This window comes from Prionailurus viverrinus, chromosome C1 (genome assembly GCF_022837055.1).
Source record: "Prionailurus viverrinus isolate Anna chromosome C1, UM_Priviv_1.0, whole genome shotgun sequence".
Taxonomy (NCBI): Eukaryota; Metazoa; Chordata; class Mammalia; order Carnivora; family Felidae; genus Prionailurus; species Prionailurus viverrinus.
This window is the reverse complement of record NC_062568.1, coordinates 186,980,306-187,030,835: the sequence shown is the minus strand read 5'-3', so window position 1 is coordinate 187,030,835 and position 50,530 is coordinate 186,980,306. Positions and strand designations below refer to the sequence as shown.

The following is a 50,530-nucleotide window of genomic DNA, read 5'->3' as shown; positions in this document are numbered from 1 at the left end:
GGATTTAGATCTAAAATGTATAGGGGTGCCTAGGTGGCTCAGTCGATTAAGTATCTGACACTTAATTTTGGCTCAGGTCATGATCTCAAGGTTTGTGAGTTTGAGCCCTGCATTGAGCTCTGTGCTGACAGCACAGAGCCTGCTTGGGATTCTCTCTCTCACTTTCTCCTTGTCCTTCCCTTGCACATGTGCACATGCACCCTTTCTCTCTCTCAAAATAAACAGACTTAAAAAAAAGATCTAGGGGTGCCTGCATGGCTCAGTCGGTTAAGCATCTGACTTTGGCTCAGGTCATGATCTCACAGTTCGGTTTGTGGGTTTGAGCCCCATGTCGGGCTCTGTGCTGACAGCTCAGAGCCTGAAGCTTGCTTCGGATTCTATATCACTCTATTTCTCTGCCCCTCCCTTCTCATGCTCTGTCTCTGTCTCTCAGAGATGAATAAACATTAAAAAAAATTTTTTTAAGACTTAAAATGTATAAAGGACTCTTACAACTCAATAAGAAGAAAGATAAATAACTCAGTTAAAAAAAGAATATTTGAATCAACATTTCTCCAAAGAAGTTATACAAATGGCCCATAAGCACATAAACAGATACTCAATGCCATTATTCCTTAGGGAAACACAAACCAAATACACAATGAGATACTACTTCCTACCCACAAAGATAGGTATAATTTTTTAAATGTGAAAATAACAAATATTGGCAAGAATGTGGAGAATTAGAGCCCTCACTTATTTCTGATGGGAATATAAAATAGTGTAGCCACTGTGGAAAACATTGCCTCAAAAAGTCAAACATACAGTTATCATATAACCCAGCAATTCTACTCCTAGGTACATACCCAGAAGAACTGAAAATTTATATATTTACATAAAACTTATACATATCCATATAAAAACTTGTAACGGGTGTTCATAGCAGCATTATTATAGCCAAAAAATGAAAACAATCCAAATGTCCATCAACTGATGAATAAATCAACAAAATATGGTGCATACATACAATGGAATATTATTCAGCATTAAAAGCAATGAAGTATTTTCAATGCCAAGATAAGAAACAATTTTTTATAAAGAGAAGAAAAATTTCCAATCCAAAATTCAGAAATATTTCCAACTTTGCCACAATCAATATACATGAACTATACAAATTTATACCAGTTCATAATTTATGAAATAGAAGATGAGTGTTCACAAAGTAGATGGTGGTTTGTGGAAGAGACTATGACCAAATTAAGTACAAGGAAAGTTACAAACCAGACCCCCACTTTTTAAAGAAGTTTACTCAGTCCTAGAAAACTACAAGCTAGCAAATGTACCGAGAGCTGACTGGTGCTAACACCATGGTTGAGACAGTGTCTTTTTAAGGGTCTTTTTAAAGCCTGTTGCCATGGCAGATTCTAGTCACTTGTTACTCTCAAAGTCAAAAACACAACACAACTCCTGACCATTTCCCCAGGTCATGCTTATTAGGTTTGTCTTATGTACATTTATACATATTTTTAAGTGCTAAGTAAAAGTCTTGTCAAATTTTCCAGTGCAACCATGTTTAAAATGTTGGGTTCTCGGATGCCTGACATGAAGGTCAGCCCGACCCAGGGCTTCTCAGCCAAGTGGGACAACTACAATAACAGGTGGAAGAAATGGGAGCCCAGCGTTCATGCACCTGAGCCTTGCCTCATTCTGCCACCTCTGTGAAGCTCAGCATATCTTCTGGAAACTGTTATGTTGCAGTACCAATGCTAATAAGCGAGCAGTTTACGTGAAAAAAAAAAAAGTTGAACTTTCCTATTGAGCTGCCAAAAAAGTTAACAATTTTCAAGTGTAACTGTGCAAAATCTACTGCAGAGAAAGGTTCTTTGAAATACAGATTTGCCTTAAAAGCAATGAAGTATTGATACATGGATAAACCTTGAAACACTATGGTAAGTGAAAGAGACTAGATTCAAAAGAGCACATATTGTATGATTCCATTTATATGCAATGTCCAGAACAGGAAAATCCATAGACAGAAAGTAAATTAGTGGTTGCCAGGGACTGGGAAGAGGAAGGAAGGGGGAGTGATTCCTAACGGGTATAGGGTTTCTTTTTGGGTGATGAAAATGTGCTGGAATTAAATAGCGGTGATGATTGCACAACCTTGTGAATACACTAAAAACCACTGAATTTTACACTTTAAAATGGCAAATTGTATAGTATGTGAATTTTATCCCAATAAAAAAAATGCAAAAGGCTGCCAATGGAGGAGGAGCAGGTGGGCAGAAATTCCATTTGGATGCCAGGTGGTGTCTCTTGGCAAGCTATCTGGTTCAGTAGTGTCCAATGCAGGTTCCTCTCCTCAGCCAAGTGGCTCCACTTCAGCTCCCACTTGAGATCTTTGTTTGAATAAGGGGTTCCCCAGCTAAAGAAGAATGAAAGCCCTCGATCAATTGCCAAGAAGCTCCTCCCCAACTTCTAAGCTCCAGACTTGTGGAGTGTTCTGTGAGGAGAGGCCAGGGAGTCAAAACATCAAAAGAGAGCAGCGGCCCAGACAAGGGTTGGAGTGTCACAAGCAGTGCTGTGGGCTGGAGCCCTGCCTTCTGACAGTGTCCACTAGCAAGGCTCCCTCTGGCTCGATCTGGTCTCAGGGGAGCATTGACACATTCGAGAGGTTTAGTTTCATTCATAAACCTCGAGTGAGCATGTTCTGGCTCTCACCCTGGGATGGGTGAGCCAAGTCCCTGTCCTCTGGTGGCCCAGGTACAAGATGTGTAAAGATGCTCAGTCCCTGACAGTTTTGCTCCCCTCTCTTGGACTGAGCTGAGACCTTGGATTCTCTGTCTCTCAAAGGACAGGGAGACAGTGGCAGGGAGCAGCTTTTAGCTGAGCAGGGAGTAGGTGGGTTGGGAAGGAAGGGAAGAAAACAGTAGTGACTATTGGGGACTTACTCTGTGCCAGACACACAAGAACATGCACATATATGATTTAACTTCCTCCTTACTGACTCCTTTAGCAGTAGGTGAAGGGACTGTCCCAGGTACTTGGAGCTAGTATGTTGTTGCACTGAGATTTGAACCCAGGATCATCAGATTTGAAAATATGTGCTCTGAAGAAGCTGGAAGTTCACCCAGAGGTTTCATTGGGGCCCAGAGGCCCCTCCATTGGACTATGTCTAGCTCCTGCTGTTTATACATTACTTGATCATTCATTCATTCATTCATTCATCCCATAAATTTCCCTGAGTAGGCACTTGGTGCCAGATAATGTGTTAAGTAACAGAGACACAAACCTGAATACCCAAATAAGGCTTAAGCCCTGCCTTCAAGGATTTATAATAATGGTAGCTAATCCTGGACTGAACATAAAACCAGCAGCTAAATTAATTATACCACCAAGGGAGGCCCTATGGTGGTTAGGCCAAATGGCAAGTTTCTTCATTTGTTTTGTTTTTAAAATCTTTATTTATTTATTTACTTATTTGAGAGAGAGAGAGAGAGGGAGAGAGAGAGAGACAGAGAGAGAGAGAGAGAGACAGAGAGAGAGAGAGAGAGAGAGAGAGAGAGAATCCAAACCCCGACTCAGGACTTGATCCTTTGAACCGTGAGACCATGACCTGAGCTGAATCAAGAGTTGGACACTTAACCGACTGAGGCACCCAGGTGCCCAGCAAGTGGTTTTAATATGAGAATGAAAATTCAAGGTTTGGGGCAGTGGGGGCAAATTCTCTACCCACCCCCCACCCTATCCTATAGATGTGTGGGGTGTGGGAGAATGAGTAACCACCATCAGAAAGAGCTGAGGGGGAAGTGGTATTTTGGGGCCTGGCTTATTCTGAGCCACAGCAGGAAGTGGAGGGAGGGCTTGCTGAACAGGCCAAGGCTCAGGGGAGTTACTGACTACAGACTTTTGGTGTGGGAGGGCTCAGTCAGAAGGGTCCTGGGAAAGGGAGCAGTGGGTGCGAGAGTGAGTTTGGAAATGAGAATGTAGATGATCAGAGTGGTCAAGAATGACAGACTGAGACACAGGGACTGAGGTTTTGCAGCTCCAACCGAAACTGAAGGGTCAATACATTTCACACTCTGGTTTCCAAGGCTATTTTTGGTACAGGAAACAAGCTATATTGTCTTTGCTCGGGGTATCAAATAGAACATGGGGGAAATTTGTTAGGAAATGCAAGAGGGAAAGTCAGACCCAACTCAGGCTGGAAGCCACCAGCACTGTTTAAACTATGGGAGGAATTTAGCCTGGAATGGGGAAAAAGGAAGGTGGCTACTAGCTTTAATTCAAAGACTGACCTCCAGTTGGTTTTTCTTATCCTCTTAACTGTAAACCACTCTGCTTATTTAGTGAACACTTCCTCGTCTTTAAACTTGCCCTCTTCTATTACTGTTTCCAGTTAATATCTGGTTTAGCAGAGAAGTAGCATGGGGCTGTGGAAAGAACTTGGAATACGTACGTTATCAGTTACTGTAAAATCTAGTCACTCAATTAAAAGTTCCACTTCCAATGCCAGTCAGGGATGGAAGCAGCTAGAACTAGAACACAGAATTTAGAATTCCAATTTTTCCATCCTCCACTGCCGCATCATATGATGCAGACACTGACTTCCTTATCTTCCCTGAGCTTCAGTTCCCTCATCTGTACAAATACCTTCCTTAAAAATACCTACCTTATAGGTGGTTGTGAAGATTAAATGATGCATAAAGTCCACAATACAGTGCCTGGCCATGGTGTGCCCCTAACATTTTTAATCATTACATGTGATAGTTACCTGGTTGTTTGGCTGCACATGGTAGGTGCTCAAATGAATATCTCATTTTACATGTTATGAGCTGACCCGTGTTCCCCTCAAAATTCATATGTTGAAATCCTTACCCGTACTATCTCAGAATGTGACTGTATTTGGAGATAAGGTCTTTAAAGGGGGGTAATTAAGTTAAAACGAAGTCTGTAAATTGGGCCCTAATCCAGCCCGACTGGTGTCCTTACAGGAAGAGGGCATTTTGACATAGACATATACAGAGGGAAGACCATGTGAAGAAAACTGAGAAGATGGTCATCTACAAGCAAAAAGGAGAGATCTCAGAAGAAACCAATCCTTGATCTTGGACGTCCAGCCTCCAGAACTGGGAGAAAATTAACTTAAGTGTTTAAGCCACTCAGTCTGTGGTACTTTGTGATGGCAGCCCTAGTAAGCTAATACAGCACATACACATTGTATCTTTTTAACGGGTGAGCCGACTGCTCCCTTGTTTTGCTGGCTAGAAACTGCTTCTCGGCCTGTAAGTGCTGTGCTCTCCATCCAACTCAAAGTTCCAGCTAAAAGCCCCAAAGGCGCTGGTCCTGCTGGGCTGGCCATGTTGCCCTGGACTGGGTGTTGCTCCCTTGGCTCTTGGCTGCTACGAGGAGACTTGCTGACCAGAGGTGCTTGGGGTGGGGGGCCAGCAAGAGAATGCACCATGCATCATGGTCCATTCCCGGGTGCTTTCGGGCTGCATGGGGAGGGCAACTTGGGAGTGTGATTAAGATGAAGCAATGGAGGAAAAGTACTGCATCTGTGCTACCCTGGTGTTCTCTGTCCCAGGACAGTGGAGAAAGAGGAGACAGAGGAGAAAGAAGGGGTCCGAGGTGAGAGGAAAGAGAGGTGCCTGACGTGAATCATAGGACACTTACTACCCCCAGAAGTAAAGAACTGTGTCTGCTTATCAGTGGGCTCTGGAATCCCGGTCTTTTGCAGGGCACTGTTTGCCGGGTGGCTCTGGGACCACGGTGCGAAGCCAGGTCCAGGGCCTGGCCGCCCTGGACGACAGGGCAGTGCGGGCGGGCATGCGCGCATCCGACACGTCCTCGGGGCACTGCCCCCTCCGGGCGCGCGCCCGCCCCCGCCCCGCCCCCCCCGCCGGGCTCGGTGGACCCGGCGCCCGGGGCCGCGCACGCCCCCTCCGCGAGCCGGGACCCTGGGCCGCGCGCGCCCCGCGCCCCCTCCCCGCCCGGCGGGCGCGCGCGCTGGCTCCCGCTCCCGCTCCCGCTGGCAGCGGCGGCGGCGGCGGGGATTGTTTTTGTTGTCGCTGAGGCCGGAAGAGCCGCGGGAGCCGGGTCCCTGTCCCCGGGCCGGGCGCCGCCGCCGCCCCCTGCCCAGCGCCCGCGCCTCCGCGGCGCCCCCCCCAGCGCCAATATTCCGGAGATCAAGCGTTACGCGGCGGCGGCGGCGGCGGCGGCGGCGGCGGCGGCGGGGCCCGGAGCGGGAGGCGCCGGGGACCGGGGCGAGGCGGCCCCCGCCGCCGCCATGGAGGCGCTGGGACCTGGTGAGGAGTGCGCTCGGGCCGGGGCCGGGTCGCGGCCCCGGGACTGGTGGGCGGGCGCGCGGGAGGGCCCGTCGCTCCGCGTGTCTCCCATCGGCCCTTGCTTACCTGGGTTCGGGCCGTCAGGCTTGGGGGAAGGGGATCCGTGCCCCACAGCACAAGGCAGAGGGAGCTGACCCGGGCCTCGGGGGGCGGAGACCGCGCCCCAGCCTGGAGAGACAACCCAGGTCTCGAGGTCTAAGGGAGGCAGGCCCAGGATGGAGACCCGGGTTCCCAGGGGGAGGGGAGACCTAACCCAACCTCAGGGGGGGCGGTCTGCGCTCCAGGGTTGAGGCAGTCCAGTTTGGTCCTCAGAAGGAATGATCTGTGCCAGGTGCTCAGCTGAGGCCTGCCCCGGACTGGACCAGGAAGGACCCCCTTGAACTGCCAGGGGTATTCTTAGCATGGGGCCACACCCGTGTTTTTCTTTGCACTGGTAGACAGTCCAGAGCCCTCAGATAAGGAAGAAGAACTTCGCCCAAATACTTCTTATGACCCCCAAAGGCCAAGGGGCAAAGTACCCTCCCTTTCTCGAAGGCTCTGAAGTCTTGGGAAATATGGTCCTATGCCTCTCTTAGTCTGTGCGACAGTCCCAGAGTGATCAGGGCTAGTGCCTTAGTGACAGGTGAGTTACCAGCGAGCCCGTTCTAGCATAAGCTTTAATGCCCTGAGTTCTCTTCTCACTGGGTTATGGGTGGTTGTGGGGATCAAATAAGGGGAAAGTGCTTTGGAAACTGAAATTCCCCATCTTTATGAATGACCTCTGTTTATCTCCCCCAGTTGGCCCAAACCAAAGGAACCATTCCAGGTTATAACAGCTGCCCTGCAGACTGAGAACCTGGTGCTCCCACCTCAAACTGCACCAGGTTTCTAATGCCTCGGCTAAGTAGGGCAGGGTTTAGAGGCTGTGATAGAATTAACTTTAATATCAAACCCTGTCTACATAGTGGACTTCGTTGTAGGGCACTTCATTTTTTTAGTGGATAGAAAATTCACTTTGCCTTTTGAGTTTGGAAACTTTGCAGGTTTGTTTACTTAGAACTTGTTTACATAGCTGAATGATTAAACCCTACCTTAATTGGCTGCTTAAAGTATTTTTTAAAGGCCCACATAATCAAATTTCATATGCCTTTTAAAAATGATGAATTGGTTTGTGACATTAATATTATTTGATAAACCTCAATGTGAGCATTACTCTGGGTTCCTTCAGCTATGTCCCCCGGCTAAAGGCATGATCATGTCTTTAGGAATGTAACAGACTTCTGTTCAAATCCAATCTAGTAATTTAATAGTTGTATAACCTTGGGCAAATTACTTAATTCCTTTGAACTTTCATTTCCTCATCTATAAAATGAGGGCAATAATAATTATGTGCTGCAAGATTGTTGTGAGAATGAAATGTATGTGAGCAGTCTTATTATGGAGACTAGTGCATTGTAGGTATTCCACAAATGTTTCTTCTTCCCTCCCGGTTAGTAATTCATAATTGAAGCAACTGTTGCATTTTATGAGCTGATGCTGGAAGAGACTATGTAACTGTGTATACAAACTGAATTGCATGGAAAAGATCAACCTGGTAGTGTTAGGAGAGGCCTAGGGACTTTGTTTTTTTGGTTGGTTTTAGCTTTTGCAGATTTGAAGACTTAGTTTGCTCAGGATTGTGGAAAGTTCTCACTAATCACACTTTAAAGACACAAATGAATATATTAAAATGTCACATAGATCTTTCCTGTTGACTGGAATATTTTCTTGTCTGCTATCTAGCAAACTCCTTTTCTGGTGTCACAGTATCTTGGAAACCCAATTAATAATAAGCTGCTTGCTGAGCATAGAATTGGAGCAAAGGGAGTTGATAGTCTTGTGGGATATTTTATCCAGGCTGTCTTAGGACCAAGAGAGAGGCACTTCAGTTTTGTTCAAACACCCTGGTCTAGTGCTTTCTGCCCTCCTCACTTGAAAATCATTGAAGCATTCTTAGTCTTACTATGCTCTCCCCTCACCCCATTTTAGTTTCTGGCAATAATAACTTAGAAATGTATTCAGTTAGATTACCATTTATTTTGGCTATATTAATTATGTTTATTTTTACAGTGCTTTACAGTCTGGAAGGTGCTTTCATAGCTCTTAGCTCATTTGATCCTATGAGAGGTAGGTGAGGCAGGCATTAGCCCCATTTTACAGATGAGTAAAGAGATTCAGAGAGCGTAAGTGACTTCAAGGTCTCAAGGCTGAGAGGTGAAATGCAGACGAGTCTGGGTCATCTGACTTCTAGTCTATTGCCCTCTTCTTCATTTTTTAAAAATGTTTTTTTAATTTTTATTAATTTTTGAGAGAGAGAGAGAGAGAGAGAGAGAGTGTGTGACTGGGGGAGGGTTAGAGAGAGAGACACAGAATCCGAAGCGGGCTCCAGGCTCTGAGCTGTCAGCACAGAGCCTGATGCGGGGTTCAAACTCATGAACCACAAGATCATGACCTGAGCTAAGGTCCAACGCTTAACCAACTGAGCCACTCAGGTGCCCTGCCCTCTTCTTCATTTAAGGTTGACTTCCTGCAATCTGTGTTGAGTAATGTTTCCTTTTCAGAAATGTAATTTTCTGACTTTCTCACAAAATTTTGGAGATACCCCCATTATAAAGCCCAGGGACCTTTGAGCACTGACTGTAACAGTTATTCAAGTACAATCATAACAGCTAACATTTATCAAACACTTACTATTATCAGGTACTGTGGTAAGCCTTATGTATACATTATCTAATAGGATCTTCAAAATTGATTTATGAAATAGATTCTATTATTACCACACTTCCCATATTTTATAGATGAGGAAACTGAGGCACACAGTGACTAAGAAACTGGACCAAAGCCATGCAATTAGGGAGTGGTAAAACCAGGGTTGAAACCTACACAGTTTGGTTTTGCCATAGCCACTATGCTTTACTTTCTTTGTAAGCAATTTGCTAAATTCAAAGAAATCAGCTTTGGGAAAATTTTAGGTGATAGTTTTCTAAATAAATCTCCTAAACTTATTCAAAGAAATGACCACTCACCTCCTCGCTTTTCTCTGCTACCAAAGAAAAGGAACACACTATCTATCTTTCTCCATTAACCCCACTTCTTTCATTTCCTCTGCCTCTTTCCCTTTTGGTGTCAAGTATTTCAGAGAGATATAGATGCCACAGGATTGTGAAGTACATTGGGAAGAAAAGGCACTGGGCTGGGAGTTAGGAAACCTAAATTCTAGTCACAATTTAAAATCAAAGCTATGTGTGCTTGGGCAAGTCATTTGCTCCAAAATTCTGTTTCTCAATTTCTATCCTAAAGCTGGATTTATGATACAGTGATTGCTTAAATGTACCTTGGAATATGCAGGGCTGACTTGTCTATGTTTTAATTGGGTGAATTCAGTATGACTATCACCATTGATATTATTTATTATTTATCTCTTACCTTGTTTTTAAATGTCTTACCACACCTAGAGTATATCCCTTCTATGCCAGAAGTGGAACTCAACTCCAAGCAATAATATTTTTAGTATAAATTATGCACTTTTGCTTTAATGAAAAACAATAGTCAATTCCTGGGTTTTAGGAATGACTGGGTTTCTGTTTGGTTTCTACCTAGAGCTAGAGATGATTGGTACAGACATACCTTGGAGATATTAGGGGTTCAGTTGCAGACCACCACAATAAAGTGAATATCACAATAAAGCAAGTCAAGTGAATTTTTTGGTTTCCCAGTGCATATGAAAGTCATGTTTACACTATACTGTAGTCTAAGTGTGCAATAGCATTATGTCTAAAAAAGTACATGCTTTAATTAAATAATACTTTATTGTGGTGCGCCTGGGTGGCTTAGTTGGTTAAGCATCCGACTTCGGCGAGTCTGTGAGTTGGAGCCCCACGGCAGGCTCTGTGCTGACAGCTCAGAGCCTGGAGCGTACTTCTGATTCTGTGTCTCCCACTCTCTCTGCCCCTCCCCCACTCATGCTCTGTCTCTCTCACTCTCAAAAAATGAATAAATGTTAAAAAAAAATTTAAAGAATACTTTATTGCTAAGAAGTGCTAGCCATCATCTGAGCTTTCAGTGAGTCATTATCTTTTTGCTGGTGTGGGGTCTTGCCTTGACGTTGATGGCTGCTGAAAGATCAGGGGGATGTTGCTGAAGTTTGGGGTGGCTATGGCAACTTCTTAAAATAAGACAATGATGAAGTTTGCCATATCAATTGACTCTTCACAAATCGTTTCTCTGTAGCATGCAGTGATGTTTGATAGCATTTTACTTATAATAGAACTTCTTTCAAAATTGGAGTCAGTCTCTCAAACCCTGCCACTGCTTTATCAACTAAATTTTTTAATGTGTGATAGCTCTATATACTTTTATTTTTAATAATTTATTTTTTAATTTACATCCAAGTTAGTTAGCATATAGTGCAACAATGATTTCAGAAGTAGATTCCTTAATGCCCCTTACCCATTTAGCTCATTCCTCCTCCCACAACCCCTCAACTAAATTTATATAATCTAAATCCTTTCTCGTAATTTCAACAATCTTCACAGCATCTTCACCAGGAGTAGATTCCATCTCAAGAAATCACTTTCTTTGCTCATCTATTTTTTTTTTATTAAATTTTTTTTTTCAACGTTTATTTATTTTGGGGACAGAGAGAGACAGAGCATGAACGGGGGAAGGGCAGAGAGAGAGGGAGACACAGAATCGGAAACAGGCTCCAGGCTCTGAGCCATCAGCCCAGAGCCTGACGCGGGGCTCGAACTCCCGGACCGCGAGATCGTGACCTGGCTGAAGTCGGACGCTTAACCGACTGCGCCACCCAGGCGCCCCATCTTTGCTCATCTATTTTTTAAAAGTGTTTATTTATTATTTGAGAGAGAGAGAGAAGAGCAGGGGGATGGGGGGCAGAGAGGGAGAGAGACAGAATCCTAAGAAGGCCTTGCACTGTCAGCACAGAGCTGACATGGGGCTCAAACTCAAACTGCAAGATCATGACCTGAGCCAAAATCAAGAGTTGGATGCTTAACTGACCAAGCCACCTAAGCACCCCTCTTTGTTCATCTATAGAAGCAACTCCTTTCTCATCCATTCAAGTTTTATCATGATATTATAGCAGTTCAGCCACATCTCCACGTCTCATTCTAGTTCTCTTGCTATTTCTACTACATCTGCAGCTACTTCCTTCACTGGAGTCTTAACCTGCTCAGAGTCATCCATGAGGGTTAGAATCAACTTCTTTCAAACTCCTGTTAGTGTTGATTTTTTTGACTACTTCCCATGAATCATGGATGTTTTTCATGACATTGAGAATGGTGAATCCTTTCCAAAGAGTTTTCAATTTATTTTGCCCAGATCTATCAGAGGAATCACAATGACAACTATAGCTTTACAAAATGTGCCTCAAATAGTTAAGTCTTGAAAGTCAAAATGACTCCTTGATTTATGGGTTGCAGAATGGATGTTGTGTTAGGAGGCATGAAAGCCTGTTGTATACGGCTGTCAGAGCTCTTAGGTGACCAGGTGCATTGTCAATGAGCAGTAATCTTTTGGAAGGAATCTTTTTGTCTGAGTAGTAAATCTCAACAGTGGGCTTAAAATATTCAGTAAACCGGGGCGCCTGGGTGGCGCAGTCGGTTGGGCGTCTGACTTCAGCCAGGTCACGATCTCGCGGTCCGTGGGTTCGAGCCCCGCGTCAGGCTCTGGGCTGATGGCTCAGAGCCTGGAGCCTGTTTCCGATTCTGTGTCTCCCTCTCTCTCTGCCCCTCCCCCGTTCATGCTCTGTTTCTCTCTGTCCCAAAAATAAATAAAAGTTGAAAAAAAAAAAAAATTAAAAAAAAAAAAATATTCAGTAAACCATGTTGTAAACAGATGTGTCATCATCCAGGCTTTGTTTCACTTATAGAGCAGAGGCAGAGTAGATTCAGTGTAATTCTTAAGGACCCTAGGTTTTTCAGATTGATATATAAACATTGGCTTCAACTTAAAGTCACCAACTGCATTAGCCATTAACAAGAATCCGTCTGTCCTTTTGAAGTTTTGAAGCCAGGCATTGACTTATTCTCTCTAGCTGTGAAAGTCCTGGATGGCATCTTCTTCCAGTATAAGGCTGTTTCATCTACATAGAAAATCTGTAGCCACCTTCATTCATTATCTTAACTAGATCTTCTGGATAATTTGCTGCAGCTTCTACATCACCACTTGTTGCTTCACCTTGCATATTTATGTTATGGAGATGGCTTCTTTCCTTAAACCTCATGAACCAACCTCTCTCTTCTAGCTTCAAATTTCACTTCTGCAACTTCCTCCCCTCTCTCGGCCTTCACAGAATTGAAGAGAGTTAGGGCCTTGCTCAGGATTAGGCTTTGGCTTAAGGGAATTTTGTGTCTGTTTTGATGGATTGGTTTGCTTGTTTATTTATTTACTTAGAGAGTGAGGGAGCACAAGTTGGGAGGGGGAGAGAGAGAGAGAGAGAGAGAGAGAGAGAGAGAGAGAGAATCCCAAGCAGGCTCCACACTGTTAGCACGGATCCCCACATGGCACTCGATCTCATGAACTGTGAGATCACGACCTGAGTTGAAGTTGGACGGCTAACGGACTGAGCCACCCAGGCACCCTCATTCTGATCTTCTATCCAGACCACTAAGAGTTTCTTTGTATAAGCAATAAGGTTGTTTTGCTTTCTTAACACTCACATGTTCACTGGAGCAGCACTTTTAATTTCCTTCAAAAACTTTTCCATTGCATTCACAACTTGGCTGAGTCTTTGGCACAAGGGGCCTACTTTTGGCCTGTCTTGGCTTTCCACATGCCTTCCTCACTAACCTTAATCATTTCTAGCTTTTGATTGAAAGTGAGAGACGTGGGACTCTTCCTTTCACTTGAACACTTAGAGGCCATCATAGGGTTATTAACTGGCCTACTTTCAGTATGGTCGTGTTTCAGGGAATAGGGAAGCTCAAAGAGAGGAAGAGAGAAGGGAATGGCCAGTGAGTGGAGCAGTCAGAACACACAACATCTTTGTATTAACTTTGCTATCTCATATGGGTGCAGTTCGTGGCACCTCAAGACCATTACAACAGCAACTCAACAATCACTGATCACAGATCACCATAACAAATATAATAATAATGTAAAAGTTTCAAATGTGAGAATGACCAAAATGTGACACAGAGACATGAAGTAAACAAGCGCTGCGGCTGGAAAAATAGCGCCAGTAGCCTTGCTCACTGCAGGGTTCCCACAAACCTTCAATTTGTAAAAGACTCAGTATATGCAAAGCACAATAAAGTGCAACTAAATGAGCTATGCCTGTACTGTTCAACTCAACATTTATTGAATTCCTACAATGTGCTTTGGTCATTGAGTTAGATATTGAGGAGGTAGCAGTGAACTGAAGGTCCATTTCTTCTAAGAATTTACAGTCCAATGGCCGAGACAGTAATTTAACACCTTGTTTCTACATACTTGTGCTATGTACTCCCTTATAGAGAGGGTCTTGGATACACCAAGGATGCATCTTCCAGTCTGGAAGCCTTCCAGAAAGGCTTTCCAAAGGAAGTCACACCTAACCTGAGTTTTGAAGGAGTAGAATTTAGAAGAAGAATGAACCATGAATTTAATCTGTGAGAAGATTTTCAATACTTTAAAAATTAGTATACGGAGATCTGTCAACACACATTTCGTTAAAGGGTTTGCTTTGATTTTCCTAAGTGATGTTGAACCAGAATAGCTTCTTGCTTCAAAGTTTTCTCTCCTTTGAATTGCCTTTGTTCTTGGTGAAATGCCTTGGCAATAAGAACCTGTTGTAACTTTCCATTGTAATCACAGCCCACTGTACTCAACACCTATTTGTAGCAGAAAAGATGTTTATTTTTTAGGCCAGTGTCTACTTGACATTATCCTCAAAAAGAAGTAAGTTTTCTTTAGATAAATATTACCCAATCTGTGTTTCCTCAAATCCTTATCTCCTGAATAGTGATAGGTATTTGATTTTAAAAACAGAGAAAATTTAGGGGAAAAATAAGTTGGGTAAACGATTAACGTTATTTATTATAAAACTCATTAGAGAATTTAATACAATAATGCACATTGAAACTTTGAGAAGGGAGAGAATATGCAATTTCTTTAGCTTATGGAATCTTTTCTTTTTGTGGAATATTTTGTGAACCATCAATGGAATAATTTGGGTTGACTGCCCTGTCTAGACCAGAACTTCTCGCCCTCAGCACTATTGATATTTTGGGTAGATACTTCTGTTGTAGGGGCTGTCCTGTGCATTGTACGATGTTTAGCTGTATCCCTACCCTATGTCAGTAGCACCCCTTGAGTTGTGACAACCAAAAATGTCTGCAGGCATTTGTCAAATGTTTCCTGGGGGACAATATCTCTCCCACATTGAGAACCACTGGTCTAGACTGTAAGTTCTTTGAAGGCAGACACTCTTTTTCCTAAATCCACAGTGCAATTTGACATGTAATAAATGAATAAACTAGACATTATGATCAAGCAATGTCACATTGTCCAGATAGAATCTGGACATGAGGTTATAAGCTTTAGGTTATAAAGTCTAACATTATTGGTATTGTTTCACTATCTAAATTAGCAAGTAAATTAATAAATGTAGCTGCTGTTAATCTCCTGCCTGTACAAACTATAATAACGGAGGCTAGTTTGTGGAGGATTAATGGATGATCGCCAGCCTGAACATGGTGATGATCCCTAGAGTTTAGGGATGGTTTTATTTTAAAATGCATATAATTTGGGGGCACCTGGCTGGCTCAGTCCATAGAGCATGCAACTCTTGACCTCAGGGTTGTAAATTCAATCCCCACATTGGGTGTAGAGATTACAATGTAGAGCTACATTGGGTGTAGCTACAGACCTGATGCTCATAGGAAGTTTTATACAGTAGCCTACATCTGAGAGGAGACCATCATACTGTCTATATAATTTTGACGTTTCCCATAATCAAAATGATAGCAGTATGGCAAAATATTTAAAAATCTAGAAAACCTGAGGTTAAAATATATCACAAACTCTTTATATCAGAGTATGTTCAGTGAATAATAAGATCTCAATAGTTATATCTATTATTATTATCATCATCACGATTGTGAAGGGAGTATTGTCCTTTATGACCAAATAGCACATCAAATGCCTTTCAATCTCTTCAGGACCTCCATCCAGCCTGTTTCAGCCACCTCGTCGTCCTGGCCTTGGAACTGTTGGGAAACCAATTCGACTGTTAGCCAATCATTTTCAGGTTCAGATTCCTAAAATAGATGTGTATCACTATGATGTGGATATTAAACCAGAAAAACGGCCTCGTAGAGTCAACAGGTAAGGACTAGAAAGAGTAGATTTCTATACATTTAAATGTATATCATTTATTTATTATATATCATATTGTTTTCTAAATTCTTTCATCATGTAGGCTTTGTTTTTTCTCTAAGATGGTAAGTTTCTTGATAGCAGCTTTGTTGTCTCATACTTGGTTATCCTCTACAGATTCTAGCAGTGCTGGATACATTATTGTCCAACAGTAAATACTTACCAAATGAAGGAGAAAGTCACTCTCATTGTCCAATGGTAGCAGAAATTTAAATAATAAAATAAAAATAGGTGAAGCGTTAGTATGTACAGGAAACTAGAACTATCTGAAAATTCTGGGGCTTCTGGCTGGCACAGTTGGTGGAACATGCGACTCTTGATCTCGGGGCTCGAGATCAAGAGTCAAGACCAAGTTCGATCCTGAAATTGGATATAGAGTTTAATTAAAAATAAAATCTTAAAAAATAACTATCCCAAAATTAATTTTATTATGAAGTATTGGTATTGGACATGAGAAAAATTTAAGTGTAAAGACAGAAGAATCATCTTGGAGTATTGAAAAAAGTGAAGTTCAGAGAGAAGTTCTGTTTAATTCTAACATTACCCAAGTGGGGTCTGGATGAGATGATTTAAGCCTTTTTGGTGTGTATGGCAGGAATTTACCAAATGTGAAGACATAGTCCTGTAGTAGATATCTTTACAATGCTAAGAACACCCGATTTTCTTTTTTCTGTTTTCACGCCATCATATTCAACAATCCTTAATATTAAGATCCTTGCTTTCTAAGAATGCCTTTGGTGTCAAGTGCAATATTTTATGCTGCTGGATATTTTTCTTATTATAGATCAATAATATGGCTTTCTGGTACAGTTTAATCTCATGCAACCCCATAATTGTTTGGCTATTATATAACTGAAATCAACTGTAATAGTTACCATTAATGGCTACCATTAATCCATTCAACGAACATTTATTAAGTGCTTACTATGTACCAGGTATTGTTCTGTGCTCTGGAAATACAACATGAACAAAACAGGCAAAAATTTCTACCCTTGAGGAGCTTATATTCTAATAGGGGAGAAGACCAAAAATAAATGAATCAGCAAACAAAAATTATTATGTGTTAGTTGGTGATAAGTGCTATGAAGAAAAATTAAACAGGGAAAGAAAATAGAGAATGGGGTGGGGTGAGCAACTGAGATGTTTTTAATAATTTTTTGGAGGTAGTGTCAGCACGATGTGCTGATGGATTAAACATGGGATATGAGTGAAGAAATGAGTCATGACTGATCCCAGGGTTTTTGTCCTGTGCAAGTGGAAAAAATGGAGTTGCCACTTGTTGGAATGGGGAAAACTATGGGTTTTCCCTAACCCAGTCAACAGGGCTGGCAGATCAGGAGACCTGTTTGGGCATGTTAGGGCTGAGATGTCTATTAGACATCCTAGTGGAGATGTTGAGTAGGAACTCGAATAGATGAGGTCGGATTTAGGCTGGTGACAAACATTTGAAGGTCATCAGCATATTGGTGGTAAAGCCATGAGCTGGGTAAGATTATATGGGAAGTGAGCGTGGTTAGAGAAAAAACGACTGTAAGAGAAAAGACTCTAAGCACCCCAATATTTAAAAATTAGGGAGATGAGGAAGCCAGGAGACTGGCATGGAAAGGCCACTGGGATAGGTGAAAACCAGGACAGAACAAGGAGGCAAGGGAAGAAGATGTTTTAAGTTGGAAGACTTTATCATCTAATGTTTAAGGAACACTGAATTTAGCATTGTGGAGCTCACTGGGGACCTTGACAAGAGTAGTTTTGGTGGAGGAGAAGTGGAGAAGGTTTAGGAGAGACAGGGAAAGAACAATTAGAGACAACTTCTTTAAGGGATTTTGACACAAAGGGGAACAGAGAAATGGGATGTTCAAATGGGGAGGAAGTCAGGTCAAGGAAGTTTAATTTCTTTGAAGATGAGAGAAATGATAGCATATCTGTATGCTGAAGGAAATAATCCAGTAAAGAGGACAAATCTGATAATTCAGAAGAGAGGAAGATCCTCGGAGTCCTATCCATGAGCACACCAGAGTAGGTAGGCTTATTGTGTGACAAGCACTGTTGTAAATATTCTATGTATATTTATTTACTTAATACAACAAACTTTTGTGGTAGATATTGTGATTATCATAATTTTACAAATGAAAAGAAACAGATAGGTTTCTTGTAACTTGCCCAAGGTCATGCAGTTCTGCCACTTATTCACTCTGTGACCAGGGGCAGATCACTTGCCTATGCTGATTTTTTTTTCTTTAAAAAAATTTTTTTAAAAATGTTTATTTATTTTTGAGAGAGACAGAGTGTGGTTGGGGGAGGGGCAGAGAGAGAAGGAGACATAGAACCCAAAGCAAGCTCCAGGCTCCGAGCTGTCAGCACAGAGCCTGACACGGGGCTCGAACCCACAAACCGTGAGATCATGACCTGAGCTGAAGTTGGGCTCTTTACCGACTGAGCTACCCAGGTGCCCCAAGTATTTTTTTTCTATTTATTATGAAGTAGTATTTTTTTTTTCTGTTTACTATGAAGACAATAATCATTGGCCTACTTGTCTCACAAAATTGTTGCATAGATTAAGTGAGAGCAGAGGTGAAAATATCTCTTCACTATAAAACTATTTATGGTTATAATTTAAGAATGTAAGATGAGGGGGGTACCTGGGTGGCTCAGTCAGTTGAGCATCCGACTTTGGCTCAGGTTATGATCTCGCGGTCTGTGAGTTTGAGCCCCACGTTGGGCTCTGTGCTGACAGCTCAGAGCCTGGAGCCTGCTTCAGATTTTGTGTCTCCCTCTCTCTCTGCCCCTTACCCGCTCGTGCTCTGTCTTTCTCTCTCTGTCAAAAATAAACATTAAAAAAAATTTTATTAAAAAAGAATGTAAAATGAGGAATTACCCTGCTAATATGAAAATGTTCTTAAGTTAGCTTTTTTTAATTGGTAATATATGATACTGCATTTCTCCATTAATTTTTTTCAGTTGCGTGATTGAGTTTATAAATGTGTGTCTTTTCCCACAGATTTCATTTGTGGAATATTAATGCCTTAGCCAGTTGTAATATGTTTTGGCTTTTAAGATATAGTTCACACATGTAACATTCACTAGACATTGGTGAGATATAGAGCTATCATTGACTCTAGCATTCCAAAATCTCACACACTCATCTGTCCATCTCAAACCATATACTCTAGTTGCCAGGTAACTAAAGCCGGCATACAGAGTGGTCTAGCATATATATGTATATATATATATATATATATATATATATATATATATATATATACACACACACACATATATATACATACACACACACACACACACACACACACACACACACACACACACAAGAACCCTGAAGTAAAGCTAAGCATGCTTGATTGAGGCTTTCATTCTAAAAAGAAAGAAACTACATTGGTAATCTTTATGGAATAAGGATATTTTACATTTCCTTCTCCACACTGCTCAAGAGTACTTTGGCATAAAGCAAGACAGTATGCAGAATAATAAATTACCAGCATTTGGCAAAGGGATTGACTTATTCCTTGGAGTATATGCATCTTAGATTTATTGGTCCTCAGATTTCTGAATTTCTGCCTACTCTCTTTTCTGAAACCATTATACTTGAATGAGGATGTTTAGTTGCTAACAATTACGAATTACGAATATTCATGCCAAACTTAGATGCCAAAGATAGGTTATTCTCATAAGGCTATATTTATCATCAGAGAGGATTGTGAAAAATAAGAGTTTGAGAGGCTGCCATAAATTTTATGCTCTCTTTTTATTCCCTGCTTTCTTATCATCTCATAGCTGCCTTTGCTCACTTGTTGCCACCTTTCTTTAGTTGACCATTGCTAACTATTTTTTAATTACTGAAGTCAATTCTAACTTTAACTCTTACTTTTTCCAAGTAGTTTTGAACTCAATTTAGGTGATTAAAGTATAGCGGTAGTTTCCTTACTATTCACCATTTCTCAAAGCTAATTGCCACTCTCTCCATTACTGTTAAGAGAGGTAGTAGACACAATGGTACGGCACTTCAAGATGCAAATATTTGGTGATCGGCAGCCTGGCTATGATGGCAAAAGAAACATGTACACGGCACACCCACTGCCAATTGGACGGGATAGGGTAAGTGTTAACAGTCAGAAATGTATGATAGGCTTAGGTCATTTCCATAGAACAAGAATGTTTCCCTTTCTAATGGCAACTTATTTTTTTTTCCTTATTTTTAAAATTTTTATTTGTGTTGAGAGAGAGAGAGAGAGAGAGAGAGGAAGGGGCAGAGAGAGAGAGAATCCCAAGCAAGCTTCATGCTGTCAGCGCAGAGCCCTATGTGGCACTTGAACTCATGAACTGTGAGACTGTGACCTGAGCCGAAACCAAGAGTCAGACGCTTAACCAACTGAGCCACCCCCGTGCCCCATGGCAACTTAATTCTCAGTTGTTTCACATAGTGTTGATAGATTTGTTATTGTGTCCATATTCCCTTGTCCCTTAGTCAATCAATAATTGAAGATGAGATAAGCATTAGAATCTAGGTTGATTATGTCACCTCTACATACATTCCAAGGTTTTCACATTGCTAAAGTACTTGCTACCTGAATCTGAACAATGGAGTCTTTATAGAGTATAGAAAATTATCTAAACCCACTGATGAAAATATTTGTAATACCATAATAACTTTTTCTAAATTTATTTTAATTAGAAAAACAGTATATAAATATCTACTCATTATAAACTTACTTAGACAATCTAGAAATACTGTGATTTCCAGCCTCCTCACCTGCCTATACCCTTCATCCCATTTTCCTTTTTAGAGGAAACTATTCTAATAGTTTGGTATGTATCTTTTCAGATATTTTTATGTGCATTAGCTATTTATGCATATGTTTATGTGTAATCTTGTTTGTTTGCATATCATTCTATGATTCACTTTATCACTTAACAATATGTCTGGAAGGGGCACCTGGGTGGCTCAGTCACTTAAGTGTCCAACTCTTGATTTCAGCTCAGGTCATGATCTTACAGTCATGGGATTGAGCTCTTCACTGACATTGTCAAGCCTGCTTGGAATTCTCTTTCCCTCTCTCTCTGTTCCTCCCTGACTCACGCTCTCTCTAAACAAACAAACAAACAAACAAATAAATAAATATAAAAAAAACAATATGTCTGGGGGGATCTTTCCATTTTTTTTACATTTAGAGGTTTTATTATTTTTTTTAATTCAAATTCTTTTTATTGTGGTAAAGAGTACATAATGTAAAAATTACTATTTTATCCATTAAAATGTTTTTTTAATGTTTATTTACTTCTGAGAGAGAGACAGACAGACAGAGCATGCGTGGGAGAGGGGCAGAAAGAGAGGGAGACACAGAATCCAAAGCAGGCTCCAGGCTCTGAGCTGTCATCACAGAGCCTGACGTGGGGCTCAAACCCATGAACTATGAGATAATGACCTGAGCCAAAGTCAGACTGTCAACCAACTGAGCCACCCAGGCACCCCTTAACCATTTTTTTTTTTTTGAGAGAAAGAGAGAGAAAGAGAGTGGAGGAGAGGGGCAGAGGGAGAGAATTGAGAGAGAGAGAGAGAGAGAGAGAGAGAGAGAGAGAGAGAGAAAATCTTAAGCAGGCTCCACACTCAGCACAGAGCCCGATGTGGAGCTTTATCCCACAAATCTGGATCATGACCTGAGCCAAAATCAACAGTCGGATGCTTAACTGTTTGAGGCACCCAGGTGCCCCTAATTAACCATTTTTAGGTGTACAATGCAATGGCATTTAGCATATTCACATTGTTGTACAATCGTGACCACTATTGATCTCCGCAACTTTTTCATCCTCCTGTACTGGAAGTATGTACCCCTTAAACAGTAAGTTCCCCCTCTCCTCTTCCTCTAGTTCCTGCTATCCACTGTTCTACTTTCTGTCTCTACAAACTTGACTATTCTAGGTACCTCATATATATGGAATCATACAATCTTTGTCCCTTTGTGTCTGGCTTATCTCACTTAGCGTAATGTTTTCAAAGTTCATCCACGTTGTAGCATTCCCCTTATTTTCAAACTATTATTTGCATAATGGTCAATACTAAATTATTCCCCTATTGATGGAGACTTAGGTTGTTTACAATGTTTTGCAACTACAGAAAGTGTTAAAGTTAAATATCCTTATGCATATAGTATATTGAGTATTCCTGGGATCTTTTTTTCAGCCTTTGTAAATAGGTATATGTAAATGTGATTTTTTTTCCCCTTAGGTTGATATGGAAGTGACACTTCCAGGTGAGGGTAAAGACCAAACCTTTAAAGTGTCTGTCCAATGGGTATCAGTTGTGAGCCTTCAGTTGCTTTTAGAAGCTTTGGCTGGGCACTTGAACGAAGTCCCAGATGACTCAGTACAAGCACTTGATGTTATTACAAGGCACCTTCCCTCCATGAGGTTAGTATCTTCATTTGAGTTCTTTCCCAAAATGTCAGGGGGTTTTTTTGGTAGGTTGCATCAGAGCCACTGAAAGGTTTCTGCATAAGTCATAGTTCAAACTTGGTTTCAAGTTTGTTTATAAAGTTGAGAGAGAAATGAAAGACCTTGCACGCTTTTCATTGTGAAACATGCCAACTATTTTTTCAGGTACACTCCAGTGGGTCGTTCTTTTTTCTCACCTCCTGAAGGTTATTACCACCCTCTGGGAGGGGGCAGAGAGGTTTGGTTTGGCTTTCACCAGTCTGTGAGACCCGCTATGTGGAATATGATGCTCAATATTGATGGTATGATGGAATTCTCTTTTGATTCTTTGTTCTTTTGGCTGGTTGTTTTTTTGTTTTCGTTTTCGTTTTTTTGTTTTTTTGTTTTTTTGTTTAGTTTTGTTTTGTTTTTTTGTGGTGCTTTCCCTCTCCCTGAAGCTAAGTATCCTTCCTCTCTGTTTGTTAGTATCTGCAACTGCTTTCTACCGGGCTCAGCCTATCATTGAGTTCATGTGTGAGGTTTTAGACATTCAGAACATCAATGAACAGACCAAACCTCTAACAGATTCCCAGCGTGTCAAGTTTACCAAAGAAATCAGAGGTAGGTATTTGCATTGTGGTAGTCTCAGAAAGGCAGCTCCACACGGTGGAAAGAGCACAGTCTTGGAGTCAGACACATCTGGGTTTCTAGCCCAGCCCAACCAGTTCTATCAGTGGGACCTGTGGCTAGATACTTAATCACCATGAGTCTTAATTTATTCATCTCTAAGGTAAAGATAATAATATGTATCTTTATGGTTGATGTGAGAATTAAAGGCAATTAAATGTATAAAGCTTCTTGCCCAGTAGCTGGCACATATCAGACACTCTAAGCCTTACCCACTTAAAAGCTTCCGTTTTAATAAAATAACACAAGTTCATTTATTGTCCCTTTGGAATTTCTTTTCTTCTTGTTATTAGCTTTCTTCTCTCACTAGAACACAAGCTTCGTCAGGGCTATCTCTAGATCTGATAATAAGTACCAGAGTAGTTGATGCATAGTAGATATTTATTGAATTAATAAATAAATTTAAATAGATTGCACATCTTAAGTCATCTGGGTTCTAAGTTTTTCTTCTTAGCTGAGACTTTTTGCCTGTACATGATGAAATTGTTCCCATATCCTTGCAACTTTTGTCCTGTACAATGCCTTGCCTTTCCAAAGACAACATTTAAACCTGTTTTCATCACTTTGATTTTAACTAACACCTAATGTCTTGACTTTTTTTTTTTACTTCAGGTCTGAAAGTTGAGGTGACCCACTGTGGACAGATGAAACGAAAATACCGAGTTTGTAATGTGACTAGACGGCCAGCTAGTCATCAAACGTATGTTAACCACATCTAAAATGATACTGTTACATTTTTTGGTAACAGAGGAAGCTGCTATAATCATTTGAGAAATTGGCATCCCATATTGTAATCTTCAAAATCACTGTAATCCTCTTTTAAGCACCAAAGCTTTAAAAAATGTTTCAAGTATTTTTGATGGAGACATTTAGAAAACATATCTCTTGGCGTTTGATTCATTTCACCTCTTAAACACAGAGGATGCCAAACACAGATCAACTTTTATGTAACAATGCCGAGTCATGATTAAAAGCATCCTTTATTATACTGTTGTAATGCTCAATGCATGTCCCAAAGGGTTTGTCAAGGCCTCTATACATCATATAAGGCTGTCATGGGAAGATAATTGCTTTGTGTTTTGTTTGGATTTTTCTCTCTTTGTAGTTAGTGGCTACTTCTTCCAGCTGTCAGTATGTATGGCATGCCTCTTAACAGCTCACTCATTTCCATTTTCCAGACTTATTTTTCTTTTCTTTCTTTTTTTATACGTTTTTTAAATGTTTATTTATATTAGAGAGAGAGAGAGAGAGAGAGAGAGAGAGAGAGAACGCGCGCGAGAGCGAGCATGAGCAGGGGAGGGGCAGAGAGACGGATACAGACAGAATCCGAAGCAGGCTCCAGGCTCCGAGCTGTCGGCACAGAGCCTGATGTGAGATCTTTGGAGGCGCCCCTCCAATCTCATTTTTCTAATCACCCAACTTCTAATCCACTGGGAACTACGCATAATCAGAAAATATATATGAAAGTGCTTTTTTTTTAATTTACTATATCTGTAGGTTTTATTCTTGTAATCAAGATCTTTAAATTCATATCTGACATAAATAAATATTGGTTCCTCCAAGTAAAGAGCATGAACTTAAATATATAAACGACATTATTTTGTTTAGTCAGAAGACTTTTGTTTGTTTGTTTATATTCTACTCTGACTTATTTTTTTAAACAAATTTTTTAATGTTTGTTTATTTCTGAGAGAGAGAGCACACACGAGTAGGGGAGGGGCAGAGAAAGAGAGAGGGGGACAGAAGATCTGAAGTGGGCTTCGCTGACAGCAGACAGCCTGATGTGGAGCTCGCACCCACAAACCGTGAGATCACAACCTAAGCTGAAGTGAGACGTTCAACTGACTAAGCCATCCAGGTGCCGCTAGTCTTGACTTTATTTTAGATCCATGGTTCTCAACGCTTAAACTTTAGTGTACATTGGGGCACCTGGGTGGCTCAGTTGTTTGGGCATCCGGCTCTTGATTTCAGCTTGGGTCACAATTTCATGGTCTGTGAACTTGAGCCCCGCATTAGGGTCCGTGAGACAGCGTGGAGCCTGCTTGGGGTCCTCTCTTTCTCTGTCCCTCCCCTGCTTGTGCTAGCTCTCAAAATAAATTAAAAAATAATAGTAAATAAAAAACCTTTAACTTTAATGTACATCAAAATCACTGGGAGGGCTTTGTTCTAGATAATAGAAGTTTTGGAGTGATCTCTGGATAAATGTGGTATATTAATTCAGTGTGATTTGATTAAATTCTTCAGTAAAAACTCATATGCATCTGATGTGAATTTCTTAAGAGTTATAAAATAATATTTCAGGGGCGCCTGGGTGGCGCAGTCGGTTAAGCTTCCGACTTCAGCCAGGTCACGATCTCGCGGTCCGTGAGTTCGAGCCCCGCGTCAGGCTCTGGGCTGATGGCTCAGAGCCTGGAGCCTGTTTCCGATTTTGTGTCTCCCTCTCTCTCTGCCCCTCCCCCGTTCATGCTCTGTCTCTCTCTGTCCCAAAAATAAATAAACGTTGAAAAAAAAATTTTAAATAATATTTCATGTATCCTTCATATTATACCATTGACTTCATTCTCTAGGGGAAAAAAATGTTACCCAAACTTTATGAAGTCACTATTGAGGAGTGTAGCTTTTTTTAAAGAACTGTATCTTTTTCATTAATTACTTCACATAATCCTATAAGAATAATTATACTTGTAGGCTTATATGATCTTTGCATACAAATTAAAAGCACGTAGTTTTAACGTTTATTTATTTTTGAGACAGAGAGAGACAGAGCATGAACTGGTGAGGGTCAGAGAGACGGAGACACAGAATATGAAACAGACTCCAGGTTCTGAGCTGTCAGCACAGAGCCTGACACAGGGCTCGAACTCACAGACCGTGAGATCATGACCTGAGCCGAAGTCAGCCGCTCAACCGACTGAGCCACCCAGGCGCCCCAAAAGCACATGGTTTTAAATATCACATAGGTGATCCTCACTGCATTGTTACTTTGTAGGGCTGTAGCAGTTAAGAAAACAGATTAAAGTTATTACCAAATATTTGCACCAAGTATTTGAGATAATTTGCCCCCTAGAAAAGCCAAAGAAAGGGAACCTCTTAAATCGCACTCCCCAGTTTATATTATATATCCTGGCAAAGCCTCATTTTCATGTATTTAGTCTTGTTTCCCCCAGACCCACATATATCTGTCCTGGTTTGGGGATCTGGAAATTGGCCTCAATAACTATGTTACATTCATGTTACAAATAGTTCTCTTAAACAAATAAAACTTCTGTGTGGGGGGTGCCTGGGTGGCTCAGTCGGTTAAGCGTCTGACTCTCTTTTTTTTTTTTTTTTAATTTTTTTAAGTTTATTTATTTTTGAGAGAGAGAAACAGCACAAGCAGGAGAGGGATAGAGAGAGAGGGAGAGAGAGAATCCCAAGCAGGCTCCACACTGCCAGTACAGAGCCCAACGAGGGGCTGAAATCCACACACCGTGAGGTCATAACCTCAGCCAAAATCAAGAGTCAGATGCTCAACCGACGGAGTCATCCAGGCGCCCCAGCATCTGACTCTTGATCTCAGGGTCGTGAGTTCAAGCCCACTTTGGGCTCCACGCTGGGTGTGAAAGCTCAAAAAAAAAAAAAAAAAAAAGAAGAAGATTGACCTTTGTTTTTTAAGTGACTGATCAAGGTAGAAAATGTTTGTAGGCTTTTGTTTGCTTGCTTGTTTAAGAAAAAAAAATCTCGAAGAAATTTCTGAAAAGATATTCTCTCCTGTAGTTTTCCTTTACAGCTAGAAAATGGTCAAGCTATGGAATGTACAGTAGCCCAGTATTTTAAGCAGAAATATAGTCTGCAGCTGAAATATCCCCACCTCCCCTGCCTCCAAGTGGGACAAGAACAAAAACATACATACTTGCCACTTGAGGTAAGCTGAGCTGAATTTTCTTTTGCCATATCTGCCAATCTCTTGAATGAGTTAAAAAAAAAAAAAAAGAAATCACGTTCTAGGCTAGTGGCAGAATCTAGTATTAGTTTTTAAAATGTTTTGGGCACGGGAACCCTCTTGCACTGTTGGTAGGAATGCAAATTGGTGCAGCTGCTCTGGAAAGCAGTGTAGAGGTTCCTCAGAAAATTAAAAATAGACCTACCCTATGACCCAGCAATAGCACTGCTAGGAATTTATCCAAGGGATACAGGAGTACTGATGCATAGGGCCACTTGTACCCCAATGTTCATAGCAGCACTCTCAACAATAGCCAAATTATGGAAAGAGCCTAAATGTCCATCAACTGATGAATGGATAAAAAAATTGTGGTTTATATACATAATGGAGTACTACGTGGCAATGAGAAAGAATGAAATATGGCCCTTTGTAGCAACACGGATGGAATTGGAGAGTGTTATGCTAAGTGAAATAAGCCATACAGAGAAAGACAGATACCATATGTTTTCATTCTTATGTGGATCCTAAGAAACTTAACAGAAACCCATGGGGGAAGGGAAGGAAAAAAAAAAAAAAAGAGGTTAGAGTGGGAGAGAGCCAAAGCATAAGAGACTGTTAAAAACTGAGAACAAACTGAGGGTTGATGGGGGGTGGGAGGGAGGGGGGGGTGGGTGATGGGTATTGAGAAGGGCACCTTTTGGGATGAGCACTGGGTGTTGTATGGAAACCAATTTGACAATAAATTTCATATATTAAAAATAAATAAAATAAAATAAAATAAAATAAAATAAAATAAAATAAAATAAAATAAAATAAAATAAAATGTTTTGGGCAAATAGCTTCACCAGGTAACAGCATTTTCATGTTTTGAGGAATGGAAGATGTAAGATAGAGTTTAACTCTATCTAAGGCTCACGACATAGAAACCCATTACACAAAACGAATTTCTCTTTGCCTCTCGGTAGGTCTGCAATATTGTGGCAGGACAGCGATGTATAAAGAAGCTCACGGACAATCAGACTTCCACAATGATCAAAGCGACAGCAAGATCTGCACCTGACAGACAGGAGGAAATCAGTAGACTGGTCAGTAAGTCATGGTCTTCAAGATAAGCTAGCTTTAAGATGAGAAAAGAATATAAAACTCCTGGTGGGACACAGTTACTCTTTGGTTTTTATATACGCAGGCTTTCCTGTTCCTTAGGTGAAGAGTAACAGTATGGTGGGTGGACCGGATCCATACCTTAAAGAATTTGGCATTGTTGTCCACAATGAAATGACAGAGCTCACAGGCAGGGTACTTCCAGCACCAATGCTGCAGTATGGAGGCCGGGTAAGCTTTTTATTTTATTCAGCAAGCTTCTTCCAACAACCAGTCAAAAAGAGAATAACCCAGGGTTTCTCCACTACACCACACTGAATTTACCCATAGTTTTGTTCAGTATTGCTTTTTGTCTTTTGGCTAATACCAAATAGAATTTTGTTTATCCCCTCATCGACATTAAAATGGCCTTAGATTGTAATGTCTTTTCTCTTTTCTTTTGTTTCTTTTTTGTTTTGTTTTTTTTTAAAGAATAAAACGGTAGCCACACCCAACCAGGGTGTCTGGGACATGCGAGGAAAGCAGTTTTATGCTGGCATTGAAATTAAAGTTTGGGCAGTTGCTTGTTTTGCGCCTCAGAAACAATGTAGGGAAGATTTACTAAAGTGAGTATCTTCATATTTTCAGCTTAGTAATATCCCTTCCAGATATGAAAATACCATCTTTACATGAATGTGCTATGTGCACTGGCACTAAATCCCTGACTCCTATAGTGACACCATCTGGCTATAGGAAAAAGACCTTGTATTATAGTAAATTGCAAACTTGGGAATGACATTAAGAATCTGAGTCAGCTTTCTTACATTTAGAGCAGAAATTTGTGACTAACAAGGCCAAAGCAGTGACAGTTGGCAAACTCTTCTGAGTTCTTAGTGAAGCTTCCTGTGGTATTAATTGTATCTTTTCAGCTAAGATAAAAACTAGTCCATTTTTAATTATAATTTACTAGTGAGCTTGTTTTATTGCAGGGCCACTGACTAAGATCATTGGTTCATGTCTTACAGATGCAGCTATCTATAGAAAGGAAGTTAGTAAAAAGGGTGGAAACTCAAGGCAGGAAAAGGGAACTGGATGAAAGAAAGGAATCTTACAAATCTTGACAAATGCACAAAAGAAATGCGGAAAGCTTTATACATATATTAAAGTAACTTCACAAATTTAAAATTTAAAACTTCACAATGAATTTTATTTTTTTAAAGTGATGATTTCTTTTGATACTGTTATTGAATCAAATCTATTACAAGTTTGAATGTAATCCTAAATATACTGATTTGTGTTTCCATATTCTCAATTGAACACAAGTTTACCCAACTATTCTCGTGCCAGGCTTACCAAAATACACATTACCTGAAATTTTGACTTTGCTTTTCTTTAGTTCAGAATTATTGACCTGAATGTTTAAAAAAATCTTTGAACGGAAATGCTATTCTAGTCCCTGGGGCCCCGTTGAGGTATAATTATTTAAAAATTCAGAATGATAATCTGATAGCTTAATATTAATAACACAGATTCTTTGTGCATTATAATTGCAGTGATACAATTGCCAGCCCATTTTTGGCAACCGGTTATGGATTTTTTGTTTATTTGTTTGTCTTTAATTTTGGCTAAGAATGTGCAAAACTGAAAGAAGTGTCTTTGAGGAAAATAAATGCTAGGAATGTACTCTGAAATGAAAGCACTGTACTACTGGTTCTATTTTACCAGGAGTTTCACTGACCAGCTCCGTAAAATCTCTAAGGATGCAGGGATGCCCATCCAGGGCCAGCCATGTTTCTGCAAGTACGCACAGGGTGCGGACAGCGTGGAGCCCATGTTTAAACACCTGAAAATGACATATGTGGGCCTACAGCTCATAGTGGTTATCTTGCCTGGGAAGACACCAGTGTATGGTATGGACCCCTTTAATATTGAACGAGGGATGATTTCAAATAGTTGGTCAGGATAAGCTAGGTTATGCTGCAGTCACAAACAGCTCCAAACTCTCAGTGTCTCAGATCATCCAAGGTTTATTTTTTGCTTTTCCTGTGTGTCCATTGAGGTAGACTGTGGCCTCTGTTACATGTCATCATGTTATTTTTCACTCTGAGACCTGGGTTGGCATAGCAGTTGCTATTTGGAATGTTCTTGGCCCCTTGGCAAAGAGAAAAGAGCTCTGGAAGGCTCTTTACATCTGCAACTTCTGTTTTTGAGAGAGAGGGGGAGAGAGAGAGAGAGAGAGAAAGAGAGAGAGAGAGAGAGAGAGAGAGAATGAATGTGTAGCCAGGGCAGAAAGAGGGGGAGAGAAAGAATCCCAAGCAGGCTCCTCACTATTGACACAGGACCCGATGTGGGGCTCGATCTCATGAACTATGAGATCATGACCTGAGCCAAAACCAAGTTGGATGCTTAACTGACTGAGCCACCAGGTGCCCCAACATCCACAACTTCTTGACCACAACCAGCCACTGGCTCTTCCCAACCTTTTTGCGGGAAGCAAGAATGGGGGCCAGGAAGTACAGTGGGAATGAGTGTCAGGCATACAGTACCATTCCACCGTAGTCCTCAAAGCAGGAAGAACTGGAATGTTTGGTAAAAAGCACTTAAGAATATCAGAGTGGGGAAGAGTGGGAGAACCTACCACTGGCAGAAAAGAAGCTGTCTAGTTTGTATCTATTATCACAAGAATGATACAAAAGTTCCTTTGACTGTCATCTGAGTGAGGGATTTGGGAGCTACAGACCGGCTGTGTGAACTTTACAAAATGTCTTCAACTCCCTCTGTAGTTGTCTCTTCTGTTACCTCTGTGTTTAGAGGGGAAGAGGGGGAGGGTGGGAGAAAAATACTGAAAATTCAAAGAGCTGGCATGTCTACTGATAGGGAGGAGCTGGGAGATGGATTCCTTTGCCAGACCAGTCCTGTGGAAAAAGTAACCTCGGGGGACTGCGTTAGTAGTGGCAGGCAGCATCCAAGGGTAAAAGCGGTGGCCTAGCTTTAATGCTCACCGGAGGGAAGAACAGGGAAATTTCCCTGGGGGGTTAGCAGATGAAACAGCCGCATCTAGCACAGGGTACCGTATACAGTAGGCACTCTGTAAATGTTTATGTGTGGATTTTTCCCTCTATTCTTAGTAATTAGGAGAATATTTAAACATGGTTAAATTAATTAATGGATTTATTCTTGTAGCGGAGGTGAAACGTGTTGGAGATACCCTTCTGGGTATGGCCACACAGTGTGTCCAGGTAAAAAATGTGGTGAAGACCTCACCCCAAACCCTTTCCAACCTTTGCCTGAAGATAAATGCAAAGCTCGGAGGAATTAACAATGTGCTTGTACCTCATCAAAGGTAAGATTCTGAACTCTGTTTTTTTCCACTCTTGCATTATATAAGATCGAATGTAACATAATTCACAGTAAAGCACACAAATCTCAAACGTGCATCTCAATTACTTTTTCTTATATATGTATGAATGCACTCATGTAACCACTACTCAGGTGAAGACGTAGAAAATTTCCGGGGCCTCGTCAGGCTTCCTTGTGGCCCTTCCCAACAGAGAACCCCCAGAAGTTAACACTCTCACCATAGATTGGTTTTGCCTGTTTTTGAACTTCATGTAAATGGAACCATACTACATGTCATGTTTTATGCCCGTCTTCTTTTGCTCATCATTATGTGTCTGGAATTCATTCATGTTACTGTATTAAGTAGTCATTTGTTCTTTTTCGTTGTTGTGTATTATTTCATTATGTGAATATACCACAGAATTGTAATCTGTTCTGCCATTGACAGATATTCTTATACATTCATTATACATTTTTTTCTATATTTTTGGTAGAATTTAAGTACTCTTTCTCTTGAGTATATACCCAAGAGCAGAATTGTTAAGTTATTGAGAATACATATATGTAAAAAAAATTTTTTTTAACGTTTATTTATTTTTGAGACAGAGAGAGACAGAGCATGAACGGGGGAGGGGCAGAGAGAGAGGGAGACACAGAATCGGAAGCAGGCTCCAGGCTCTGAGCCAACAGCCCAGAGCCTGACGCAGGGCTCGAACTCACTGACTGCGAGATCGTGACCTGAGCTGAAGTTGGACGCTTAACCGACTGAGCCACCCAGGCGCCCCATAACGTTTATTTGTTTTTGAGACAGAGAGAGACAGAGCATGAACGGGGGAGGGTCAGAGAGAGAGAGACATAGAATCTGAAACAGGCTCCAGGCTCTGAGCTGTCAGCACAGAGCCCGACACGGGGCTCGAACTCACAGACCGCGAGATCATGACCTGAGCCGAAGTCGGCCGCTTAACTGACTGAGCCACCCAGGCGCCCCGAGAATACATGTATTTAGCATCGATAGATGCTGTCAAATAATTTTCCAGAGTGGTCGTACCAGTTTACGTTTCTGCTGAGAGTTCTGGTTGCTCCATATTCTCACCAACACTTGGTAGTATCAGTCCTTTTAACTTTAGCCATTTTGTTTGGGTGTAATAGTATCTCGTTATGGTTTTAATTTGCATCCCCCTAATGATTAATCCATTGAGCACAATTTCATATGTTTGTTGGCTATTTGGATATCCTCTTTTGTGATGGGTTTGTTCAGTTCTTTGCCCATTTCTTTATTAATCTTTTCATTAGTTTGTAGTTTCCCTATCTATTGAGATAATATCTGACTTGTTAACTCTGAAATGTTTCCATGTGGGGGCACCTGGATGGCTCAGTTGGTTAAGTGTCCAACTCTTGGTTTCAGCTCAGTTCATGATCTTGTGGCTCTGTGGATCTGAGCCCTACATCAGGCTTTGCACTGGCAGTGCGGAGCCTGCTTGGGATTCTCTCTCTCTCCATCTCTCTGTGCCTTTCCCTCACTTGTGCTGTCTCTATCTCTCTGAAAATAAATAAACTTAAAAAAAATATTTTCATGTGAAATTCTGTATGTGAAAGCAATTTGAAAAGATAAATTTAGGGCTGTGGTATTAGTCATTGCTATACTTAACAAGAACGTGAAATTGAGTTCCTTGCTGTTAGTACAATCATATTCCAATTCTTAATTTTCCCTTGAATGAAGCTTATAGGTAACAAAATCCTTCCTACAACGTTGGTAGATGAGGTCTGCAGGCCATATGGGAAGTTAAGCTAAAATCTGAAATCATTTAATTTCACCCCAAGCATTTGAGATGATATAGCATAGTAGCCTAGAGTGCATACTTTGGTGTCTGACTTCCTAAGGTTTGGATTCCAGCTTTACCACTTCCAAGTTATGTAAGCTTGGGTGAGCCCCTTATTCTCTTCTGTCTCATTTTTTAAATACAGAAAATTGAGATGATAATTGTACCACCCTCATGGAATTTTTCTGAGGACTAAATCAGTCAATACAGGTAAAGTGCTTAGCACAGTGACTGGTACATAGTGTATGTAAGCTGTTACTATGTTACACATATGTATGTGATAGATACATGCCGTTGTACTGCTCTGTGCCAGACCCATGTTGCATAACGATACATATAGAGAAATCTCCCACAGCCTCTGCCCTCATGGAGGTATCTATTCTTTAGTACCCGTTATAGGAGATTTTTAGATTTGGGATGTGTCCTATATTATACTTAAATAGTTAGAACTCAATTCCAAGTCCTACCTTAAAGAATTTACCAGAGAAGGATGCATTATATTTTTCTCCTTGGATTCCTTAGAAAAATCAGTGCCAAATAAATGAATTCATTCTTTCAACAAATATTTATTGAGTCCCAACCTTGAGCTAGGCAGTGTTCTAGGCACTAGGGATGCTTCAATGAACAAGACAAAACAAAACAAAATTCTTGCCCTTGTGGAACTTATATTCGTGTGTGTGTGTGTGTGTGTGTGTGTGTGTGTGTGTGTAGACAATAAATAAAATAATTTACTGGGGCGTCTGGCTGGCTCAGTCATTAGAGCATGTGACTCTTGATCTCAGGGTTATGAGTTCAAGCCCCACAATGGGTGTAGAGATTACCTAAAAATAAAATCTTAAAAAAAAATAATCAAGTAAAATATGTGGTGTAAGTGATGAATACTACAGATTAAAATAGGGAAGTAGATAGACTTGATTCTCTTCTCTAAGCCTCACATCTTAAAGAGCATTGAGGTCTCTCTTTCTCTCTCTCTCAAAATAAATAAACAAATAAATAAATTTTTTAAAAAACGGGGTGCCTGGGTGGCTCAGTCAGTTAAGCGTCTAACTCTTGGTTTCCGCTCAGGTCATGATCTCACAGTTTGTGTGTTTGAGCCCTACATCAGGCTCTGCTCTGATAGCTCAGAACTTGCTTGGGATTCTTTCTCTCTCCCTCTCTCTCTGCCCCTCCCCCACTTGCACTCACACACTCTCTCTCTCAAAATAAATAAATAAACAAAAAAAAAAAAATTAAAGAGCACTGGGGGATTTTATTCCAGTTCCGTGTACATTCTGCATTTCTATATCTGCTGTGGGAATACTAGGATCCAAGAGTACTTGTTCTGGTCTTCCCTTTACACAGAGATTTTATTAAATTCAGCTCAGGTCCTCTTTGTTAATTCTTCCCTTCCTGCTATTATAGAAGAACCATGTTGTCTTCTTAAGTCAATCCAGGTTCATTGCAGGAGAGGCACAAACACTCAGTGGCCCTTAGATTTCTCACCTAATGGGCACAGGTCTTCGTTCCCTTTTGTAAGATTATATCTGTGATTGTATCTGGTGAGCTTGCTAAACACAGACATTTTCATCTGTATGTTTCCTTCAATCTGAGCAGGCCCTCGGTGTTCCAGCAGCCTGTCATCTTCCTGGGAGCCGATGTCACGCACCCCCCAGCAGGGGATGGGAAGAAGCCTTCCATTGCTGCTGTCGTTGGCAGTATGGATGGGCACCCCAGCCGGTACTGTGCCACCGTTCGGGTGCAGACCTCCCGCCAGGAAATCTCCCAGGAGCTCCTCTATAGTCAGGAGGTAATTCAGGACCTTACTAACATGGTTCGAGAGCTGCTGATCCAGTTCTACAAATCCACACGCTTCAAACCCACTCGGATCATCTATTACCGTGGAGGGGTATCCGAGGGACAAATGAAACAGGTACTCTGATTACCCATAGTTGCCTTTTGGGGTTTCTAGGTATCTGATGGAGCTTCCTCCCATCTGCCACTCTGGGTAAATCAGATCTGAGAGATGCTAGGTGAGTTCTCAATTAAACCTCATTCTGTTTGTAACTCCTAGGTAGCTTGGCCAGAGCTAATAGCAATTCGGAAGGCATGTATTAGCTTGGAAGAAGATTATCGGCCAGGAATAACCTATATTGTGGTGCAGAAAAGACATCACACACGACTCTTCTGTGCAGATAAAACAGAAAGGGTAAGAAACCATGGTATAAGCTTCATTATCTGGCACAAGTGAATACGTTTTTAAATGGGCATATGTACTTTTTTTCCTAAAAGCAGAAGTGTAATAATAAGTTAATATATTAACTCCAGTTGAGCTTAGATGATCACTTCTGAATGATACAGGTTTTAAGACTGAGTATTTCTCCTGTATGACAGAAGTGCTGGCTTCTGGAGTTGTTTGGCAGAGGCCAAAAACGTACCAGACATGCTGTAGTGATACAGGCAACCTCCAAGGGGCTGGTTTATCTACTTGAATTTTTTTTTAATTTTTTAAATGTTTATTTATTTTTGAGAGAGAGACACACACAGAGTGTGAGCAGGGGAGGGGCAGAGAAAGAAGGAGACACAGACTCCGAAGCAGGCTCCAGGCTCCAAGCTGTCAGCACAGAGCCCGATGCGGGGCTCGAACCCACGAAGCGTGAGATCATGAGCTGAGCCGAAGTCAGATGCTTAACCAACTGAGCCACCCAGGCACCCCTCTCTGGACTTTATTATCATATTGCTACTTTTTGTTACCAATGCCTAAGGCATAGTTCTAGGATATAAAGTAGAATTTCTCTTCCAAATGATTTTACATCAGTGCATGGGATTCTTGAGATACACACTTTGAACACTTATAATGTTATACTTTCTAACCATGGGCAAGTTAACTTCTCTAAGCCATAATGGTCTCAACTGTAAAATGTAATAAGAATACCTATCTCACAGGGTTGTTATAAGGATTAAATTAATAAGTGAATATTAATTTGGGGTACAGTTCCCAGCACTTGATGAGAGGTATTTTGTGTACTCGATTTATAATGTTATTTAGGTGTAAACTAGCTAAATTATAGGTATTTAATATTGAGTGACTCTGCTTCTGTGCTATTTTCTATGACATTACTTCATCTTTTCCAAGCCTTCCCTGATCCACCCCAGAGAGACCAGTTCTTTCTGTTGCTTAATCTTGTAATCTTGTGGGTCACTCCCATTATTTTCTAGTACGCCCTTAGTTTTTGTCTCTAATCCAAGGCTGAGCTGTTTCTTTTCGTTTTCAGAATCATTGGAAAACAAGATTTTCTCCTTGGGCTCCAGTTCCACCAATCAGCTCATATTCCAAGTGTTGTCTTCTGAATTGTCCAAACCCTGACTCAGTAGTGCTTCTTAGATCCCTTCTAATACAAATTCTCCAAACTCTTGCCCAAACTCTGGTCACAGAATGCCCCACCACCCCCTCCTTAACTGCATCATCACCTCTCTGTCCCTCTGTCAGCTTGTTGTCCATGTAGCTCTAGGACCTGAATTATTTTCCTAAAACCCAAGCTATCTCATCATTTTGTTCTTTGCCATCCCATGTCATTCCTAACCTTCCAAAGATTGATAATCCTGGTCCTTAGTCTACCCTGCTGCCTTGACACTTACCAACATCTCCAGTTTTCTAAACATGCCTTTTGCCAATCTCCAGCTCTGGGTCAGTCCACTTACCCATTTCCTTTGCTTCAACTCAGGCCAGTAGAGAGATTGCTGAGGAAGAAAGTCATTTGTTTAATAAGAATGATATTACAGACTGATGATATCAAATCTCAGACAACCCTGGAGGCTGCAGTTTCTCTGTTCCTCCAGTTCCCCACAGCGTGTATTCCAAACCTTCACCCTCCTCGACAACCTGTCCCAATCTGCGATGCCTTCCCTGGCAACACTCTACCTTGCCAGCAATAGAACAACCCTCTATTTCCCCAGTAAACAAAATCTAGAAGGCGTAAATTTTCTCAACTTACTCTCCCCTACTTTCAAATGTACTGAAATGTGTTTTCTTTTCTCTATGCTCTCACATCTCAGAGGCTAAGCTCTCCACCTGGACTTTAGTTCCTAAAGAAACACTTCATTAATTACCGTGGTTTTTCAAAACTCCTGTTCCTTCTTCTCACCCTCTAAAGTTCCTCAGCTCTTCCTAGGTTCCCCTCACTAAACTTCCCTTTACTCTGCTTATCTTTCTTTTATTTCATGACCAAATTAGAGGAAAACTGACTTGACTTTCCATCTGTACCTTCTTACATATTACATCAATTCTCTGTAGCCTGACTTCAGTTTTAATGATTCTACTGAAGTTCTTTGCTCAGTGACTTGCTCATTTCGAATCTAGTGATATCTTATCAGGTTCTTACGCTGACCTCTTCGCCTCAGCAATAATATGACTTTCCAGATTCAGTGCCCTCCTCTATAATCAGGCTTTTTTTGACTCCTCTTCCTCTGTCCATTAAACACTGACGTTTCCAGGCATTTCATACTTTTCTTCCTCTTCTCTTCTGAATTTGAACTCTCTTTAGTCTCACCCACTTTTCTGCATGCATTGATTTTCTTAGAGATTCCTAAATTTGTATTCCCAGCCACAAACATTTCTATGCAGTTCCTGACCTTCATCTCCAATTGTCTACCAGACACATTTACTTAGATGCTCTGTAGACACTGTATCAGCAAGATAGGCTAGACTGTGGTAACAAAAAACTCCAAAGTCTTAGTGGCTTACAAAGATGTATTTCTTGCTTATATCACATACCCACTGTGGCTCTGCTGCGGCTGTGACCCTGATGTCCTCCTTTTGGAACCTAGGCTGACAGAGAAGAATCTATCTTGAACATTACCAGTCATTACAGCAGAGGGGGAGAAAGATAGCACAAGCCATATGCTGGCTCTTAAAGCTTCTGCCCAGAAGTTACACATTTCAGACCACATTTTACAGCCAAAGCAAGTTACATGGCCATTCCTGAGTTAATTGGGTGGGGATGTATAATCCTCCCCCAGGGAAGGGCATGGGAATTTTTGGCACTAGTGATACAATCTACCACAGGCATTTCAAGCAAAACACGTCTAAACCTTCTACTTATTGTTTTATCCTCATCCAAAGCCTATTCCTCCCCCAATTTTCCTTTTCTTCTGTGACTTGGCATCACTGTACATTGATTCAGCCAAGCTAGGAACTTCAGAGTTGTCTTTAAACTCTGCTTCTTTCCTCTCCCCCCATATCCACTTGGTCAAATGGTCTTCTGTGTTCTGCCCTGAAATCCCTTGTCTTAATTCTTCCTCTTGTGTGTTCCCTCTGGCCTAGGCAGAACCTTCCGTTTTGCAGGAGACTCCTAGTGGTCTCCCCATCTTCACAGATGCACCCTCAACCTGCCGTCAGAGCTATGTTTAAAAAATACAGATCTCAGGTTGCCTGGCTGACTCAGTTGGTAGAGCATGTGACTCTTGATCTTAGGGATGTGAGTTCAAGCCCCACATTGGGTGTAGAGCTTACTTAAAAAAATACGTATCATACCTTGCCAATCTACTATTCAGAAACCTTCATGTATCCCCCATTGCCTGCCAGATACTTCCCTTTGGTGTTCAATGCTTTCCTAAGGTAGCTCAAACATAACATTTTAGTTTCATCTTTCCACATTACCTTCATACACCATCCATTTCCCACATGATGCATTTGAATCCCTGGGATGACCACATCCATCCCACTCTTTTTATTTCCCCCACTATTTTTATTAAGGTATAATGTAGATACCGTAAAATCCACGTTTTTTTTAAAAAATTTTTAACGTTTATTTATTTTTGAGACAGAGACAGAGCATGAACAGGGGAGGGGCAGAGAGAGAGGGAGACACAGAATCAGAAGCAGGCTCCAGGCTCTGAGCCATCAGCCCAGAGCCTGACGTGGGGCTCGAACTCACAGACCGCGAGATCATGACCTGAGCTGAAGTCGGACGCTTAACCGACTGAGACACCCAGGCGCCCCATAATCCACGTTTTTGGTGTACTGTTTTGCAAGTTGTGGCAAATGCATATAGTTGTGTAACCACCATGTCTATGAAGACATGAACAATATATCACACACACACATTTTTCCAAGCCCTCTGCAGTCAACCCTTTCCCTCACCTACAGCCCCTAGCAACCACTGACAGACGTTCTGTCCTTATAGTTTTGTTTTTTTCCAGAATGAAATATAAGTAGGATACCATAGCCTGTGGTCTGGTTTCTTTTACTTAGCATAATACATTTGAGATTCATCCAAGTTTATCATGTACATTAGCAGTTTATTCCTTTTCATTGCTTAGTATTCCTCCTATGGCTGAACCACAGATTATCTCTTCCTGACTTTAGGGGATATTTGGAGTGTTTCCTGTTTTCATCCCATCCCCCTTTTCAACTCCTGCTCATCCTGTAAAGGATGGCTCAACTCTTTGCTCCCACCAGCATTTTCCAGTGCCTTCCATAATGCCCTTATCACACTGCAGTGCAGTTCATTGCAGATGGTGTTCATGAAGGGCAGGAATGCAAGTTCATTAGTTCTCTCCATGCCTCCATCTCTCATCCCCAACATCTGCTGCAGAGCCTTGCACATGGGTGCTCAAGCAGTAATTGTTGAGTTAAACATGCCTGGATCCCTTTTTCCCGAGGGCAGCATCTCCTTAGATTCTCATCTGTTGATTCCAAGAGAGTTGTTTCAAAAAAGATTCTAAGGTCAAATAAGTTTGGGAAATACTATGTCCACCACCTCCCTCATAAAGATTATACATTACTGAATAAAGGTTCTGAGAAATCCTACAACAGAAAAACCGTTTTAACTCGAGTTCAACCCAGTATTTCTCAAGTCTCTTTGACCATAAAATACCTAAATGCATCCTGCAGAACTAATATTCCTCAAGCACACACTTTGGGAAATAATGCCAGAACTAGTATAACTCCTTTACATTTCCTCTTGCCCAACTAGGTCCCCAAGTTCATATTTGAATTTGATAGAATGAGACTTTTCTCTACTCATAGATGTTCTTGTACACATTGGTATACAATTTAGCTGAAGGTAATGGTAGTTAGAATAGAGCCAAATAAACTCCCATCAAATTCATGCCTCAATGCAAAATAAACTTCCTCATATGGAACCCTGCTGTATATCACAAGAGGATGAAAACTGACCAAATACCAAGGTTTAATTCCTTTACTTGTAAATGCATTTCTGAAGTTCCCCCCTCTACTTTCCTAGAAATTTGATTTTAGAACTTTGGCTGTAATTGAACCTTACAATTTAGAATTTTAAAAGTGTTTCATAGCTAGTTTTATAACTTATTAGATTAAGACCTAAAGATGTTATGTTTTGTTCAAGGTATGTAGTTGCAAGACTAGCCTTGGAACTGAAACCCTGGTTTTCCTAATTCCCATTTCAGAGTACTCTTACCGATAATGCATGTGCCAGTGACTTCTTTTACTGATTCTGTCAAAGCATTACTTTTTTTAAAAATTTTTTTAGTGTTTATTATTTTGGAGAGAAAGACAGAACACAAGTCAGGGAGGGGCAGAGAGAGAGGGAGACACAGAAACAGAAGCAGGCTCCAGGCTCCAGGCTCTGAGCTGTCAGCCACAAAGCCCAACACAGGGCTCAAACCCACAAAGTGTGAGATCATGACCTGAGCTGAAGTCGGACGCTTAACTGACTGAACCACCCAGGTGCCCCAAAACCATTACTTTTGTTGAGCTTGGTGTACCAGTACAAAGATTTATTCATCTTAACTTTTTTTTTAAGTTTTCTTTTTAATTTAGTTAATGTTTATTTACATTGGAGAGAGACAGAGACAGAGCATAAATAGAGAAGGTGCAGAGAGAGAGGAAGATACAGAATAGGAAATAGGCTCCAGGCTCCAAGCTGTCAGCACTTAGCCCAACGTGGGTCTTGAACTCACGAATGGTGAGATCATGACCTGAGCCAAAGTCGGATGCTTGACTGACCGAGCCACCCAGGCACCCCGCTTCATCTTAACTTGTAATGAAAGTTGTGCATATTTTTTTTACTTCAAGTAAGAAATAAAGTTGCATTTTGGGGGAGGGGGGCACCTGGGTGGCTCAGTCACATCCAACTTTTGATTTTGGCTCACGTCATGATCTCATGGTTCGTGGGTTCAAGCCCCATTTCGGGCTCTATGCTGACAGTGCAGAGCCTGCCTGGGATTCTCTCTCTCCCTCTCTCTGCCCCTCCCCTGCTCATTCTCTCTCTCTCTCTCTCTCTTAAAATAAATAAACTTTTTTTTAAAAAGTTGATATTTTTTCACAGGAAGCTTATCCATTGCAAATGTCTTTACATCCCCTCTGTGAACAATGCCAATATGTCAATATGCCAATATATCATCTGCAAATAGATGACAATAATGCAACCCAAAGTCATAGGTAAAAGGATTCTTTTTCTGGATTCCCTTATAGAAACAATGGAGTATTTTTGTTTGAGAAAATACTTAAGGATAAAGTGGTTGGACTAAGGAGAGTTACAGAAAATTAATCATGTTGAATTACTGATTTTCAAAACTTCACTTAAGAACAGTTTGCTAACTTGTTACCAATTAACACATAAAAGGAAAGTATGGTCTGAGTTCAGTTTGGCATTTTGATGGCTAATTATACCTCCCCCCACCTCTTTTTGTTTGTTTGTTTGTTTGTTTGTTTGTTTGTTTGTTTGTTTTGGTAGGTGGGGAAAAGTGGCAATGTACCTGCAGGCACTACAGTGGATAGCACCATCACACATCCATCTGAGTTTGACTTTTACCTCTGTAGTCATGCAGGAATTCAGGTAATTTGGAAGCTGGTTCAGATCTTTGACTTGATAAGGAGATGTTTGCAAACTGAGCAACCAACTTGAGTAGACTTGTTATTCAACACTATGCATCAGTTTGTTAATGCTTGTATTCTAGAACTGTTATCTTTCCTTCTGGGTATCTGCTTGTAGTTGTGCTAGGAAGGAATACTTCTGAATTTAAGGAGTGGACTTCAATTCTTCTCTCCTCTCAGGTAATTAACCATGTCAGAAATGTATTAATCATACAAGTCTCTCTCCAGGGAACCAGCCGTCCTTCCCATTACCAGGTCTTATGGGATGACAACTGCTTCACCGCAGATGAGCTCCAGCTACTAACTTACCAGCTATGTCACACCTATGTGCGATGCACACGCTCTGTCTCCATTCCAGCTCCCGCATATTATGCCCGGCTTGTAGCATTCCGGGCAAGGTATCATCTGGTGGATAAGGATCATGACAGGCAAGTTTCTCAGGCACCATGAATTCTCTTTTTATCTGAGTCAGAAGCATGTTAAAAAAAAAAAAAAAAAAAAAAAAAAAAAGAGCTACTACAGAGGAGTAGAGCTACTTTTGGAGGAGCTAAACTTCCTTTTAGGATTTAAATTTCAAGAAGCAAATAAAATCACATGTGCCTTTGAGAGCTTATAATGTGACTTTTGGTCCAAGAAGTGCTCAGGCTTGCTCATACTTGCATGGTGTGTCTATACTCTGCCCAAGGGAAAAAGTCTAATTTGGAGCTGCCTGTGGTTTTCCCATGGAACAAAATGCATTTGGTTCTGTTTAGGTCCTGAGCAGCCTCAGAGGTGGCAGGCACAGTGTCTTGACTCCAGTCCGAGCAGTCACAGGCCTGTGGATTCCACTTCACGCAAGAGGAAGTCCTGAACATTTCGCTTTGCTTTCAGTGCAGTCTGGAAGAATGTACCAGAGTGAATTTGGGCATGTGTGTGGGAGAGGAGGGGTGCCAGACCATTTTTACCCCCAAATAGGGATCTCAGTAAGAATCAGACATTTTGACCTGTTACTGACGACTATTAAATAGCTGAACAAGCTCTCTGCATTAATTTTCTTTTCCAAATGACCATCTGTGAAGTGTAGCAGTTTCTGGGCTCTTCCCCAAGTCTGAATTCAGCTGCTAAATAGTAGACATTCCATTGCAAGTCTATTTCTGTAAGAGTTGAAAATACGCTATTATGGAAAATGCCCAGCTGTGGCTTTATACCTTCCGTTCTGTAATATACATTCATTCATTTAACACATTTATTAGGTATTGACTGTGTGCCCAGCACTGTGCTAGGTACTAAAAATAAAAATACTAAAATGGGGAAGACCTGCTTCCTGGGATTTTCTGTTTCAGTATGGCAGACAAAACAGGCAAACGCAGAACTGACAATTGGCCTGAGGCAGTATAGGTGAGGGACCTCAGAAGAAAGGTTGTTAGAGAAGATTTCATAGCTGGATGGATGGGATTTGGCTCTGGAAAGAAGAGAAAAGGATTTTCCAGGCAGAGGGAACAATGGACAAAAGAGAAAGCAAGTGACATGTTTAGACAATAGCGAGTTTTCTTTGGCTAGAGCATATGAAGCTGAAAAAGTATGTCAGAGCAAGGTTGTCTTTGTTAAATGTAAAAAGCTACTTTGGGGATAAAATATCTGGTCCTTAACCATTAATCGGGCTTACACGGGAGAGAAGATGAAGTAAAAGATAACTAAGATTATGAGTTTAGATGATAAGGACGCTAATAATTTAGTAAATAATGATAAATAAATAACTTAGTAAAGTAATTAAGTGGCAAAATTAACAAATTAAGTCAGAAGAAGGATGGTGTTTTTTTACAGTTTACTAAGCCCTTTGTAATACATGGCACCCTTAAGAGATATGTTCAGAAGTTATTATTGTTATCCTGAAAGACTAAAGTTCAAAGGAATTGTTACCTCTCCAAGATCATATAGCTAGTGAGAGGAAGATGAGAAGAGACTCACGGCATAGTGACATTTGCACGGTAACATGGTATGTTCCAGCACTGTGCTAGGCGCAGAAATTCATTTGTCAAATGGTTATTGAAGATATACCATGTGCCAGGCACTGGGGATTCGGTGGTGAGTAAGATAGACAAAGTCACTGCTTTCTTGGAGTTTACATTTACTGAGCAAAACATATAGCTAACTATCCAGTTAATAATTTCAATTATGCTTAATACTATGAAAGAAAAATAGAGGATTCTGTGGAAGTATGTCTCAGGTGGCTCTGACCTGAACTTTGGAATCAGGGAAGACTTCTTTGAGGGAAATGACATCTGGCCGAAGCCTAAAGGACAGGTTGGCTTTAACCAGACATAGGAGGCAGTAGAAGTCCTAATGTAAGCACTGTTAAGGATTTGGGTCTTTGTAGACATTATTCTATTTAATTATTGCAACAGCCCATTTAGTAAGTTGTATTGCATTTTTCAGTTGAGCAAACTCATGTTTAACAGAGAGACATAAATTATTTAAGGAGGCACAGCTTGAGCCTAAGATCTTCTGAAACCCAGTATTATTTATGCTATTTGAAACATGTGAAGTTTGCAGTAGTCTTTTGTTACACCTGGCTTTTTGCATTATTCTCTTTACAGCGCGGAAGGCAGTCATGTGTCAGGACAGAGCAATGGCCGGGATCCTCAGGCCTTGGCCAAGGCTGTGCAGATTCACCACGATACCCAGCACACAATGTATTTTGCCTGAGAGTCTCAGAAAAAGAACTCAATCAATTTGACACCCCATGCAGCCTCAAAATGTTTCAAATGCCTACCGCCTCTAGAGAGAGCCAAGTTGACTTCAGGTGGTCTACCAGCAGCTCGGAATAGTTGCACTGAATCTATACTTCGCAGCACTGTCTGATGCATCAACAAAATTGAGCCATTTTTTAAAAGTAATAGATACTCCTAGATTGTCTTCTCTGATGCACTGGACTGAATTTTTACCTCATCATGCAAAGGCTGATCAGCCTGAACTTCCTTAAGGACTTTACAAGAAAAGGTTTCTATGGAATATTTTGCTAGCTGTGGTGTTCCCTGCATCCCTCTAGTCTTCTAAGAGACGATTATTCCTTGTTTTCTGTATTCATTGAGTGGGGTGTATGCGTAAGTGGGAGAGAAAAACCAAACAATCTACTTCAGTTCAGCGTAACTGTTTTAATTGTGGGGGTCCATAGACTTTTTAATGGAGATTTCTGACTTCGCCACTGTAAATGCCTTTAACGAGCATTAACTTTTGAAAGTTTTACAAAGTTTTGTTAGTTTTCCTACTTTATCTTCTTGATCTCTACAGACTTGTGCTGTGCAAATACAGGCTGCCAGGCGATTGCACTATGTTTGGCTGCAGATGCAGAACAGGCAGCTCTCTTATTTGGTTGGCTTTTGTGAATGTGTAACACAAACAGATGTAATGCATGTCACGGTGACAGATAACACTGCCATGGTAAGAGTACTCCTGTTTCCCCCTTCTTTGAAAAAAAAAAAATTAGCTTTTAGTATTTTTCAAAGTTTTCAAAAGTGCCCATTTTATGCTGCTGTGTGGTTTGTTAGATCTAAATGATTTTTAAACTTTTCTCACAGAAAATTAACTTTGGCAATAAACATTTTTTAAGGTCCCTTTTCTTCCTCCCCCTGACAATGTAGTTTTCTAGATGAGATTTCAGTATGATTTTATCAGCTATTTCTTATAGGTCATAATCTGGCAACTTCTGAAACTGGTCAGACAAGACATATATTTCCATGGCTTCTTAAAGAATTATTTTTATCTGTTTTATAGTCACAGTTGGTGTCCTGTCACTTTGTTTTAAAATAAGCTAGAACCAGGACGCTTCCTTATCGGATAGGCTTTGCCAGTCCTTAAGGTACATTGAGCGATGCTGCAACTTGCACAGATGTACCAGCATTTAAAACTGTTTTTCCCGGGAATCAAGGTTACTCACACAATTATGTGCAGTGCAAATTTTTTTTGCTTCTCTTTCGACCTGAAATGTATTTGGTGGGGTTTCCCTCCTTTCACTAAACTAAAACTGCATTTATAGAAGAAAAGGTTGACTTTTCTTAACAGAGTCTAGATTCCGATCACAAGGAGATGAGTTACTTTCTTGGTCCAGACAAAGGGAGCTGATCTAAAGCAAGCATCAGTGAACATGTAGGGGAAAGGAAAGTGTATTTTGTATTTAGTGTAGATAACACTTTGTGAATGGACAACAGTTACATAGAGTCTTGGTAGTTCCAGCCAGTGTTTCCCAGCCCAAATTTTACTGACTTGTGATTCTCTCTCCGGGAACCTCAGAAGTGAAAGCTGGAGAAGGGGATAAAAGCCCTAGAACCACACTCCGTATGGCTGAGGCAGGTGCTGGGGGTAGAGACAGACACAATGTGGTAAAACGATTTTGCCACCTCTGTCTGGAAACTGCTGGTGGGGAAACACTGGATCTGATGGTGAAGGGTGTTTGCTTGAACTCATTAGCCGGTCCAAATCTCTTAAACTAGCCTTCTCAAAATCCCAGCAATACAAAGCACTGTTTTTCTTCAGTCTTTTAAAGAAGCTTGTAAATACATTGAAGTTTACATTTCCATGTGCTGTTGATCGGTGGCGCCACCAGTGTTTGCTAAGACTGGTCTCTGAGAGTTTTATAACGTATACTGAGTCCTGTAGCTCATTAAGATGACTGCAGACATCCTCATTCTCTGCATATAGTGGGATGAAAGCAAGCTCTGTAACTGAGGCACAACATAGGCAGGAGCGAAGAGATGGCAGATGTTAATTTCTTAAGATTTTCCTTTTCTGCAAATACCTCACTTGGATACTACAAATCAGGACATGTTGGTGAGGGGCTGGCTGCTGCTTTTATTCACACTTGTTCAGGGAGAGCTCAGAAAAATAAATACCCTTCAGCATGGCTACCCTGGACCCAAGAGGAGGAAAAACAGAAACTTCTTTAGGAGAAGGAGGACTTACTGGCGTCCAGGATGTGAAGGACTCTTGGTGGCTGGCTGGCTGGCCAGCAGGCACCACACCTGCACTTGAGTGCCTCCGGCTTGCTTGTTAATAATGCACAGAAGAAGTGTCACTTCTCACCATCTCCTGCACGTATGGAGCAGGGAGCGAGGCGGAATGCCGGGAAGCCCTGATTTACTTGCCGGCAGTCGGGCTGTATGCTTGACCTTGAACTATACAGTTTGTACAACCTCAGTCAGTCCTATACACTGGGGCAAATCAGTGTGGTGGTAGAGGAAAAGCCGGGAGGCCTATTTTTATAGGAAACAGTACCTTTAAGGGGGCAAATGCTGTAGTTTTGGATGAAAGGAAAGAAATATGGAAGAACTAGGATAATTGGAAAAAACTTGCTGGCGGGGGGGCGGGGACGGTGAATCTTTAAGAGGTAATGGCTGCAGAATCAGAGTTGCAGCAATACTGTTGCAAGCAAGTCTAAATACATAGTTTCAATTTGGCTTGACAATTTGAATATGATAACCCCTTTGGACTGACTGAATCGTTATGCATGTGTCAATCAATGGGAGGTGTGCATTCTCTAGAAGTAGATTTACTGTTTGGTTTTTTAAAATGCAGCCTGTTTAGGCACTGTCATGTGGTGTGAAAGATTGAAATGTAGCAATGCTAAAGAGTAACAATTAGGGGATAAGGCACGGGGATATTAAGAGAATGGTGAAGATCCAAATGTTGAACCGATTATGTTTTGTTGTTATTGTTGTTCGCTGTTGAACCCTGAGTGGTTGATAAGGTGAACTAGTGGCTTAATGCAGCCAGCAGTCTGGGCAGGCAGAACATATTCATTCTTACTGTAAATTCTATTTGCTGCTTCCAAAGGTGATGATTTATAAGCAGACATGTTCTATATGGTCTGTATTTTAGGATCTGGCACCCAGACTATATCAGAGCTTATCTACCTGGCTCAGCTATCTACCCTTCCTGTGGGAAAAGGCAATCCACTGTTTAAGAAGGCTCACTCTCTCTGCCCTGCCCTAGCAACCCTTTGTGGATGTGCTGTAAGATTTTCTTGCTCAATAGCAAGGTGGTAGCTCTGCTTTCATTTTAAGAAAGTAGAGGCTGAGGGCATTGTGTCAATACTGCTTCAACTCCAAGGATTTTTCCTTGTAAAATTAAAGGGAAGATCTTGTTATTGATTAACCATTTTCTTATCCCTTGCTATTGACATTCATGCTCTTTCTATGTCTGGTGGCTGAAAATGTTTGCATTTGTTCATTTGACTAATGGTGTAATTTTGGTTTCTATATTGTTAGACCTGTAATGTTTTAAAATGTATTTTATTAACTCTGGACTGGATGTATGTCTCTAGCAATACGAGGTACTTTCTAAACTATTAAGGGAGGGGTGGTATCCCCATGTTAAGACAAGATGATGGTTGTTTAAATTTTGCTTTTTTTTTTTTTTTTTTTGGCCTGCAGGGATATTTTGTGTTCATGTGTCCAAAAGAGAATAAATTGGCATTCTTGTGCCAAAAGTTGTTTTTTGTTGTCAAATTTCAAATACATATGGAGTATACTGTAATGGAAACAGACATGGTTGCTTTTTAAAAACAATTTCCTCCATTTAAGAAGTTTGAGAGAGAACAGAGGGGAAACTTAGTGTTTTTAACTCCTGGGTCTCCCTATCTCTAGAAATTGATACTTGGGGATTTGGGAAGAGCTTCTCAGCAAAATTTCACATATGAAAACTTTTATAAGATTCATCAGGTTCTCAGGATAGCTCTTAACAGGAAAATCTATTTGAGTGAAGTTTTGAGAAAAATCTGCAGTCTCCAGAGGGCAGTACAGCCACATACTTTAAGACTAACTTTTCAAGAGGAGGAGCTGTCTAAATTCCCCCAACCTGTGGCTATCCAGTCTTAAGTCCTTAAAAAATTCTCACCACATTTGGGTGAGTCACAGCAGGGATAATGCAGAGATTTTCACAATATGGTACTTATTTTCAGGGAATTTATGGCTTACCAGAGGGACAAGCTCTGCATACAACACACTTTACTACAGGTAGTTGTTTTTTTCCATCAGCACAATATCCCCCTCTCCCTGTTTACCCACTGTCAAACATTTATCACAAACTCAGTACATGCCAAACTCTGCCTAGATGCCAGGAAAATAGAAGAGTAAAAACTTAATCCTTCAAAGAGTTCATTCCAATATAGCATGGGGTAAGGGAGGCAGTGAGATTAACATTATCTGAGTGCCTAGTATAACCACTCAGTTTATATTGACGTCTTTACTTCCAGTGACAGTCCTTTCACGGTGATAACAGTATCCCTTTTTTGAAGATGAGGAGTCCGCTTCAAAAAAGATAAATAACACACAGTCCCTGGATGGCACAGGCCTGTCTAATTATTACCCCTGTGGTTGAGCACAAAATGACAGGAACTTAGAAGGAGAAACAACTTTTGCTATGGGGAGTCAGGAAAGACTTTACAGTGGTGGTGAATTTGGGGATAGGTCAGCAGGAGTTTACCAGGTGGACAAAGAGGATGAGGGGATTCTAGACACACTATTCCCATACAGTAGATTGTGGTAGCTGCATTTTTTGTCTAAGTGCTTTCCCTTACTCCTCCTTTGGGTGATGGAATATCTCCTATGGGAATCTCATTATTTAGTGTGTTTCAGGTAAGTCTAAATGACCTTCCCACCTTGTCCCCCACCATATGTGTCATGTTCATGTCCATTCTTGAATCAGTCACTGGGGGATGTACACCAGCTAAGAATGACTAGTGTGTCCACTCCTCTGTGTAAGTGTATGTGTGTGGGGGGGGAGTGGGTGTCAGTGGGTGTGACCAGCAAGTAGGAGAGGCACAGATTATTACAAGCCATATGCCTCTCTCTCCATCTCTTGGCTCTGATTTCCTCTATGTTGACTTTATTCTCCAGAGGCTAGTGACAATCATATAAGGAGAAGAGGTATAAAAGCAGATGAGGAAAGTAGAATCTATATTGCAAATTGACTGGAGAAGAAAAGAAATAAGTTTAACAAACATATCTGGAGCTCCTATTATGCAGTAGGAAATATGAAAGACACAAGTTATGGCCATGGAAAGGTTCATTTGTAAACTTGGGGTCATACATGTAACAAAGTAGCTTTGAAAGTTACCTGCCTTGAGAAATGTATACATGGAACCATGGGATCACTTGGAGAGGTTCCCAACCCAGCTAGGGGATGATAAAGGAAGGCTTCTTAGAGGAAGTGATGAATGAGTTGCCTCATAATGAATAAGTACAAGTTTTATAAATGAACTAGGTGGAAGAAGGCATTCTAAGAATTCTCATCATTGGCAAAGTCACAGAGAGAAAAAAAAGATGATGAATTATTTAGATGAATTACAAGTAATTTCAGTACTCTTAGGTCATAAAGGGTGAGGGAGGAAGAGATGATAAATTTGGATGACAGAGGCAAGCACCAGTTCCTGACAGGACAGGACTTGAATGGCATGCTAAGAGGTTAGAGTTTATCCATAGGTGCAGGGGAATAGCACAATCTTATTTGTGTCAGTGATGTAGCAGTAGTGTTGTGGGTACGTTGAAGCAGAAGTTTTGCTGAAGGGAAGTTAGAGTTTTATTGTAGTAGCCCTAACAGAAGATGATGAGGGTTGAATTTGAGCAGTGATAGTGCAGTTGGAGAGAAGGGATGAACACGAGAGATTCCAGAAAGTAGAAAAAGCAGAACTTGAAAGTGGACATAGAGAGTGTGGGGAAGAAGGCCG

General features: G+C 41.0%; 1 protein-coding gene and 1 pseudogene across 1 annotated transcript; one reads left to right on the top strand and one right to left on the bottom strand.

The window, feature by feature from the left end:
* The first annotated feature begins 6,020 nt into the window (after positions 1-6,020).
* On the top strand, positions 6,021-48,292 carry AGO4 (argonaute RISC component 4). Its single transcript, XM_047869550.1, has 18 exons — positions 6,021-6,287; positions 15,506-15,671; positions 19,715-19,835; positions 21,964-22,145; positions 22,335-22,471; positions 22,635-22,769; positions 23,448-23,535; positions 26,592-26,739; positions 27,723-27,842; positions 27,961-28,089; positions 28,330-28,463; positions 29,563-29,747; positions 31,021-31,180; positions 34,590-34,905; positions 35,047-35,181; positions 41,690-41,791; positions 42,058-42,257; positions 44,406-48,292. The coding sequence occupies exons 1-18, from the start codon at positions 6,269-6,271 to the stop codon at positions 44,512-44,514; spliced, it is 2,586 nt and encodes an 861-aa protein (XP_047725506.1). The 5' UTR covers positions 6,021-6,268; the 3' UTR covers positions 44,515-48,292.
* On the bottom strand, positions 10,385-13,229 carry LOC125172922 (tigger transposable element-derived protein 1-like; annotated as a pseudogene).
* Positions 48,293-50,530: the final 2,238 nt, after the last annotated feature.

Bases quoted from the DNA above. Each gene is read 5' to 3' on its own strand.
- AGO4 (XM_047869550.1), top strand. The intron at 19,836-21,963 runs GTAAGTGTTAAC...TTTTCCCCTTAG, and splicing joins TGCCAATTGGACGGGATAGG to GTTGATATGGAAGTGACACT. The intron at 22,146-22,334 runs GTTAGTATCTTC...CTATTTTTTCAG, and splicing joins AGGCACCTTCCCTCCATGAG to GTACACTCCAGTGGGTCGTT.